Below are 71,632 nucleotides of genomic sequence, written 5' to 3'. Positions count from 1 at the left end.
GGGTGTTCACCCGTGCCCAACAGAAGCATGGATTGGTATAGCCTGCACCAACCTTTTTGGCTCATTGATTTCAGCATGGTCCTTCGACTCTACAGCCTCACCTCCGATGGAAAGGGAGTTGGATGGATTAACCAAAGCGATCGACATTGTCCAAGACATGAAGAGTCAGCACCTTCACCTCTCAAGGGATGCAAAGACCTTCAGTTCTCAACCCCAATATGAAGAGTTTTTGAACCGTCTTTTGAGCACTCTCATCCTTTGTTTCTTGGTCCTTAGTCTATGTTCCTAGAGATGCAAACTTTTTGGCTCACAGTATTGCTAGATGGGCATGCTTTTGGGAACATATTGGCCCAATCGACATCTCTGGTCTCCCTTCAGGTCTTCTTTGGCAGGAGATGGAGATATGAATTGGCCCGATTGTACCCATTGCTGCATCATTATATGAATGAATTATCCTTCAAAGCCAAAAAATAAAAATAAAAAGGAAGAATAAATAAGGCGGCGAAGTAAACCAGGATGCTCTTTTTTTTTTTCTGTTTTTTGTAATATTCTATCCATAACTACCATGGAAGTATAGAAAGTAAAAAATTATTTCTCACCAACAAAAGTGTTGGCTGAGTGATAAGCAGCTCACCCCCATAAGGAGGAGAATACAAGTTCGAATCCTGAGAAGCGCACTTGTTGGGATGGAGAATAACCTTTAATGCTCGATCTCAGACTGGATTAGTTAGACCCCATTGGGCTTCTGGATACCATGGTACACACCGAAAAAAAAAACTATTTCTCCTTTTTTTATAATTGCATTTCTACCCTTTCCATAATTCTCAATATATTGAAATTGAAGGTTTGTTTTGAACCATTATCATTGCTCGGAGTTATCCCAAATCAAAATGTTGAATCATGTTATGGTAATCATTCTTTATATATAAGTTGAGATTTCATACAGATACACGATCTATAATGACTATCAAATGAGAAACTACAAATATTTATATATGTTACACAAATATAAATTCTTTAAAATGTATCAATCAATTTTCTTTTTACTAGTTTTCCTTCCATTTCTTATTTTAACATTCCAATTTTTATTAAATAAGAGAAACAAGCCTCACATATTTCTAAAAAATATTTTCTATATTTTTTTATTTATTTATGCATACAAATATATTTATTTATTTTTCATTGTTATATGTAATTTTTAAATTGAATATAAAAATTAATAGATAAAATATTTTGAAATCCAAAATAAATCGAAAGATGTATAGAGATGTTCTATCTTTTCAAATGAAAATCACATGACTTTCGTAATTATATAATAATTAATATTTATTTAAAAATTATGCGTGATAGTGAGTCAAATTATATTATTTTCTCATGCAATGCAAATTATTATTTTACTAAATTATTAGCAGGTTATCTAAGTCAGTTAAATCATATTAGTAAAATTTTATTTCAAGTTTAACACATTAGGAATACAATGTTACGTGTGTTGCATATTGAACAATATTCTACCATCAGGTTGTACGTACAAATAAAGAGATGTCATCATGATTGGATATTGTGGTGTTCATGAATTGCATCGCATCAATTGATAACAAATGTGACCAAGGCTGATCGAATTTGAGGGGGCTGAACTACAAAATCGCAATAAATAACGTCCGTACATAAACTGGTACAAGTTTTGACTTAAGATCAAATATTCAATGGATTGCCATCGCAGGGGCTGTACAATAAATTCATTACAGTGCATAGAACGAAGGGGTTTGTCCCCAATGGAACCAATGTTTCTAATTAATTGAATTGGCTATTTATTATTTTCAACATTTCACGTAATTCTTTCCTATAAATACCTTCCTTCGTTTGGTTTCTGCTCATTCACTCGCTCGTTCATAGTCATTTCGAGATACGCCACTACTTAATCGAAAAAAATAGGGCTTCCATGCTCAGAATGAAGACCTTTTACCTAACCGTGGCCATTTTGGGGTTGTGTTCATCACAATCCTGGTCCCGGATGCTTCACGAGCTGCCGTCTATGTTCGACAAGCATGCGCAGTGGATGACCAAGTACCGCCGTATGTATGTGAGTGATGTTGAGAGGGAGAAAAGGTTCGGGATTTTCAAGAGCAATGTGGAGTTTATAGAGTCTTTCAACCGGGAGGGGAGCAAGACTTACTGGATAGGGATCAATGAGTTCGCGGACCTGACAAACGAGGAATTTCGGGCTTACTGGAATGGCTACAATGTCTCCTCCAGTTCGAGGCCATACAAGAAGTCACCATTCAAGTACGAGAACAAGACTGCTGTTCCTTCTAGCATTGATTGGCGAAAGAAAGGAGCTGTGACTCCGATCAAGGACCAAGGCGAATGTGGTACACAGATAAACATGTTTTTTTTCTTTTTCTTTTCCCCATATTTCAGAAGTAGTAGTATTCGAAATTTCACACTTCCAAATTATACAGGGTGTTGTTGGGCGTTCTCCGCTGCGGCAGCCATGGAAGGAATCACCAAGATCACAACTGGAAAATTAGTTTCTCTATCCGTGCAGGAGTTAGTTGATTGCGATACAAAAGGTGAAAATCGGGGCTGTCAAGGCGGTCTCATGGACAATGCATTTGATTTCATCATTGAAAACAAAGGCCTCACTACCGAAGCGAATTATCCCTATCAAGGAGTCGATGGCACCTGCAATGCAACGAAGGCAGCATCCCATGCAGCCAGTATCGCTGGCCACGAGGATGTACCGGAGAACAATGAATCGGCTCTTCTAAAGGCAGTCGCCAACCAGCCGGTGTCTGTTGCTATTGATGCCAGTGGCTCTGATTTCCAGTTCTATGCTGGAGGTGTTTTCACGGGAGAATGTGGGACAGAGCTCAACCACGGGGTCTCTGCAGTGGGATATGGAACAGACGATGATGGCACCAAGTATTGGTTGGTGAAAAATTCGTGGGGCACGGGATGGGGCGAGGAAGGATACATTAGGATGGCTCGGGACGTGGATGTCAAGGAAGGTCTCTGCGGTATAGCCATGAGAGCATCCTATCCGACAGCTTGATCGGGTCGAAGTAACTGCCATTTCCTAGTTTATATATACAGTTTCAAATGTCTTTGCGTACTTACGATAAACATATATGTAAGACCACATGGAACTGGAGTTTAATTAATTTGCAGGAATTTATGAGTTTTCGTTCAACAGAGAAGCGAAATTTCAGATCGTCCAACATTAAGCTTTTAAAATCTATAACCATATCATGAGGACCTCATGTATTCTTAACCGCATGTACTGCGTATCAGCCGACCAACCAAGGACAAGGGAACCTGAAGAGGATTGTCTAACCGATCTGAAAGAATCGATAGAGCTCACCATAAAGATTCCGATGGAGCAGCATTGATTCGACCAGTAAGCATAGGGTGCTTGAAGTGCAGAGAATCTCGTTCATTTCAGAGAATGAGCACAGGCTGCAGAGATATCCAAGCTGACACCATTTATGCAGGTGGTAGTCAAGTTAAATCCATACACGATAAGAAAGTTGCACTGTGTTCGATCCCAAAGCCGGTGGCGACGTGGCGCAACAATGAGTTCGTATCAACCCGTTCCCTTGGGACTTTTGTCCTTCCAATGCTCGGGGTTCTCTCAACACTTTGCCACTCTTTACTTTCACTGGAATACAAGAAAGCAATCCCACACTCGTTGAAGCAATCTGCTTGGTGAAGAGTTCATAGTTATCTGCCACTCACTCACAGCTGCGGAGCTCAGTAGCGTGGGCTTGTGACTAAGCGGGGGGCACTAAAGGTGATGGGACATGGGCTTGGTTGCATTGGGCTGGGTCCGCTGTGGCTATCCACTGGCATGCCCTCTCCAAGCTGAGAGTTGGGTCGTGTGGTCTGGGCGGAGACCAGGGCTTCGCAGCCTCTAGAGTAGAGGGTACAGTGTCAGGCTGGTTTGACAGAGCAGCGAAAACGTCCCGCCCCGGCAGTGGAAGGATAACAGACCGGTGCCACTCGAGCCCACCATGGCTCAATTGGCCAAACCCATCTGAACCATCACTTTTCTTTTTCTTTTTCTTTTTATCTAAAACATCACTTTTTGTCTTTTTCCTTTTATCTAAAACATTTATATATATATATATATATCGAATTTGGTTTGTTTGCCAAATTTTGCCAAAGCTTACGGAGGTTTATTGCGTTTATAACGATGAATAAATGCTGTTTTTTTTTTCTTTTTCCTTTTATCTAAAACATTAATCTATCGGATTTGATTTGTTTGCCAAATTTTGCCAAAGCTTATGGAGGTTTATTGCGTTTATAACGATGAATAAATGCTTTCATATGATCATATATTCTTGATTCAGATATGCCTTTCTTTTTCTTTCTGGCCAAAATTGAGATATATATATGCTTTACAAATTCACTGATTATGAATGAGGGGAATCGCATCCTCTCTTAGCGGATATCAGGTCACTGTCAAATTTTTATAAAATAGATTTTCGAATGGAAGCGTGAAGCATAAAAGCGGAATGTCCCAAGCTAAAAGAGAGATCAACAATTGAGATTACAAGTTACAACAAGAAATAAGCGTTGATTTGGAACAGGACACATACATTATAATAATAATATGATGTTACCAAGACTTTTTAAGGAATACTAGGTGATATATCGTGCAATGCTGCAGGTCAAAAAAAAAATTTCCAACAATAAAATTATAAATACATAAACTAATTTATATAAATCACAATTTTTTAAAGGTAATTTTCGTAAAAATCATGGATTCTTAATTTTCAATAAATTCATGGACCCATATAAAAATATATTATCATATGAGAGTATGCCAATGGGATCCAATAATATAAATTGTTTAGGTTGTAAGTCTATTTATTAAATCATATTAAATTCTCTCCTTCAATCCATTTTCATCCTTCATTTTATGCTTTCTTTTTTACATTTTTTTTTGAATTCTCAATTGTTATTCATTGTTATATCTCAATATATTTATCTATTTATGTCTAGCAGAAGATAAGCCCTATACCCAATATATAATATTTTTGCTGTATATATGATGCATGAGAGAAGTTGTCTTTTTATTAGAATATTAGGTGTATTTATAATTGGATGTATTGGTAAAAATTCAAGGCTGTAACGATTACATGTATATAATATATAAGATTGAGTATTAACATAATACTGCTAATGAGAATATAATGAGCTAAAGTCAATATCTTTTTTATTTTTGTTGGTCAATATCTTTCTCCTATATTTATAAAAGAAATGGGACATAGTATTTTTGAAATTTTTCGGACATAATAAAAAGTAAATTAGAAAGAAGAAATGAAAAGTATTTGAAATGAGGGTTGAAAAAAATAAGGAACAATTGGTAAATGGCTAACACTTGGTATTTCCATGGGCATACAAATTAGATATGATGTATAAAAAAGTTAATTTAAATATCTTAAACAAACTTCAGTAATTTATCAAATAAAATTTAAATTAGCAGCATCGGAAAAGCAAAAGAAATATTACAAAGAAAAGAAAGGAAAGAGAAAAATAAGAAAAAACGAAGAATTGACAAGTGGATATGTAAACCAGAGTTTTAGTTTATCATGATTTTCATGGCCAAATATATCATATTTAATTGTTTCCTTCAACATGGACATGGATGCCTATTCTGATATGCAGCAACAGAAAAGTCAAGTCTCTGAATAGTTTGAATCACATCTGCTCGGTCAATGAGTGATCGAGGCTGCGGAGACCTGCCTGCCCACAACAGGATACAGGACATTCACCTGCGAAGAGTGAGTCTTGGATTCAGAACCTCCCGAAAGCTACTTCCAGTAGTCTTCTGATAAATTTGATCAATTTCTTTTACGTGATCAATGGACTGCATAAACTGGAGCCACGCTTCAGAAGATTCAACGTCCAAATTTAGGTCCCAACAGAGCAGGAGCTTCACATCTCTTCATCTACCCTGTTGTGAAGCTTGTGCTCCTAAATCTGCTGATCAAATCAGCCAGAGCCAAAATCAGTGACCTGGGGTCGTAAACTACACCAACCTTCTCATCGTGCAAGGAGTCAATGACCACCTGCCGCAACCACAAAAGTAGTTCAGTTGCAGATCTGAAAGGTATAAGCAGTCGATACAATCAAAGCTTACTTTCATGGCTCGGAAAAGTTTTCTTGTACTCAGCATCCGCTAGTTAAGCGTCATCGTTCTACCTAATAGTTTAAACTTCAGGATCGGGTATAGGCCTATCCACTTATATGCCCAAGCCAATTTATCTTCACCAACCGCAAAAGGAGTGCAGTAGAAAATCTAGAATTCTTCTATGGCTGTACTCAGCACCGACTAGTTAAGCGCATCGTTCTACCTAATAGTTTAAACTTCAGGATTGGGTCTAGGCCTAGCCACTTATATGCCCAAGCCAATTTCTCTTCACCAATCGCGAAAAGAGTGCAGTAGAAAATCTAGAATTCTTTTATGGCTATATCGGCCCCGCGCATAAATTCGAGAACAGGATATACATACCACGTCACAGATCCCTTGAGAAGCCAACTGCCGTATATCAACGGGAATTGTACTGCCTCTGGGCACAAAAAGTGTATTGATGTACTGACTTGGCTGCACAAATACAAAAGAATTTTGTTACAAGTTAACATCTACCTCCTATCATCATCCTCTTGCAAATAAATTCAGCATACTTTCTCACACAATCAAACAACAGAGAACTATGAAGAGCGACTGCACATTGGACAAAGGCAAAGCTCAAACAGAGAACCAGAAGAGATTTTTTTCATATATATCAAGTGCGAGAAGCTACCATGTTTAAATAAACCATACACATGTTATATACCCTTTTCAGAATATCTATTTACACAACACAGGTAGAATTTCTTAGAAACCAAGACATTCTAGTATATCCATAGCTAATGATGGTGGATTTGGGATGGGGATGGGAGAGATTTTTTAATCAGGCACATCTCATGAAGCATCCAAAATAAACTAGAATTAGGCAAACAATAATTGGGAAATCAAATTATCATATCATGCCTTCATATATAATACAGAAATTAATCACAGCATAACTGTGGCTAGGCTGAACACAGGCCTGATCTAGATTGATCAAACATGAGCAGAGATTGATGCTGGGAGGTAGCAGAGCTCTCTAGTGAGGGTCGGCATCAAAATTTGATGGCAGTTGCCAGAGGGGGTTGTCTGGTTGGTAGAAAATCAGTTATATCAGCTAAGGATATATTTCAAACAGAAAAAACGAAGAAATCCTATTAGGGCCTTTCTTACCTAACCCCTCCCCAGCATTAGTTATACACACCGTAAACAAGGCAACCATACAAAGTTGATAGTTGTAGGTGGATTACGTTTTCAGTTTGGATTCAATATAGGACTTCAAAATGGAAATAGTAGTTTAAGCACTATTACAAATAACCACTTACAGGGTTTTTCAGACAATTGTTGTTGTCTCCATGAGTCCGATTCAGGGCATCTGTGATAGCAGTCACAAAACATGAAGCTGAGAAGCCACTCGTCTCCCGGTCATGAGAACTATTCAACAAGAGTACCTGAGGAATTAATGAATACATCACTCTGAATATGGCCATATATCAAGAGAGCTTTGAAAAGACATATGAAGTTCTCCCAAAAAGTTGTTTTTTTCTTTTTTCTTTGTCCTGGCCAATCAGGAGTATTTTCCCGAATAGAATACGCAAGTTCGATAGAATGAAATAGTAAGGCTAAAACTTATCATTTGGCATTTAGATAGTAAAGGGATCAAACATGGGTCATCTAGAAATTGGGATTAATCAGATACCTTCGGACATGTTCTTGAGGAAATGATCTCTCCAATGCCAAGTAATACCTAGAAAATGGAACACCAAGGAAAATCCATTTCAAATGTATTTTATGTTTTATAATCTGAAACTGCCTCTAGAAGCCACAACACACTCTCTACCAAAAACCAATAAATACATAAATGCAAGATGCCATGTAAAACAAAATCAAAGTGAACAATTGCACGTAAATACTAGTAATGAGTCTTTCAGGATCTTACTGGGAGGGAAATATCTGAACGATACCAATGGGTCTGTATTCTTACCAGTGAAGGACATATGGAAGTAAAGAGAGATCCCATAGCATAAACAATACAGTCCACAGTTTTCAACTGGTCCAGGACAGCTGGATTTGCTGCAGGAAAAACCTACAAATCACTGAAACTTTAGTTAGCTCCATGATAGGAAACAAACGAAATTAATTACCTCGGATAAATTCAGTTCAAGTTTTTCATCTATACGAAGCTCGTAGATAAGTTAGAATAGTGAAAACCAAACAAAGAGAGATCCACACCTCATGCAATGAGTGGGTGCCTTCACGGGACATGTAGAAAACTCGCTTTATTCTTGATGGAAGAGCGGGCATTGAAGAGCTTTTCTACGCATAAGAAAACTAGCTGAATCAGATTCAAGATTATCATAAGAAGCAGAAGTCATTTTTATCCTTGTTCCTTCCAATATCTAATATTCATGGTACAGGCGTACAGACACGTGTCTTTTCCACAATTAAAGGTCCATTTCTTTTCCTAAGCTCCTTGACAAATGAAACTTCTATAGATGAAACATCAACAAAGACTCACTGAAATATATTACCATACTTTTTGAACCACAAAAATTCCCTGCATTTGTAAAGGAAAACTCGTTGCACAATCTACTTTAAGCAGAGAAAATGATATCTGCAACATGAAATTTGGAGCATTTGGAAATGCAGGGATAGTAATGATAGTCCCATCAGGCTACTTATAAGTTATAATGTAACAGAGTCAGATTGGAAGTTCCAATTTGTTCAAGACTACGTCTCAAAAAGAGTCACTCTAGAGATTGCTCTCATCAGGAGAAATTTCTTTACCTTGTTAATCAGCTCCACCGTGCCATTTGTTGGATGTGAAATTTCATTCTGGCCACGTATTATAGTTCCATCCTAAATGTATATGCCAAAGAGATTAATTGAAACCATTTATTAGGTAAACTCAAAATTAGATAGAACCCATTCACCAAACAACATATCCAAAGCATGTGAGATTCACATAACATAACTTGATTCACATACCCATAACTCACATCCCAAGGTGAGCCTGTCATTGGTTGAAATAACTGGCAGGACAAGACTTTCTGAAGGGATATCTGAAACACGTGAAAACAAAAATATGGCAGCGTCTAAAGACTGGAAGAATATGCGTGCTCCTGCAAAGAAAAAATTCCCAATACTGGAAAAATGACAGTCAATAAACTCATGTATCCATTAAAGAAACTAGAAATATTATGGCAAGCTTAATAAAAGGAACTATGGTGCAAACAATAGAAAAGTCTTTGTCCTTTTCAAAGATAATGAAAGCAACACTATGAAGCACTATTTGTACTTGTTCTGATCTTGAAAAGGAACAAGAATATTTGAAAAGAGATAACAGTCTCGAACAATGAGATATACCTAGATCACAACTTTTACCTGCCATTGCTGAAACAAAATGATTCATTAGGCCGACGAAGGATCTGTCAGATCACAAAAGTACTAGTCTTTAGCCACCAACAACTCAAGAAATTTCAGCTGGTTTACAACTTTGAAGATACAAATGGAAAAGAAATAAGCATAGCCATAGTTCACAGTGACCTTTGATGGGCTGGACTATATTAGCATATATATGGAATATTCTTTGTTGAATTAGTTAAAAGCAGAGACAAGATATGAGAAGGCAAAACTTGTGAAGAGAGAAAAAAAAAAAGTGTCTTGGAGGTAAAGATCAGAGAAAAAACTAAATAAAATCCATATATTCAGAAGTGAGCGAAGAAAACTTGCTTCACTATAAATTAGAGCTGGGAAAGCATGAACACGATGTGTAAAACCAATGCCGAGTTAGGTAAGCAAATCAGTAGTTCCTGAAGAACTGCTAAATAAGAAACTTCTTAACAACCAAAATCGTAGTGAATCTGATAGGTTAGAATTCAAAATACCTCATTTTGAAAATAAACCAGGAATGCTCTTATTGTTTCCCGGTATGGCCTTGACACATCATTCCACAAGGAGTGTTCTTCTTCCACAATAGCGTACCTGTCAAATTCCCGAGTCAGCCTACTATTACTTAATAACACCATCACAGAAAGACCCAACAAGCAATTGGAAAACATATGAGCATGCATTAACCCGTAAAAAAAACCAATCTCTTCATGAAATTGAAGACTAATCTGAAGAGGAAAATATGTACGCTATTCCAGATGCAGGACACATATTTCCTTAGGTCAACAACATCAGTTGACCGTATTGAAGCTCCACTATATCAATAATGCGAATCACAAGCACCAGATGAAGTAAGTCAGGAAACCAAACAAAGAGCTCACTGCATTACCATTCAGATTTGGCTTGCTTGGGATCAAGTGGCAGGCGATGACCCAGCAATCTTCGAACTGCCAGTGCCTCGGACGTACTTTGATCTGATAATCTCAAACACCTTGACCTTATGTCTCCTACAGCTGGTCCACCTACGAAATTTAATAAAATTGATAGTCTAGCTTCCCAAAGCAAAGCATGTGTAATTCCATAACAAAAACAAGGGGCAGAGCATAGAACTTGCTCTAAACAAGGCTTCAACAACCAATTCAGCTGCCAACGTTCAAAATAAAAAGGCTCATCCCTCACTTCTACTTTGGATGGCAAACGAGTCAAAGTCGAAACTTGTCCATATGATGGTCAAGAAGTAATCAAGAGAATAAACCCGAGGGGGAGAATTCGGAGAACCCCTAGCAGTTTCACCTTCTGGAGATTAAGATTTGATGAGCAAACTCGAAATTTAACCCTTTTGAGACTTCTCCATTTTAGGTCAACTGCAAATGCCTTCCACGTTCTGCCTTTGTTGTAATATTATCACATACAAATCTTCTTCATTTCAGTTCTTTTTTGGTCACATGAATCTATCTTCGGAAACACTAACTTCGCTAGAGCTAAGACCTTAGCAACTATCACGTTTGGCAACTCGAATTAGTCATTGTATCATTAAACATCGATAGCCTCATTGTGTCTCAACCATCACAGCGGAAAATTCAAGGATGTGGTCTATGATAGACCTCAAGGATACTGCAGAGACCATAAAGCAGGTAAATTTGGAAGTCGGAAAAATTACCGAGGACGCGGACGATCTCTGCCGTGCTGCCACCGTCGTCGGAGACGGGGAGGACGTGGGCCACTCGACTAGTGAGCTTCTTCAGCTCCTCAACGACCCCGTTGAACGCGGTGCCACCTGCACACCACAAACACCAAACCGCATCACACCACAACCAATCGAATCGACCCTGAACGAAAGCAGAGATGGTAATGGGCAATGCAGGACGAGGGTGGACCTGAGAAGACGAGGAGGGAAGGCTGGGAGGGGCTGGGACTGGGGCTGGGGCTGCGGGAGGAGGACATGGCCACGGCGTAGGAGGGGCGGGGGAGAGAGTAGGGGGTGGTGGGAGGGGAGAAGGGGGCCGTGCAGCGCGTGGGACCCAAACAACACACCGCCATAATTATTTTAACGCGGATTACTATTTATACATATACATGCATAAATCAACTTTCCCAATTCAAATTGGAAATTGGGTTCGCTTCAGTTTCATCCATCAGATCATCGAATCGAAGCAGAGGAAACAAACGAATTCGAAATCGACAGCTGAGAGTGAAATTCATCGAAGAGTTCTGCTCTGTGTGCGCGCGTAGAGAGGGAGTGAGTGAGAGAGAGAATGTTCTCCGAGGTTCTGGACCATCCATTGTCGGCATGTCTGCCTCCGTGGGATTCCGATGCCCAGACTTTGGTCCTTTAGAATATCACACCCCGAAACTTTCAAAATATGTAATAATGGTCACTTTCACGGGGAACTTATCCGATCCCAAGCATACCAGTGCAAGGTTCTCAAATGCACATAATCGACTACAAAATTCAACATAATTGACTGCAATTGGACTTCAGTTGATTATGTTCATTTTACAGTATATTATGTTCATTTTGAGCCTTCTTGAACCAATCCTCGCCCTGAACTGGATAAATTTCTCACTCTCACAGTCTCACTCCCTTAAAGCTTTTATTTTGGTTCAATATGATATACGATATAATAATCTCCTTCAAAAAGTATGAGGACAACTTATTTTACCTTTTACGGCTAGTAACAAGACTCATTGATTTAGAAGAAGGTAAGAGAGGGCACGAAATATAGGATATTAAAAAGTTCTATTGGTAAATATCAAACGTAGTACCTAGCAAGATAATGTATATACTCCTTTCAATTTTTTGATTTTTACATGTCTCCTAACATTTATTTAAATTCTCAATTCTAGCACGACTTTTTAAAAATAGCACAAAAATGCATGACCTTTCATTTTATTTTCAAAACTAGTACATCATTAAATATTCTGTCAATTCTAACATTGAATTAACGGTGTCCGCTCATCGAATAATATGTTGACTAAGCATTAACGATGCCACGTGTTACCATATTATTCGATGAGTGGACCCTACATTTTTACTTAATAAAAATAATGTTGAAAATAAAAGAAGGGGGTGGTTTCAACCTCTATGATGGCCGCCGACCCCGATTGGGGTGGTGATGTCGGAAATCGGGATTGAAGGAGACCTGAAATTGGCGCTCTTTAGATTCCAGCGGTAGTAGCCGCAATGGAAGCCACCACTACCGACCCGCTAGCCCCCTCCTCTCTTTGTCTTCGGCCGACCCATCCCTTCCCTTTTTTAAAAAAATTTTAGAATTATTTTTATTAAATCAAAAGATATAGGATCCACTAATCGAATAATATAGCGATACGTGACATCGTTAATTTTATTCAGCCAATATTATTGGAATTGACGGAATATTTAACGGCATGCTAAATTTGATACTAAAACTAAATGTCGTGTTTTCTGTACTATTTTCGAAAGATCATGCTAGAATTAAAAATTTAAGCAAAGATCATGCCTTTTTACATAATTAGCCCTAATAATAATAATAACTATTATAAAAGTATATAGTTCCAAAAAGTGTTTCTTTCTCAATTTTTATAATTCTAATTATTACCCTTTCAATGAATCTAGACATGTTTAATATCGTGTACTCCACTATTTAATGAGTCTAACCATTTTTATACATTCAATGTATCTAGATTAATCCTAGTTCATTGGTGTACCTAGCCACACATACACATGCATCCTTGGCTTCATCTATTTACATATTAGAGTATCAAAAAATGTGTACTTTCAATCATGAAGCTCGCCTTTTCATTTCATTTAATATTATATAATTAATATATATATATATATATATATGTAACCTTTCATACATAAAAACACACGCTTTCACTTTATTTTCTTTTTTTAGATATATTTCATTATTTATATTTTGTTTCAAATCTATCTCGACGTTATCTTTTTATTAATAAAACGTTAGTAAGATCCAAATATATTCCACGATTTTAATTTTTTCACAAATATATAATAGAGTTTTAATTCTTTCTACAAATCTATCACACGGTTTTAATTTTTTCTCAAATCTATCCCGGATAAAATGGCCACAGTGGCAAGACTGTTAAAACGTTGACATGGGATATATCAACAAAAAAAACATAGGATAAATTTTTTAAAAGGTTAAACCATGAGATATATGAAATCCCTTCCTTTTTATAGTTAATTTTAACAATAACTCCACCCTTTAAATATATCTAGATGAATTTTAATTTTTATTGTTCACGATGTTGTCTAATTTTTATTGTTCACGATGTTGTTTAATTTCATTGTTCATTTTTAAGAATTATATCAATATCTATCATATTCTTTGATGTGTTTTCGCAAGTATAGCTACCAATTGTATATGCTCGCGTTTATTGGAGTTGTCATCCCAACGATTCAACTCAGTCACGCCTTTTTGCTTGAGATTTTGACCGCTGGACACTGTTCAACAAAACAAGTATGAAAAATCCCTTCTCTCCTGTTGACTTCGGCACATCATTTTTTTTTGTCAATAGTAAATAGATTTTATTCAATGCAAACGTAATGTACATTGAGGTGCCGAGTAGACAATCGACGACAACACGAGCCTTGCTGACTCAACAGGATATGAACTAGAGCTACCTAATCACGGATTAACAAGAATCGAGTGACCCTGACTACAAATCCTCATAATCCCAAAGGGATCCATAGCATGAACCCAAGAATGGTGTCGGACTATGTGGGTAAAGCATATAACAACCCAAGCAACTGCAGCTGGTTTGCTCGAGCGGTGACGGTGAAGGAGAGGGTGGCGGCACAGAGGAAGGATAGGGAGAGACCAATCGGTACAAGGAGTGGTCGAACGTGGGGAACAAGCGGAGCAGAGCAGTAAGGCAACAATGTGTGAGCAGGTGTGAAGAAGAAAAGCAAATAGAGGAGACGGAGGACAGAAATGACAGAAGGACAAGGGGAAATGATCAGTCGGAGGAGAGGAAGATGGATCGGCGCCAAACGTGCCCAGTCGGGGCTAGACATGCCGACAAAAGGACAATTGGGAGGGTGGAGGGTGAATAGTAATCCGGGATTTGCTGGGTCTTCTTCTGTAATAGTTTTCGAATTATAGTTAGGAATGCCCTTGATATTCTCTCTGGATCCGATGGACCAAAACGGAGTGCTAACATGTATTTTTTTAAATTACAAATCAAAATCTAGAACAACACTGAGACTTCTATGAAAACTTGGGTTATTTTTGTAAAGAAAAGAGAAGATGACCAAATGATATATAAATTTGGTAGATCCCATAAAGTCCACGAAGGCAAACAGAAAGAAATTTTAACGGAATAGTAAGGGAGGCAAATCTGAGACTATTATCAAAACATGTGATTTTTTTTGTTACAAAATAAAATTTAGAACAAAATAGAGACGTTTTACAAAATTTAAGTTTTTTTTTTAATTTACCCAAATTAATACTTGTCAAGAAAATTGACGATTTCATTTCGATGTTGGTTGAATTGAAGAAGTAATATAAGATAATCATATTAGCTAGGAAAACAAAAAAACAATTGGGAATTATCCAAGGTAATTATCTTTGAAAAAATTTGATTCTTCCTTGATATATGTCATAACTTTTCAAGACGATAATATGTGAAAATATAAATTATAATATGTAAAAAAATAAGAGGTTAGTGAAGTACATTTATTGAACATTATATGATTTAACTTGGAAGAAATTTTTTAAGGGAAAGTCCAAATTTTTTTAAAAAAATTACTGGACTCTCAACATGAATGTAAAATGTTAATAGAACACTGATGTAACTTTTGTCCAAGAGTACAAAAACAATTAATATCTAACTTTGAGAAAGAATTTCTTGATCTCTAGAGAAAAATTATCATTTTATAAAGAATGAAAAATGATGAATACAAACTATTTTGTGAAAGCCTTCGTGAAAATTTAAAATAAATTAAGAAACACTATAGCGTTTTTTAACTCTGCTTGGATATAATTATATACGGGTTAATAGAGATATGAAGACCATATCTATGGGAAATCAAGACATCAAAAGGAATATTCAGATAGGTATCCAATGAAATTGGTGGCCTAAATTGATAGAGCATTTGCCGTTGCAAATTTTTGCCATTGAGGCTCTAATCTATAAGGAAACTAGCCATATAATACCTTTCGTTTGTCTTCACTTACTCAAGTGGAAGTATGGCACAAGTGATAACCATAACATTTGGAGCTAATAATGTCTATCTCTGGATGAAAAAGAAGAAAAAAAAGCTTAAAAAAATTCAAACTTTGCAAAACAAGAATGATTTTGTTTGGGATGAAAACTTGAAGATGATACACGACCGATTAGAAGGTTTATGATGAAGAAGTAATTATAATATTTTTTTTACTCTAACTTTATTTTACTTATTATTTGTGGTCTTTTTTTTTCCTTTTTTTTTGTTTTGTTTATGGTGAGACATTTATCTTATAAGCAAAATGTTCAGATCTGAATATTTTCCAAAGTATCTATTAAATTTTTGTTTTTCATTTCAAATAATGCTCTAAAAGATATATCACGATCCGAAATTTCAACAGAATTTCCCCAAAATTTTCTCGATATCCATTATCACATAACTACTCTTATAAAAACTTGCTTTCCATAAACTCCAAAATATATATAACTAATCCAGCAAGCTCTAACATATATATATATATACACACTAGAAAATCATAGATCTCTAAAAAAATAAATATAGCATATTTCTTACAACATCCCATGAGTAGTTAAACAAAATCTTTTAGGTCGTAACTTATTACAAGTACTACATAGATAGCTCTAATACTTGTAAAACATAAAGTTCTTGCTAACTATCTTCCATGCTGAACCCCCACATCAAAATGATTCTCCCGTATAACCTCTAACTTATCTGGAAAAATATATGCAAATATGTGTAGTGATATTATATTTCAAAGCAAAATGAATTATTATTATATAAATATTTAATTACAAACAACCAGATATTCAAATAAATAATACAATCACATCAAATCCAACTATCAATTTACCCACATATATACATTATATATACAAATGATAATAATAATTATATCAAATAAAGTAACTAAATTTAAGTTATACTAACAAATACACACAACTCTTTCAATCATTTCTCTAATATCCAATATCGCATAAACATCAAATATCTATTTATTTAGCGTTTCACAACAAATCACTACACAATCACTTGATAAATCAAGTTCTAGCATCCCACCAACATTCAAGTATAACAACAAATTCAAGCTCAACGAGCATCACATCCCTCTAAATCAATCCAAACAAACAATGCATAACACTAGTCAAACAATATAGCCATAAGGTCGCATTACCTTGCGATAAATTAGGACGGTACCGTGACCCCGCACATCTCACTCATATCATCCTCAACTATCAATATTCATATCTCATAAGTGGAGGCCGCCTATTAACTTTGACGATAAGAGTTGACCTCAATTTATATTCCGCTGGATCTAACGACCGTTTGAGCCCATTTTTCTCTTCCGCCGGGTCCAGCGGCTGATCAGACCCCTATTTATATTCCGCCAGGTCCAGCAACTATTAGAGCCCATTTTTCTATTCCATCGGGTCCAGCAGTCCCATGCCATAGTCAAACAATATCAGTATACACGAGCACAATCACAATCCCATTACAATGATATCACATTATTATCATATATCTCATACATAATCACACTGCATATCTCCAATCAAAATAAAACATAAAAGGCTAATATCTCTCAAATCCTTTCATACAACATAACAAGACCGCTTCATTAATCTAATTATCACAATATTCTTCTTAAATAATTTATATAACTATAATGCATCATTTCACAAGAGAATATAGTACTCACAGGACTACTAAAAATAATTCATCAAGTCAAACCTTCAAGATTCAAGTTTATGGTCTCCTCGATCCATATCCGTTATAACTCTATCAGCTTTGGCCATATTAGAATATAAACCTGAACCAATGGGTGGCACCTATTCTCTTGGAATAATCTCAAAGAGTGGTTAATGTTAATGCCATAATGATAAATATATTACATTTGAATTATAAGAGCATATTATTAACTAACAACTCTTTTGAAGCCAATTAATTAATTTATAGAGAAGGGGTACAACGAAAGATTAACTTAATTGTAACAAAAAGTCAATCATGTAGAGGATCTTGTGGTTGGCCCATAATCTAATCCAGAGAGTAAAAGATAACACTTAGTCAAGAAAGAATAGTTCATATACACTAAATACTTTTGAAGCAACCCCACGCCAATATCACTAGCGTTAGCCAAGTCATTACCATTCAATAATCACTAATTTGGTAGGAATATGCCGGAAATCTAATTAATAAGTGAATGACAATAGAAACATTGTTTCTGTTCCGAGCGATAATTCCTCAAATTTAAGTGACCTCAATGCATTAAATCAAAAATCATCTTCTCCATGAACAATTCTCATATTGCAGCAGACCAATAGAACATTCAGATAATACCCGATAAGCCTAGACTTATGATAAGCAACTACTGTAACTTCTTCAGCTTGTCCCTATTTCACTCACCTCAACCAAATCCAACAAAAAAACTTCATATCATCTGCAAGAGCTCCACTTAAACCAAGAATCAGAATTTGAACCTCGTGTGAATCGGATAAAACACCAATCTTACTTGGAGATCATTTTGAGTTTAAAACTCGATGATGCTCTTAGCAAGTAATAATAACACGATTCAGATTAGTCCAAAGTTGTGCCTCGAGGTAATTGACCGTCAAAAGCAGAGCTCCCACATAGGCTACCTTATGATCATCGATATCTTGTTTGTAATTTCAAAGCATAATAGATCAGTAAGGCTCTTAAACAAATATAAAGCCACTCCTATAACGGTTTCACCATTCTTATGCTTCAATCTAGATATTGATGTTATAACTAAGAGCTAGGAATTGCACTTACGGTGGCTCGGGTTTAACGGTAACCCATGCTGTTACCTGTCCTCGTCTAGAGATAGGAATACACATAGAGAATGGGACCAAGAAGAGGTATTGTTTCTCCTTTAATATCTCCTTCAAGCGATGGTGATAGGACGGAAGGCCGCAGAAACATAAGTCGCGATGAACTCGGGAGGCTTTAGCTCGGTCTCCGAATCTCTCTCTCTTTCTCAATCGAGCTTTTCATCTTCAACCTCTCTGATTCTTCCTTCTGTTTCGATTCTTCAGCCTCTCACCTTACCCTTTCCCATCTGCCTCATCTCTTTCCTCTCTCGCCCTGCCTCTTTTCTTCGAACCCACCAGAGCCCCCAAAGCCCCAACAAGCTAAACTCAATAAATTAAAAAAAAAAACAATAAACAATAAAGAGGCGGTGGAGAAGATAACAGAGGGAGAAAGGTAGATTTGGTATGGCAAGTTTCACCATTAAGAAGCCTACACCCTAATCAAATCATTATTTTGTTTTCATTTCTTTATTATTTTTATTTTATTTTATTTCAATTGTTCTAAAGCACTTGCAGAAAAGAAAGATATATATATATATATATATATATATATATATATATATAAAATGAAAATGCCACCTATAAAGCAAATATGATTTATGTAATAATATATATATATATATATATATATTTGTGTATTTGTGCGAAATTTCTAGGTCCCACAAGATACCACAAAGGTGAACAGAGAGATAAAAGAGCAAATTCATTTGCTAATTTTCGGGGTGGATCTAGGCCCGAGAGCTAATGGATGCGAACAACCATATATTTTTGTATTATAAAATATTATCCAGATAATTTAAAATTACATAACAGTAATAGACTAATAGGAGTTAATGCAAACAGAAAGATATAAAAACCAATCAGAAAAAATTGAATATATTATAATATCTTACAAGTAGTTTTCAACCGTGATATTTTGCACGGGCTTACCGTGCATGTTGATTTACTCATTTTCTTATAGTAAGACGTAAAATTAAATCACGATGAATTTTATCAAAAAAAAAATTCTAACTTTCATTACTTTTTTTTGAAACACTTAACACTTATTCATAGAATTGTTTTTATTATATATCATCACATGAAGAAATTAAATTATATTATATTCATTGGAACTGATTTCAAAATATAATATGATTATATATTTTTATTTACAGTTTTTTTCAATTAGTCTTATATTTTAGAAAATATATTTAACACATAAATATAATTTTTATAAGTAAGAGCTACTAAAATTGAATTAAATGCATAAAAAGATATTAAAGTATGGGTTGCACGGGTTCCTTTTCATATATCTTTGTATCATTTCTTCTTGTAATTATTTATATTTTGAAACACTAATTTCTAATTAAAAATAATAATTATTAATTTAAATTTAAATTTTTAAATAATAATTTTCAATATTTTTTCTTAAAAATTGGAGTAAATTACTTACTTTAATAATAGTTTAAAACTATTAATATGCATCATATATTTAAGTTAATGGAAAATATAGATATGTCATATATATAAAGTTTAGTAATAAAAATAAAAATTTGTTTCACCCTTTTTATTTAAAGAGTGCTTATTACATTCTTATTTTTGAGTTTTTTTTTCTATTCTATTTATGAGCTTATGTTCATACTATTGTCATAAGTTTTTATATAAGACATATTTTTTTATTTAAATCCTATACATGATCAATTAAATATTTTGTAGTGTTTATATCCTCTGCATCATATATGTTCATTTTAACCCATTTAAATACTATTTCTTATTATAATTATGTGATATTTAGAAAATATATTTTCTTCTTAACACAATAAAGTACTTTTAATTATTAATTTCAAATTTCATGAGATATTATAATTATGTGATATTTGGAAAATATATTTTCTTCTTAACACAATAAAGTACTTTTAATTATTAATTTCAAATTTCATGAGATAATAGAAATGTCAATCAATTTATTATTTTCTATTTTATTTTACAATTAATTATTTCTGAAATGATTGTCACATGTTGGTATGCATATATATTAGAGTAAATTGACAAATTAGTCCTCCACATATGCATGTTACATCAAATCTGACCTCAAGAATTTTTTTACATCAAATTGAACCTTGAGAGGTTAAATGTACATCAAATATGACCTCAAGAAATTTTTAAAATCAAATTGAACCTTGAGAGATTAATGTACATCAAATTGAACCTTTAGAGATTAAGTATACATCAAATCCGACCTCACGGAATTTTTTACATCAAATTAAACATTGAGAGATTAAGTGTACATCAAATTGAACATTGAGAGATTAAGTGTACATTAAATCTGACCTCAAGAATTTTTTTACATCAAATGGAACCTTGAGAGATTAAATGTACATCAAATCCGACCTTCCGTCAGAATGCCGTCCAAAAATGGATGGAAAAATCTGATTTGGCATTCAACAGCTGATGTGACATTGTTCGATTGTCTTCTTTCATTTTTTTTATTATTCCCCGTTTCTGTATGGCTTAAAAAAAATATTTCCTACAATTCCCTTACTTTTCAGTCAGAGGACGGAAAATCTTTCTCCTCTCGATGCGTTCTCCTCAATCGCTGGTGCTCTCGACGTAGACTCGCCAGCCGCCGTAATCTCTCTATCACCCTCTTTCTCCTTGCCTTTAGCTCTCTACGCCGAGAGCACCAGCGATTGAGGAGGACGCGCCGGGAGGATGAAGTTTTTCCCGCCTCCGACTGAAAATCATAGGAACCGTAGGAAATATTTTTTGAAGTCAGACAGAAATGGGGAATAATAAAAAAAGGAAGAAAATAATTAAATAATGCCACATCATCTGTTGAATGCCATATCAGATTTTTCCATCCATTTTTTTACGGCATTCTGACGGAAGGTCGGATTTAATGTATACTTAATCTCTCAAGGTTCAATTTGATGTAAAAATTTCTTGAGATCGAATTTGACGTACACTTAATTTCTCAAAGTTCAATTTGATGTATACTTAATCTCTCAAAGTTCAATATGATGTAAAAAATTTCTTGAGGTCGGATTTGATATACACTTAATCTCTCAAGGTTCAATTTGATGTACACTTAATCTCTCAAGGTTCAATTTAATATAAAAAATTTCTTGAGATCCAATTTGATGTAACATGCATATTTGGAGGACCAATTTGTCAATTTACTCTATATATTATTAACATAAATATATGTTCTTTGTTTGTAAAAGACTTGATCGTTGTATCTTTAAAATTATTATTTTTTATTATATATTATTTTATTTAGAATATTTACTATATATTTAATTAATAAAATTTGGTTTCTGACAATGTTGGGAACATTTATTATCAAGTGTAGTCTATTTTACTATGAATGTATCGATTCCTACATTTATATTTAATGCATGTAATGTTAGTTGGTTTCTCTAATTAACAATAGCTTAGAAATGAGTCTAGGGGATTTTATTACGAGATTAGAGGCTCGTAAATTAATAACTCGCCATTTCGGTATCCTCTGGACTCCTATTAGATTCAAACACTTTTTATTTTTAAAGTCAAATTATTTAGTCCTAGGGTCAATGCCATATTCGCGAATGTACAACAAGGTAAATTACAAATTGTAAACTCTGCACGATTCATGTGCTTATATACAAACTATACAGGATAACTCTGAAAACTGGACCACACTTTTTCGAGACGAAAAGTAAAACGGGCCATACCTTCAAAAAGAGCCATACATTCTAGCCATCATACATAAATGGGCCATACATTTAAGCCAATCATTCCCACAATGGGCTGAGTGAGCCTAGAAACAGGCCTAGGGCTTGAAAAGAGGAAAATTGGCCTAGGACCCATAAGCTAGAAAAATTCTAAATTTTATTTCTCTATTTCTACACGTTTTATTCACGGTTTTTTTTCCCAATTTTATTAACAATGCCATATTTAAATAAATTAGTCAATTAATCCACAAAAAATATAAAAAATGGTCCTAATCCACTCAATGTCAACTTGACTTTCAATTTGGATCCTAGGACTCGACAAGTGGGTCCATTACCCCCATGATTCATGTCAATATACATAATTAATCATTTTTAATTAATTTACACACAAGATGAGATTTTTTTTATCCAATTAAGCCAAGTGATTGACTCTTTCCGATTTAGAGGATCCCAGGTCCTAATGACCCACCCTCAAGGTCACTAAGACCTTCCTAAGAGCTTAAGACCCTCTAACTAGTGTCTAATTACCCCAAGTCCCATGTAATTAGGCCAAATGTACATGATTATTACCAATTAATACAATAATGTCATGGTTTTGACCGATTTTGACTCAATTGATTACACACAAATTCGGCCTTATACGCATAAGAGGTTATTTATGCCATTTAAGCCTAAGGAAATTAGACTACATTAGATTCCAATTCCTAATGCCGAAACATTAATGTCAGAACCCCGTTTTGATCCACCGGCGCTCGAGAACCATTGAGGAGGACCAGACCACATTTTTCATTTAGTGAGGAAGTCATGTCTAACTATTACTCGACAAATTCACCGGTTTTGAACTCGGGGCATTTCTTTAACTCTAATTTTGTATTTGAAAAAAAACTCTATGAGACCTTTTAGAGTTTTACGTGCATCAATTTCCATCTTTCAAATCCAGGACGGTACTCGGGACCAGAAAATATTTCTCTGCATAATATTGATCCTCGAATTTTTCTGAGTGCAACGGTGGTCTCGGATCATTTTTCGGATATTCAATTAAAAAGATGAGAATTTCAGGCCTTACATGCGTTATTTTTCATTTTCAAAATATAGAACAAAACTCAAGGCCGAAAAATATTTTTTCTGCATGATATTGATCCTCGAATTTTTCTGAGTGCAGTGGTGATCCCAAATCATTTTTCGAATATTTGATTGCAAAGGCGAGAATTTTAGGCTTTACGCACGTCAAATTTGATTTCCAAAATCTGGATCAAAACTCGGGATTAAAAAATATTTTTCTACGTCATATCGATCCCTAAATTTTTCTGATTACAATAGTGGTCTGAGAATATTTTTCGGATATCCGATTGAAAAGATTGAATTATAAAAATAATCGAGCAATTACGGTCGATGTGTTGTGAAGGTTCAATATCGATTTTTATCGAGATTCGATTTCCGTCGATACAAATTGGAATTCTCACGGAGCCGATCCTTTTTCAAATTTCTCAATTTCGAAGTTTTCATTCCGAAAATATCGACAGATTTTGAAAAATCGAATTTCACCAGAACTACTGTACGACTAAAAAAACAAAAAGAAAAAAAAGAAAAAAAGAGGAAAATGTGTCATGTGGGTCGGCCAAATGGCCAAGTTGGCCGACCCATCCATGTTTGTTCTTTTGTTTTCTTTCTTTCTTCGGCAGTTTTGAACTTTTGCCCGAACTTATTGCTCCCTCTCCTGTTCTGTTGACCTGCACTTTCATTTCCTTTCTTTCCTTTTTTTTTTCTTCTTCTTCTTCTTTCAACTGATGTTGGCAGGCAAGTTGGGCCGCACCCGCTGATGACTTCTTCTGTCCTTCCTTTTTCCTTTCTTTTCTTTCCTTCTGAGGAACCAGCAACTCCCAAGCCTTCAGTTCAGAAAGCTCTGGGCCATGCCCTGCAACTTCCTGCCACCGCCCTTCTCTGCACGTATGACATCCACCTACGTCTACTCCTCCTCAGCAGCACGGATTCCATAAGAAAAAAAAACCACGAACTCTCTCTCTCTCTCTCTCTCTCTCTCTCTCTCTCTTTCTTTCTCTCTGGCTCGGGCAGAAGGACAGAGAAAAGGAGACAGACCGGCCTCTGTTTCTTCGATCATCCAGAGGCAACAGACAGCTCAACAACAACCATCAATCCATCTCCTCTCGGGCTCTCAACTCTTTTCCTCTCCTGGCTTCAACACACAGACGATTCCTTCATCTTTTCTCCTTCAGTCCCTCAGCTCTCTCTTCCGAAAAGAGACCAGTAATTTCAACATCCTCATCATCTTCCATAAGCCCACCATAGACTCCCATCATCATCACCAGCAAGCTCGTCATCCTTGCCACCAGACACACCAACTTCCAGCCCTCCCCTTCTCGGCTGATCACAGAGCGCCCCAACTTCTCCTTGTCCTCTCTTTTCCACGTTACTGGCTGAGAGTACATAGACACAGACCAGAACTGATCTCTCTCTCTCTCTCTCTCTGTGTGTCTCTCTCTCGAACTTAAAAGGCACAAGAGGACAGCAGCAGCTACGCCTGAGCTGGTTTTCGTCGCCATCCGGACCCCTCCCCCGAGCCTCTGAGCTAAGCTTTCACCACCTTTTCTTTCATTTCCGGTTCTTTCCTCCGTTACTCTCTGTCTGTGGTGCTTTATTTCTCTTTTTTGTATTATTTTTTTTCTGGTTTTTCCCTCTGTTTTGCAGGTTCGAGTTTCCTTAATGAGCTCCAACTGCGACCCTTCCCGCTGTCACGCTTTCCCGACTCGTTGTGCCGCCCTGTCATCCCTTTCCTTTTCACTGTGGTGAACTGAGACGGTCGATTTCAGCTCAGGATCGAGGAGTTTCGTAGCTTCTCGAGTTCCTCCCGACTTCGGTGGGGAGAGGTATGAAATCCCAAACTTAGTGGCATGCTAGGACTCTCTTACGACTGATGACTGTGATGATGTTTGTTGACGAGTTTTGGACCTAGAAGCTATGAGTTGGGTCATTAATATAAGGTTCAAGACATTTAAAATCGGAATGCGTGTAAAGAAAACCTGCCCAATGCGAACTTGATTTGAAAAGATCGCAATTAAAAGGAAAAATGATACCGTACATCACAATTTGAAAACAAATATCATAGTGCATCACGAAAATTTTGAAAATTTTCACCATGCATCATTTCCGTCAACTGATGGACAGAAAGCTAATGTGGCACGTTATTTGGACAAACGGTGCCAATGTGGCCGTGCTTACTCAGCATTTGAGTCCCACCTAGCCATGAAAATATGATACACTGTGAAAATAATTTTCAAAATGTGATGCACGGTGTCATTTTCTCATTTTAATATTTGTTTGTTAACTTATTTCTTAAAACGGAAAGGCACTAACAACTATATACAAACTGTCATGTCTTGAATAATCTTGTTCCTATCTCTCTTCCATTTTTTGTAATATTTGGCACAAGTTTGTTGATCGATCAGGAAACATGGCCTCTATCGTCGGTTGAGCCACAAAACCTCATGCGGTGTGCTTCCCTTGCCCGGGTCAGGACCACATTAACGCAACTCTCAAACTCGCAGAGCTCTTGCAAGGGCTTCCACATCAATTTCGTCAACACAAAGTTCAACCACAAACAAATGGTCAACTCTAGAGAAGGGCCTAGTTTCCTTGACGGCTAGTTTGAGAGTTGCGTTAATGTGGCCCTGACCCGAGCAAGGGAAACACATTGCATGAGGTTTTGTGGCTCAACCGACAATGGAGGCCATGTTTCTTGATCGATCAACAAACTTGTGCCAAATATTACAAAATATGGAACAGAGATAGGAACAAGATTGTTCAGGACATGGTAGTTTGTATATGGTTGTTAGTGCCTTTCCGTTTTAGGAAACAAGTTAACAAACAAATATTAAAATGGAAAAATGACATCGTGCATCACAATCTGAAAATAATTTTCACAGCGCATCATATTTTCATGGCCAGGTGAGACCCAGATGCTGAGTAAGCACGGCCACATTAGCACCATTTGTCCAAATAATGTGCCACGTCAGCTTTCCGTCTATTAGTTGACGGAAATAATGTACGGTGAAAATTTTCAAAATTTTCGTGATGCACCATGTTAATTTTTCAAAATATGATGCACTGTGATACTTATTTTCAAACTGTGATTTGTCTAGGAATTTTCCCCAATTAAAATGGACCTAAAATTGATCATTTGAAGTGAGAATGAATCCATACGAATTAAATCCCATGCTCACCTGATTTTAAAGAACAAAAATGACTAAATACACCAAAACCGACTTAATTGATCACTCGGACATAAAACCGGCAAAATTAAAATTTTTTGTGATCGTTGTGCCCATGTTCGTGTGCTTTGAAATGTTTGAATGCATTTTTTATCAAAACCCTACACGAATCGGATTAATCACGTAAAGTCGGTTTAAAAATCGGATTTAATTTCGTGATGGTGGGAATTAGAGCCCATACTGAATGGTTCATCAATGACTGGTTTGACGGCTCGAAACCCACAAATCAAAGCATTTGGCGGATTCACTCAAATTAATAAATTCCACACACGTAGTGAATTGGAACTACTCACTCGGTTAATTAATTCACTTGACTATTAAATAAATTGCACGAACCGATTAATAATTTGTAAGCAAGTCGGTAAATGATGAACTATTAATTATGCCCTTCTTCTAAACCCACAGTTTTTTATAAATACTGAGGCGTGTGGTCCATGTAGCATGGATATCTAGGAAGGATTCACATGTCCTTACTCGAGTCTAAACCCTATTTGAGGCGGCTCAAGTCGAAATGCGAGAATTCTTTTTAGACCGTCTTCGGGCAAACCGATCGGTTTTTCGGCTTTCTTGAGGTTTATACAAGACCTTGGAGGATCAAGGGGATCGTCCGACATCGGCTACTAGCTGAAGTGGCCTGCGTCTCTCAATCTCATTTTTGCAAAACCAATTTTTCATCCTAAGAGCAAGATTATCAGTTTATGATTTATTGACAATCTTAGGGTTAGAGTGATCGAAACACCACGAGTCATGGGTAAAGATAAGCAGCCCTTGCAGGCGCAGGTCTTATTTGCATAGCCATCTTTATCCGTCCGAAGTGTTTCTATCATTCTAGCATAGATTTGGGCACTTAGGAGGTGGACTAGAGACGCGAACGAGGATGGTCCGTGAAAGGTTGTCCGGTCTTCTATAGGGCATGAGCAGAGACCTTGGCACCTCCGTGGTGTTTTGTGTTCTCATTTCCCTAAGTTTGTGTTTAGATTGGATTTATTTTTCATAAAATATAAAACCGAACTAATCACGCACTTGACGCAATAAATACAGGGAAAAGGGCGGGGCAAAGCCCTAGGTTTAGGACTCAGGCAAAACACATTTATCTTATAATCTATTAATCTGTCAGTGTCACAAAACAGTAAAATTTAAAAGAAACCCACACACTCAAGGCTTGACAATATACATTATGTATGTCGAGTCCTTTTTGAGCAAAGTCGAATGTTAAATGTCCCCACGATAGCCCATGGCTGATTCTCATCACATGCATCTATTATGTTTTTGTCTGTTTAGGATAGAGACATCTCTGCCAAGCAATCCCGGATCATAATATGATAATCACGTAAACATGACACTTAATTCACACAAATTGTCTATTTTATCGGTTTTCACCCATTTTTGTCTGTTCTATATGTTTTTATTTGTTTTTATCTGTTCTGTGACGGTTTGAGCACGAACTCATAAGATACGATTCACACAGGGTCCAACGTCCCACCCATCAATCATGGGGTCTAACGCCCCCCACACACTAAGTGTGCGCGACCCGAATGCGACATGGGGTCTAGCATTGAGTCACCGTTTTAATCGTAGTAGAATCCAAGCGGAGGATGACTCGGCTCAGGATGCGTGAAATGGGATTAAACAATCACCTGGCTATCTTGAGGACCATTTGACCCTCCTGGGATCCACTGGTTCAGTCGGATCCGAACCTCAGTTCTCATAAGATCGCGTCGCATTAATTTTGATTTTGATTTTTTCAAAACTCACGGTGAGTACGAGTGAAATATTGGTCGAATGTGAGTTGATCGAGATTCATTTGCTGTAATTTATATTTATTATTTAAGAGTACATTGTAAGGTATTTATTTGTACATTTATTTATGTAAAGATCCCATTCGGCAAGCATGAAGTTGGAGAGCCGGAATCGATCCAGTCGGTTTATGGGTCCCCGAGACAAGCGGGACCCACGAGTCACGAGTTCAGTCCACACGACAAACTAGCCATCACGATCTGGTCAACCGAGATGCGAGGACGGTGGACCGACCCTTGACCCGAGGATCTGCTTGTCTTTCGGTTCCTCAAATCAAATCGATTATTTCCACGTATTTACGATGTCAAAATGAGCGAGACTAGCGAAACCTAGTTAACGTGGTAAATAAATTAAAAATAGCAAACCTTAGACTAACTAGAGTACCAATAGGGCGTGCGAGGATATAGGCATGTACATAACAGAACCCCCGAATTCGAAACTCCTGATTCCGTAAGATCATATGCCTTAAAAAACTAGGTGTATCCTTATCATCTTGACCTCGGCAACTCACTGGCCCTCGACACTCGAATTGCAAACTGGTAGCGGCGACTCCTTTTCACGCGTGTCAATCGCGCGTCCCCTGGGAAGGTAGGCACTCCCAAGCCGTGCAATCAGCGCGTATGCATGCAGGTCCCGACGAGACGAAATTAAGATTCGCACAATTTATTAGGTCAATTTCACCTAAATTGGTCTAATTACTCCTAATTAGACTCTAATTAAGCAAAATCGGACTTAAATGGAAACTATACCGCTCGATCACATTGCCATTCATACAACAAAGGCTCCATTCATACAACAAGCGGTCACAATTAGGCCTTCTTACACGAGAAAATGACTAATCAACTCAATTATCACAAATTAATCCTAGTTGACCCCTAAATCAAACAATTGGTTCTCGGATCAATTCAATAAAAAATTTTCAGCATGTTTAGGAGGTCAATTTTATGCTAATTAAGGCCGATTAAACCTAATTAAGTCTAATTTCAAGCAATTGGAAGTCAATTACCCTGATTAAGCCGAATCAAGTAACAAATCATCAAATTGACTCGTCTAAGCCTAATTCACAAAAAATTACAGAATGTATGCAACTTCAATTTCATGCCAATTTCGACTAATTACGCAAATTTCAGCCTAATTACCCCTAGCCAAGTTCGTAATTAGTCCAATTACACACAATTTGAGCCAAATCAAACCTAATTGACTACAAATTGGACCTAATTACTACGTTATCAGAATGTTATCACAAGCTATTAAGCAAGATTAAGCCAAATTAGAACTTAATTAGCATGTCACTACTCAATTAATCCTAATCAAGCACCAATCAAGCAAAATCAACCATATTTAGCACGATTAAGCTAGTCCTAGTGTATATACACGTAATAGACTGCCTAATTATAGTCTAGGGCATGCTATTAACATGCTATTTCAATCATCCTAAACTGATTCATCACTAAAGTACCCAAAAATCCTATTAGGATTCATATCAAGTCAAGATTAGGAGAGGAGAGGGGTGAGCCCACCTGAACCCGAGCCAAAGGGCTCGGTTCCAAGGCTGACCAACCTCTGATTGAGCAATGCTTTACCTTGTTCTTCCACGAATCTTCGGGAATCGAGCTCCAGTAGACTAAATCAGGGCTTAATCAGGTTTCTCCTAAGTAATTATGGAAGACCTAGGCTTAATTTAGGAATTTTGGGTCATTAATTTGGCATAACCTCAGCATATGAAGTTGGTCAAAAAGTCCATTTTTCAGCAAATAACCATCTATATATAGGCAAATGGGAGTCAGAGACCATTTTGTAACTTTACAAATTGTAGGGGCGAATCTGAGAAATTTTTTCAAATTTTGGTGATTCGTAGGATGCCAACTGTCCATTTTGGATAAGAAGGACAACAGGCTTTGGGCGGGGTTCTAACCGCGCCTACCGCCACAGGCACCGTGGCTACCCGCGCCAACCCTCCTTAATTTTTGTAAAATATGGAACTGAGTTTAAAGTCAGAACTGAACTAGTTTGGTCTAATTTAATTAAGCATTCACCTCTAAACTTCTCGAAAAACTTCATTTTCAGGATTTTAAAGCACATTTGAGCGGAGAAAATTATCAAAAAATATCTTGAGGTTCATATAACAATTTTTATCTAGAAAACACCATGATATGAATATTTCTCGCTTCGTGGAATATTGATCTCTCCGTCTCGAATCCTTTCCCTAATGAATAAATAATGAGAATCAAAGGGTTTTAATAAGAGAAACGTAATATGCCTTTTTCTTTATTAAAAGTACAAGCAATTAAGGTTTTAAAACAAGGTATCCGGAGAGTTGGCACCACGTTTCAAAATTCGTTTTACATGTGCTTCCTTGGAGAATAAAATCTTACAAATTATCACCTATCCTTTTAAAAATAGGCACTGAAAGTAGAAATGAAGTACTTAGTACTCGAGAACTTATTTGTTTCAACTTCTGATGCATGATCCCCGTGTCCTTTTATTTGCTCTCTAACTCGATGTGCTCTTCAGTTGGTTGACCTAGTCCGAACCGAAATGAGATGCTTACATGTGTTGTTTTTCTTTCTTTTTTTTTTTCTCTGAGGAAAGGATAAAAGAGAAAGGGGGTGGGATGAAAGGGTCTCGTAGGAAGGGAGGAGGAGGAAGAAGACGAAGTGGAGGTGGAGCAAGTTGACGGTTTTGTCCACAAATGCACGAGAGAGAAATAGGAGGAATGCAGGGCAAGCAAGTCATTTCATGTTATTGGGCCCCACCAAGCCAACTCACTCATACATATAAACGGACACATAAATTGCTATTAGCCACATCAGCTCCGTCAGTGAGCCACATCATCAAGTTTGACGGAATAATGGACGAATGGTAGATGGTGTAACAGATGACAAGTTTATATATTTCTTAGAAAAGAATTAGTTCTTTGGAAAGTTTGTGATTTACAGTGTCATATTTCCTTTGTGATATTGTTATGAATAAAGTGGTCTATTAATTTCAAAAGGTTTTATACGCTTTCGCAAATCTATTTGATCAGCTATTACCAGTCCATGTTAGGCATGGGCCAGGTCGTGACATCTTAGGGCGGTAGTTGAGCACATGAGCACTTCACAGAGACATACCAACAGGTCCTATCGATTAGCTAGGCCAGAGAGGGCACCTTAGAGTTGACCACTCCAATAAAGCTGGGGAAGGCACCACGGAGCCGATCAGTCCAGCTAAGTTGGGGAAGGCATCATGGAGCCAACCAGTCCAGCTAAGCTGGGGAAGGCACCGTGGAAATGGCCAATTCAATTGTTACCAGATCACACCTGCAACAAGAGAGAAAAAAATGGGGGAAAAGCTTGAGGGGTACACATGGCCCCGGGAATTAGTCGAGCGAAACTCGGATACCCTGAAAAACTCGAAAAAAAAATCCTAAAAAGAGACTTGAAATCATTTCTTAATACTGATCAAAATTTAAGTATTTTTATATTTCTCCTCGTGTATCTATCCCGTTCTGAATTAAAGTGCAAAATAATAATAATAATAATAACAACATTGTGATCTTAACGAAAAAAGGAAAAAAAAATAGCATTCTCATGTGAATAGTTTTTCCTTTTCTTTGTCCTTTCCCATTTTTTTTCTTTTTTATAGGCTGAAATTGTAGGAGTCATTACTTTGATTCTGGAAGATCGAGTATTAAAATTAATTTTTCTTGCCAATAAGAGTACTTTTCGAGACTCGAACTTGTATTTTTCCTCTTATTGGAATTAAACTTGTTTATCAGTCAAGCAACACTTTATTAGTTTTCATTTTCTCTCTTAATTGGATCATATTTTTGTGTGTAAGGTTTTTCTCAATTGAACGGTACATATGACATTTGATTGGCCTATATAAGTTTATTTGTCATGTCCAAATGACACCAAAAGGACTGGAAAGATTTGGGCTGGAAATAATCAAAATAATGATGTTTCGATTTCAGTAGATGTCCGTGATGTACAAATTGATATCACATTACTACACAAGTAATGCGGTTTCAACTCCAGGAATCTGCCTTACACCGATCGGTCGTTTCATCAATAGGGCAAGCTCTTGGAGCTTGTGCTCACCACAAGAGACTTGAGCCTGGAGGACGACGATGACGAGCCGGGATCAACATTCGCTCTCTTGGTGATTAGTTCCATATTCTTGTGCAGGCTCTCCTTCACCAGTCTCTGCATCATCCTCTTCCCTTCCCGGGCACCACAGTGGTCGGCGATTGGGGACCCGATTGGGACTCGTGGCGTTTGCGGCCCAGAGTGTGGGCCCACCCTCACCTGCCGATCGTCCTTGAACCACTGTAGCAACTTAAGGGCCCTCTTCTGGGCCAATGGGCTGCCCAGGAGGGCTACTTCTAGGAGGACGGGGACGATGCCGGCGGCGGCCATTTTAGCCCGTTGGGCTGAGCTATGATGGGCCAAAACCATCAAAACATAAGCAGACAGTTCCTGGCATTTGGGGTTGTCCTCCCATGTCAGGACCTCGATTAGGCTCTCTGGCACCAACCCGCAATTTTCCACAGCTTTCTTTCCCGGGAACGTCACGACGATATTCCCGATCGTGGCAAGGGCCTTCTCTGAGAGGCCCCTTAATGACGAAACCACCCTCATAATCGACCCCACGAGACAACTGTCGGATCCCAATTTGGCCGCGTTCTCTAGCACCGTGGAAAGGTTGTACAATGTTTCGAGACACGATTCTTTGATCTCGGAGCCCGAGTCCGAGTCCAGAACGGCCAGTGTGAAAGGGATGACTTGTGATGAGTCCAATGGCAAGTGGATGTTCTTTGGAGAAGATAGGGACAAGAGAAGTTCTGAGAGTTCATGTCTTGTTAATTCGTCCACTGTGTCAATGTTCCTTGGGAGCTTCGATAAGATTCCTGCTTCCACCATGACAGCCTTGTTCCTGAAAACATACCCCCCAAAAAAAAATAAGAGAAAAGCAATTTCCATTAGGTAAGTACAAGAATTCTCGAATAATGAAATAAAAATTGCAATTATCCCTAATTACTCGGGGTATATCAATTATGTGCAGTACGATATGGCATCAAAAGTCCTAGTGAGAATCGAATCGATTCTAGAACCTCTTTGCTTTAGCATGCAATATTAACATGGCAGTTTGGCACTGCATTGCACACCATTATTTTATATTTCATCGAATTATGAAAGAGAATTGATATACATTGTCATTATATCAAATCAAATATGTCATGTTAACTACTGCGCTAATAATCCTACTGGTAAGAACTGAATCTAAAATCTCTTAAATCCAGTATATCATGTGTTAGTTAACTTGACGATTAGCACTGAACTTTGCTTCTTTTTTTCCTCTTCTGTATCTTCTATAATTTGAATTTGAAAGAGAACTAATTAAGAAGGCCAACTTAATAATTGACATCCAATGGGCGAGACACTCGGACCACACTTTGATTATAAAATAACTGGCAAAGTCAATGAGATTCTCAGATTCAGATCCATGATGGAAAGTTAGGTCAACATATGATATTTTTTTAAAGTATAGCCAAAGATCTCATAGAAAAGTGGGATCTGAACAAACTTCAATGATCTCTCATGTAACCAATTAATTAATTAATTATTACTTTTGATAATCGGGAATAGGAATTAATTGTAATTAGTCATTTAAATTTAATTTGGTTTTAATGGCTGTCTCCTGATCTATTTCTCAGACATAATGTCTCCTGAGATAGCATAATTCCCGCCAGAATCTTCCAACCAAAAAGGAACGAACGAGACAGCATTTAAGGAGTGGGCGGTCATCCGTCCCTTCCATGAAAGGCACCTTCCCTTTAAAAATTATAGAAATTGATCGAAAAGAAAAATAAGTAGAGAAGTCTTGTTGATTTGATTAATTGTGCATGCATGATCCTAATTCTAATACTAATTATGATCGACTCTACCAAAATTCACATAAAATATGCCCGGCACATCTTATTAATTATTTATGGTGTTAGCGACGAACAAAGATCACTCGGTTGTATTTTCGGCAGTAAATATTGTATCTTATAACATATAATCTCTCGAGCTAATAATGAAGGCTTTTGATCCTAATAAAAAGAAAAAAAAGTTTAAATAAAAATATATAATAATAAGTCTTATCTTATTTATGAGAATTAAATCAGAAAATTTATTAATTTTTGCATGGAGCTTGGGCTACTATACAATATTCCCATGTCAGCTCGATTATTTCTTTGGATTTCAAAAGTCCAAATGATCAGACCGTGTCAAGGATTGGAAACCACCACGTGAATGCCAACATCATAACATCCTCCGAAGTCAAAGGCTGCCGGTGCCCTCTAAGGGCCCACTCTACCAGAAAACTATTAATCGTTATATAATCTATGTATACGTACATATGTTTAGGGATGATCCAGGATTTGAGTCAAGAAGTCGGGATTCTTAGGTGAGGTGAACAAGGAGGTAAGTTTTCAGAGTTAGGGGAGTAATTGCATTAAAAATTCATGAATAATATATAAATTTCTTAAGATATCAAAATTTTAGTACAAAAGGCAGCCGCCCCTCAGCAGGGATGGAGGTAGGATTTGGACAAAGGAGATTGTCGTTAGAAAGGCAAATAGAAGCATAAAACCTTCGAATTAAGGGATCTATACGTGTTTTTGTCAAAGAAAAGAAAAATAATACGTAAATTTCTATTGATTATCAAAATTTTAGGGTTGCGATCATCTCCCCTAGCCTTCCTTCATCAAGTACTGCCCCCTCCCGTCGATCCATATTACATGTATCGCATTCAAAGGTGCAGAGAACTTTGTCAAATATTTGTTTTCTCTCCTGAGTCAGCGAGTGATGAATGAATGTTTGAAATCAAAGAGAAAGTGACAAATTGTCCCACTAAGCAAGCCATCCTCCTCGGCTACTTCCCTTATCTCTTTATCTCTACAAATTACAAAATGGAAAAGAAATAGCATATGATCTAGTCATCTCAATTAATTGATTTCATACTAACTAGGACATGCGAATGCAAATATAATCCAACCCCCGAAAAGTATTTTACGTATCGTCGTTGCATAAGCCATATGGTGCAACGAACTAAGAAGAGAATATCTAATATTCCACAATCACCATCGTGCAAGTGATTATATCCCAATTAGGTGTTTCGTTATCACTCCACTATCGTGCCATATGTAGGATGACACATTGCATTGTGAACCGAAGGGGTCCGGGCATATGTTCTAGATTCAGACGACCATATTCTCTAGCTGCAAACGTCCTATCAGTTGAAGCATATATGGTTCAATTATATATGTGATACCTATATATATATATATATGTATATATATAAAAAGGTATAAAAACTAAAGTTATAATTAACCTGAATATGGACAATAATGATATATGCTAATTGCTAATAAGCCCAAACTATCATGAATTATAGACTAAAAACTTATGACAAAGCGCAATCGCATTATAACCAGCTGCCACCTACCTAGCTAGCTATACTAGAGCTTGCCAGCCATCTCAAACTTATTGTAGATAACTATAAGTGAGGCAATCTTGTATTTTGTGTGAAAAATATCACGGATGATTACTAAACAAGAGACATTCGGAGGATTTAGCACAACAGTTTCGGTTTTTCTGGAGTAGTAATTGCCGGAGTTTTAATAAATCCATCAGCGCGATGATATTTTTTATAAGCACAACTGATGTCATTCACCCAGCACGTACCCAGCCAGTTATATGATAGATAACCATTAACTATTAGAAAATTAAGAAAGATTTGAATAGTGATCGGAAAACTCACGTGTAAGTCCCGTTGGCGAGCTCGAGCAAGGCCCCGACCGCGGCCTGCTGCTGCCCGATCGCTGCCACCATCTCCACAAGGGCAGGGATGACTCTGAGCTCGGCCATCAACTTCTTCACCTTCACGTCCTCTCTAGCCAATCTCTCGATCTCAATAGCCGCTGCCTTCTTCTCCTCCGGGCCCCCGAAGTGGAGTCTCTTGACTGCCCTCTGCAATATGGTCGATGAGTCATGCTCTTCCACAGCTTGTCCGGTGTTAACGCTGAGGGCAGCAGAATTAATATTGTTATCGGCTGATCGGTCGAAGGACTTGGATGAGGACTTATGATTGGCAGTTCCGGCCGTTTTGGAGCGGAGGAATCGCCTTATGCGGGTGAAGAATCGAAGCTTCCTGTAAGAGAGTTGCCAAACTGATGATGATGAAGATGAAGAAGTGGAAGATGAGGAAGACATGTTTGTTTGTTAAAGAGACACAAAGAACTGTAGGGAGAGAGACGGAGGACGAGAGAGGAACAGTTTGGGGTTTGGTCTTCTAATTTATATGAGGAAGCTTTTGATCAACAATTGACTTCAGAGGTTGAGGGCATTCTAAATGTACTGTTACCTTCTTCTCCCACTCTCCCAATAAACAAGTTCTCTTGCTTGTTAATTCTTCTCATGTTACTTGGAAATATTGAAATAATTAGGGATGGGTCAAAGCGAGCGCTGAGTGGGGCAATTGCCCTTCTAAAACTGTTGTTCCAAAGACGTCCAAACAAAATTAGAATCACGAGAAATCGAAAAATAACGACACTAAATATACGTGGTAAAACCATCAACCAGAGGAAACATCCATGGACAGAGTAGAAGTATCCACTGGATCAAACAATAGGAGATTACAACTGAGATATCACTCATGTTTCCTAAGCCCCCTTACCGACCTGAACCTCACCGAGAAGAGTCTTTCTCGACCTCTCAATTCTCTCACCTTTCTCACTTTAAAAACCCTAGAGTTACAGAGAAAGTATTATAGAAAGAATTTTTTAAAAATCTCACCTCACACTTACTGTCTCTCACAAGTACAAGACTCACTCTCCGTATACATACAAGACCTCCATATTTCAAAGATATCATAAATCCCTCAAGAATAATCTTCCATTTGAGATATAAATATTTCCCATTTTAAATAGGGCAAATTACAAAAAAAAAACCCAAGTTTTGTAAAATATCTCAGTTTTGTCCTAAATTTTGTTTTGTAACAAAAAAATCATAAGTTTTCTAAAATGTCTCAAAAATGACCTCCGTTATAACTTCTGTCAATTTTTGCCTACGTCTGACCTACGTGGACTGTTAAAGGGACCCACCATCAGCAGCAAAAATTGACGAAAGTTATAACGGATGTCATTTTTGAGACATTTTAGAAAACTTATGGTTTTTTTTGTTACAAAACAAAATTTAGGACAAAATTGAGACATTTTACAAAACTTGAGTTTTTTTTTTGTAATTTACCCTTTTAAATAATCTAAAACGTTCCTAAAAATATTTCTAATATCTCCTAGGAATATTTCACTCTTTAAATATTAAAAAGATAAAATGAAATTCCAAGAAAATAGGAAATATATTGTCTCTTTCTCTTTTCAACCGATCTCGTTGCCGTTTACTGGGTCTTAAATTCTTCGGGTCTTTCGGGCTTAATGTGAGACATTTCTAACAAATCTCTACCTTAGCTCTCATTCAGCCAAGCATGATCCGCCTCCTACTTGACTGCTCTGTCACAGCTTCTACCAAGCTCCACCTCACCTTGCATGCATACCGCTTTAGCCCAAGCCACCCTTGGACTCCTTCAAGATGCCGACCTTGCTCAGCTTTCCTTTTGTGCACATTCCAAAGCTGACTCATCTACAAGTCGTATCCCTGACTTCAGCATTGCCTGAGACCACTAACTCCGCAAGTCTGAAGCAATTCCGCAATCTCAAATACTCCCTCTGCCTATCCCTTGTTCGCGAACTATTCCATAGAGAATGTTGCCTCCCCTTAGACCTTCCTATCTGAACATCTTCTACCACTGCATGCTGAGTCTTAGGAGTCTTCGGTTCTTCCACCACGAACTCCACCTTCTTCACAAGTTTCTCCATATGTCCTTGGCTCCCACTCTTACACCGCTCCACCAAAGCAGCTTCATCAAAAGTAATAGCTCGATTGACAAGGAATTTCGAGGACTTACTGATCGAGTGCAATGACCTGTACCCATCCATCTTGTCAAGGTCGAGATCACCCAAGTACTTTTCTTAAGGAGTTGACCTCTCGAATGTTGTCATAGCATCGTCTTTACCTTACATAACATACAGCCAGTTTCGCAACAACCATTTCATCACCACAAGAGCTCCCTTCAAGGCCTTCAAAACTCCACCTTTGCCCATGTACTTGTAACCAAGAGTATCAAGACTTCCTAACCATATCAAAATTTTCCTTATACCCAAGACACGCCTAACATCTAACAATATTATCTCACTACTATCATAAATCTCAATTCTAACTCTACCCAACCTGTCAATATTACATGTCTAACCATCTATTATGAGAATTCTACGACCTTTTGTCTTCTGATAAGCAGTAAACAACTCTCTTTCATTAGAAATATGGTAAGAGCTACCCGAATCGAGAACCCACGATGTACCTAATCGACCCGATCTAATGAGAGTCATTGTCCCGCTATCTGCTGCAGCTAAGAGAATATTTCATTCTCCATCGCTTTGCTCTGTTACACCTATATTCGTCGATGCCTTGACTTTTCGCCTTTGACAGTCCCGCTTGAGATGGCCTTCCTCGTTGCAAATCTAGCAAGTCCTTTTACGACGCCTTGACTTGCACCTGCTACGACTCTTTTATGTTGATCTGCCTTTTGCGATAAGTCCCTCACTATCGCTCCCCTAGTAGCCGGTCACCTTCTTTTGTAACTCCTTCAGGTTCAACAACACCTTGACGTCTTCCAAGGTGATGCTTGTCCTCAGTAAAGCATGGTGTCGATGAAGCTCTCATAGGACTCCGACAGAGAGCACAATAACAACAAGGCTTGAACCTCGTCTTCTATCTTGACATCCACATTGGTGAGATCCATCACAATCTAATTGAACAAATCCTTGTGATCACCTACAGAGGTTCCCAAAGTCAATCTTAGCTGGTACAACGGCCGCTTCGTCAAGGACTTCTGCAGATATAGCGATTCTAGCTTCTTCCACACTTCCGGCACCGAGCCCAGATCCCATACCTCCCGCAGGACTTTGTTTGGCAAGCTAAGTGGGATTATGCTAAGAGCCTTAGCCATGACTGACTTCTTCCGGTCTATCGTCAGGGTCGGATCCAGTTTGTCTTCTCCTCTTAGTGCTCCCTTTTAGGCCATGCTAAACAAGCAAAGGCTTCATCTTTATCTGGCATAATCTGAAATTGTTTGTCCCATCGAATTCTTTCACCTCGAATCTCGCGCTCGACATCTTTAACAGCCCCAAACCTATGCTCTAATACCAATTGTTGTTCCAAAGATATCCAAACGAGATTAGAATCACGAGAAATCGAAAAATAACGGCACCAAAAGTACGTGGTAAAACCCTCAAGTCGATGGAAACATCCACGGACAGAGTGAGAGAATCCATTAGATCAAACAAGACCATAGATTACAACCGAGATATCACTCGTGTTTCCCAAACCCCATTATCAATCTGAACCTCATGGAGAAGAGTCTTTCCAGACCTCTCAATTCTCTCACCTTTCTTACTCTAAAAACCCTGAAGTTACAGAGAAAATATTCTTGAGAGAATTCCTAAAAGATCTCACCCAACACTTACCGTCCCTCGAGTACAAGACTCACTTCCTATATATAGATACAAGACCCTTCATATCTCAAAGATATCATAAATCCTTCTAGAATAATCTTTCCTTTGAGATATAAATATTTCTCCTTTTAAATAATCTAAAGATATCCTAGAAATATCCCTAATACCTCCTAAGAATATTTCACTCTTCAAATATTCAAAAAATACAATAGAATCCCTAGACAATAGGAAATATATCGCCTCTTCCTCTTTTTGACCGATCTCGTCGTCGCCTACCGGGTTTTCTATTATTTGGGTCTTTCGGGCTTAATGCCAGGCATCTCCAACAAAAACCATGAAGCTCAATAGAAATGCACATATTGTTCTTTAATTCTCGATGAAATTATATATATTTGCCCCGGTTCAAAATCTATTTATACTTCTATTTGCCCCTCGAATGACCTGGCCTCTTTCCAAAATGCTGCATCTGTCCCTAGAAATAAATGATTTTATTTATTTATTTTTCCATTACCAGAAAGGCTCATGATTCCTGAGAGAGTAAGGAAAAAAGGAATAAAAATAAAGTGACTTGAAAGTCATACTAATTTATGGTCGTACTAATTTATGTTTTTTATGACGAATTAGAAAAAAAATAATTCATGCTCAGCTTATGGGATTCACATGGACAGATCTCTGCAAGTTAGCTCCGAGGGAATCAATTTGAATCCTGATAACTAATGCGGATATGTGCTAACTTAACTGTCAGCCCAAATCCCTCGAGATTGCTAATTATTTTTCATTACATAATTCGGTCACTCCAATTTCACACATGATGGTTTTCTTTAGAAGTAGCGATCAACGCCTGCCCTCGTATGTAGTGTGGACAAAAAACATATAAAATGAATGGGTTCCGAACCTACTTCTACTCATTGACATTAGTAGTTGTGCATTATTGGAGGGGGATGAAATGAGTTATACATATAGCCCATGCCTAAAGGGGACAGGACAGAAGAGAAGTAATTAGATTTGAAGATCAAATGCATGCATGCAGGGAGAGCAGACATCACATGAGAAAGATTTGTGTTGTCCTTTGATTTTAGACTCCCAAAGGACCTTCCATGAGAGTTTTAATGGGAAAAACTCAAAGTACGTGTGACATTATACAATAGTTTCCTTTATTTTTTTGTTGCCCTTTTCCTGTTCTGTTTGAATATTATTAAATTCCTTTAAAATTTCAATTTAGCTGATAATAATTGTTTATTTTGTAATGCACCGATAAATTAGCGGATAAAAGCGTAAATACTGAGAAATATTGTAACATATTTAGAAGGATGAATAATTGAATGGGGAAAAGAACTCAATCTTTCTTTGCATGTAATACAAGTGTTTGAAACTCATCAGAAATACCTTGAGATCATGATCAAATCGACACCTATAAATGAATTAGTTTTAATCAATAGGTAAAACTCACTAAAAATTATGCATTGTGATTAGAATCAAGCTGAGGTATGATCATAATTAGTTTTAGCCGATAAATTGCATTATATCCCCTTTATCTATAAGTTTCCTTATAACTGATTTAAAAATTACTTAAACATTCAAATCCAAATTATAATCAGAAAAGATCCTCGACTCAGTTTCCTACATATTTTTATCAACATCAAGCACCATATTATATATATACATATACATTTTCCTTGGTGAAATTACAAGGCGTCCTTAATTTATTAGTAATAGTAATCATGGTTCATTATTCCTATTTACCTAGTGCTCAGTTTGTTACCAAGACACAATCTCATGGTTATCAAGTATCGTATTTACACGGTGCTCGTGCTGCCAGGAACATGAAAATATCCACACAGTACTTCAAAGTTCTATTGCTAATTGATCAGTTACTTTGAGCTAGAAATTTGGGATGATATCATATGGTTTGCGGTTGGTTGAACCTGCCACCACCAAATATTAGAAGGAAATAGAAGTGTCCACGAAATGGACTACTTGAAAATCAAACCAATAGCCATTGGTACCTAATTAAATTCATGCTTTCTTTGGTCAATAAGAGCCTAATTAATTGGCAGCCCCATGTTAGTTAGTGCACCACTTCGAGCGAGAGCAATTACTCACCAATTTTGACAAAATTTGGTGAGAATTTTGGTGGCCTCCGATTATAAGTATTTTCTTACTATATATTATCTCTATGTAAGTTTTACTAATTTCCCACGTGTGAAACAGTTGGGTAAAACTAGGGCTTGTGGGTATTAATTTTTTGTGGTGGAGGAAATCAAGAGATTTCCCTTAACCTAGTGAGTTGGTTCGGTGGTCCCGTGATGGCGAAAGCTTGCAACACATTTTACAATCGAGTTATGGTGCTTCAATGCGGGAGAATACTTCTTATCGTGTGACTTGCTACGTACATCAACTGTATACCTAGATTTATCTGCCTCATTGCGAACATGCAAATGTTCACATGAATGGTGAGTTTAATCGAGAAATTATTTTATTATTATTATATTTTGGAACTTATATGGATGGATGGATAAATTGGGCTTGGGTGCTAGTATGAGGTGTACCCACGAATTCTCTCTCTTGCTGCAACCTTCCACACATAGGATGGTTGAGTGGGGCAAAACTTGGATAGATCATCTACTTATCTTTATCTCGACAGAGAATGAAACATGTGTTGATACCTCACGATTTTCCAAAAGGGCAAAATACTTGCCTTCCTATTCACTATATCATCTATCTTGGAAAGCCATCTATATTAATATATTCTTCTGCATGTCTATTAGGATAATGAGCATATGGGATGAATTAGAGGCGTGTAGCAAATTACTCTGTTTTTTTTTTCTTCTTTTTTTCTTTTCCAATTAAAGCAAATCACTCTCTTAGTAGATGGATTTTAAATGCAGTATAATTTCGAAACTCATTGAAAACTATTTTTTTTCCTCGGACGTAATGAGGATTTTATCATTACTTCAAAAATAAATACATGGTAAAATGTTCAAGAGATAAATTACAAGATCAGAAATATCGGAGGGATTTTCCAAGCTAATTACGAAGAAAAATCTATGAAATCACATGAGTAAGGCACAATACAATCATAGTTGGCCTGCCAATACCGAAATCCTAATAATGACAATCCCTTACCAATCTACATAAACCGCATTGAAAACGGATAAAATTTCAACTTATTGAAAATATCTCGTGATTAGGAATAAATTTATACTTGAATGGGAGATTAATAGCAGAAAACCTAAGGATCCAGGCATTTCAACGGGGAAAAAATTAGAGGCTTGCATCATATGAGATTGGGTTCAGAGGACAACCAAATTTAGTCAATTTGAGTGGATACACGGTGAATTTAACGGCGTCACGTAGAGATTACTGGATCGATTGCTTGGGCGGCAATCAATTTCCTCTGGGGCCGATCCTTGGAAGATTTTCCCGTGAAACGAACTTACTATTGATATAATTATCAAAAACTCGCCATTGATATATCTCATTCACCTTGGTGCTCGGTGGAATCAATTATTTCTTCTCAGACTTTCACTATTGATACGTGTTGAGGAAAAACAGATAAGAGTTTTATCATTAATAATTTTTATGGCAATTACCCGAACATTTAACATCCATTCTCTCATTTCTAGCAATCTAAATGGTGTTCCTTAAGCCATGTAATGAGATAGGATCACGGAAAAATTTCTTGACTTTTAGGACAAAAGTTAATTCCTTGACGCATCAAAATGGAACTTCCAACCAAGGTACCAAAATGATGTGATCGTGTAGTAATTATGTTTATCGTCATGCCTCGACAGATTGGGATTTAGTAAGTTCCTTAAATAAAAAACCATCCCGAATATCAATCGGTTATTCTCAACGAACCGCGCTTACACCTCAGGAGCAACTAACCTTGCCCTGAAAATGTTTTCGGCTTCGACTCCAAGTCGTATCTCGTCAGCACCTGACGAGAGAAAAGGCCACTCTTCGTTCATTTGATTGGAAGGAAGGAAATGCTCTTAAACGACTCATTTCATGATGTGTGCGGGGGAGCATTTGTAGTGGCAGACTTGGGACTCACGAATTGCTCCTAATGGACGACTGTTGCTTTTTCGGTCTCCTCATATGACCACTTATCGGGACCCATTCTCACATCAACCTGACACGATCGATATAAGTAACCTCCCCACACGTCAAGAAAATATAGACATACCATGTAACCATGGACTCCGCATCCCATCTACGACTGGCTACAATCAGTGTTTGTGGATTTCCGAGTCTTCAGCATGCAGGTAGTCTACACAGAATGGAGAAAAGATGAAAGGAACTCATGAACACGGATGAGTCCCGAGGTTTCCAATCCCATCAAACATGACTGCATAGTTCGATCAAGATAAGCATTACCAAACTCCATAAAGACGATACTCCACAAAGACGACCACAGGCTAGAGGAATCGACAAGTTGTTTCACATCCATATTCTCAGGTGCAAGTCCACACCATCGCGGGCTGTAAAAACGCAAAACTGAACATGAAACTACAGAATAGTTTCCCATTGGTAATTTCTGTTTCTCATCAAAGACCTATACATAGTGGAATTCCTAGACACATATCAATGAACATATAATTTAAAGTACAGCATTTTGTTCTTCAAATTTTTTGTACAGTTGCAAGAGAAACTTCCCACAGCATCCAAACGGTAGGGCAAAGCAAATAAGTTTTTCAAATTTCGACAAATTCATCTTCATCGTCTATAGCATCTCCATCTTTGTCCCAATCCAAATCAAAAGTGTTTGCTGACTTCATCAGCTCTGTTAGACCGGTCAGATCCTCTAAGTAGGTTGGATGATTGATTGCTTGAAGAACAAATTCCATTCCCCTGTTCCTATACTCTGACACCACCTGTATTTGTCCGCCGTTAAAGAAAGTTTCAGAATTTCAAAAAATGATACTAATCGGAGGTTGATTTCCAAAACTAACAACATTTCTGTAATGCTAAATACTTACAGTTTCGGAACAAGCAGTGCAACTCTTTGAGCTATGTCCTACGAGAGTTATCTGGGAGAATTGCGGGAGGGAGCCTCGGATCTGATGGGGCAAAATGCCAAGAGGTCGCTCATAGCTTGCACTTAAACTCACATTTGCATGTTCTGCTTCCGCATATGCCCTGTTAACATTCAATCGAAAACTAAGATCGCCTTTTAAATGCAAGAAAATAGCTTTAGTGCTGGCATTACACAGCTTTAAAATCCTAACTGGTTTTCGTCGGCCCAAGAGGGATTACTGATCAGAGCCCTTAGAAAACTGGATACGCAAATGAACCATTTCAACTGGAAAGAACCGGCCCACTGACTCATTTTCTGGACAGTTCTTGTTCTTGAACTGGTTCTCCTTACATTTATAAATGCTATCAAATGATTTAATGACATTTTCATTAATGCAAAGTGGAAGCATTAAAGCCCTGGTTCGACGAGTGAGCCCACGGTTAGCTGGCCTGATGTGTGGTCAAGGTGAAAATATCATATGTAAGGTAGTTGAAATGAGAATGTATTACCCATTAGGATGATGTAGGATTCCCACTAAAAGTTCAACTGCGAGTGCTGAAGCGATAGGAGCCAAACCCGGCCGAGTAACCGTGCATTGCTGGTCAAGGGTGCGATTAGCAGTCGACTGCACACAAGGAGGAAGCACCCAATTATCTCGTAGGCAAAAACAGAAACAGTAGAAAGGAAAAAAATGAAAGAAAAAGAGAAAAAAGGAAAGATAATGGCCGATTGATCAAATTAATATCTATTCTAAAAGTTAAATTACGTCAATTGGCGCAACGACATCATTGCAGAAGTAACAGCCCAGTCTGTGCTTTCCTTTATTCTCCGACAGTGATAAGTTGCTCATGTTAATGGATAAGCTAAATGGACCCGCCCCATGCCGCATCACCAAGAAGCTATCAAACCCTAAAGCTGCTGTTATTGTAATCTGCACATACAAATAAATAAATAAATAATATATAATTAACTTTTAGGTCACGAAGGAACAAAATAGAAAAGCAGGCTTAAAGGAATAATTAATGGAACCTTGTTGGAAGTGGCACATAAAACAGTAGGTAGCCAGCGACTTTCCCTTGTGTCTGTCAACAAGAAGACAACATCATGGGAATCGATCAGATCATGCAGGCGCCTGCAATCATTCAGAACACTCTCTTCTTCCTGGCTCGAGATTGGATGTCCGGGCATTGGTATGGACATCACCACGGCTTCAGCTTCCTAAAAAGAAATAAAGCAGCAAAAACAGAATTGCCAAAAAAATTCAGCAGATCAATTATTTCTGGGATGTAGACAAACAGAAGATGATAATATTGCCACTCACTACAGCAGGGAAAATCTGCTTGAGGCTCTTAACAGCAGCAATGGCCTTATATTCGCCACCATTCAAGCAGTCATCCAGCGTATATAATGATTGCCTCAACGGATTAGACACAGCCACTCTGCCATTATCAACTAGGGTGATTTTCCTAACACCCCAAGCCTGCAAATATTAACAGTGCTTGTTGAAAACATACATATCAGCAAAGACAGAAACCAGGATAAGTGTTGTAAGGACGAATGAGCCTGGCAGATTGGAAACTCTGATCGGTTAGTGAATTCAGGAGTTGATGGCAATTTTTATTAATGATGCATAAGAATTCTCTTGATTTGGAGATCACAGAGAAATTTATTGTCCTTTCTTGGCCCTGTGGACATATTTATCAGAACCAGAATGGTGCAGCTGGTTTGACAAAAATTGGGACCTGCACGGTTGGAGTCTAGGTCATGGACTGAAATGCGCAAGAACCTGTTCTTACTAGACTAAACCGGTCTCACTTCACTTTACAAACCATACTATACTAGCTGATTCTTAGTGATGCAGACCCAAAGCAGAAAATCTACTATATCCTTTATTAATAACAAATAAAGATAACTACTATATAAGCGGTTGGACTCATTAAAACTCATATACCTTGACCAGTTTGATGCTCGGTCCAACCATGGTAACTATGTGGCAAAATCATCTGAACATTCTTTTTTCCAACATACATATCAGCAAAGACAGAAACCAGGATAAGTGTTGTAAGGACGAATGAGCCTGGCAGATTGGAAACTCTGATCGGTTAGTGAATTCAGGAGTTGATGGCAATTTTTATTAATGATGCATAAGAATTCTCTTGATTTGGAGATCACAGAGAAATTTATTGTCCTTTCTTGGCCCTGTGGACATATTTATCAGAACCAGAATGGTGCAGCTGGTTTGACAAAAAATTGGGGACCTGCACGGTTGGAGTCTAGGTCATGGACTGAAATGCGCAAGAACCTGTTCTTACTAGACTAAACCGGTCTCACTTCACTTTACAAACCATACTATACTAGCTGATTCTTAGTGATGCAGACCCAAAGCAGAAAATCTACTATATCCTTTATTAATAACAAATAAAGATAACTACTATATAAGCGGTTGGACTCATTAAACTCCCATATACCTTGACCAGTTTGATGCTCGGTCCAACCATGGTAACTATGTGGCAAAATCATCTGAACATTCTTTTTTCCCCCTCAAACACTTACCATGAGCATGCGTGCAACCTGGCACCCAAGAGTACCAGCTCCAAGCAGGAGACACTTCACGGAGAACAGAACATTTAAATCAAGAGACGGCAGGGCCCGCCACCTCATCAGCTTCAAGTTCAAATCTGCGGCAGTTACTACCAACCTGTAAATACAGGGGTATTTGAGGAGTACAGCTCCATTCAGCTCTTGAATAGAATCAAGAAAAGCAGAGATACAGTCTTAAAGTTATCTCTCAACCAAACCACAGATAAGGACACCGGAAAATCCAGTTCAAACTGGTTCCAGTGCCCAGTTTTTGTGGAGCCAGAGACATCCCTATAGAGCAGCTATGCTTGATGTATTTACCTCGTGGGATCCATCGTCTTCGCAAGGCTGATGCACCGGGATCCTTTCTTGCTCCGGTTGAGCTCCCATCCCACAGCGGTGGGCACACAGTCATGATCTCTCCATCCTATTGTATCAGAAAAGATTGATTTTTGAAGCCACCTTAGATATCGAAGGTCTTATAACGAAACAGCTCACGTGTTTCAAAACCGATTCTCCTTTGCAAGCAGACCATAAATACATGCATTTTTGGCAGAAAAGAGTTTTAAATTATCTTTTCATCTACTTCAAATTAATGTGCCATAACGAAGGCTTCAGTGAATTAGGACCAACACTTCCAATCTTGTAAACCCAACACAAACCCATTGCCGAGGAAATAATACAAAAAGTTTACAACCTAACGAGATGTGTATAATTTCACTGATATTATGGGGATGGATGTAATCATATCCAGAGTCATTAATTAGCACCAGAAAAGGTGAGGTGAGAAAAAAATTCGAAATCAGAACAGAGCAGTTACCCAATTTCTGCCTATCTACCTGTGGGAACAGAGACTAGGGCTTCACCAACAAGGGACAGTCCGAGATCTGCAAAACCCCGGTTCTCGCGGTAGCACAAAAAACGGACCTTGTTGATGTTCCATCGAGCTGCAATAAGAGCAAGCAAGTTGCGGAGAGGCCAGCCAGGATTATTGGGAAGGTGACAAGGGTCGTAAAAACCAACAACAACTGCAACATGAAAATTATTTGCCGAAATATCATTCAAATAAAACATGGCCCCAAAATAGCTGGAAAAGATAATAGTGATTGATAGCCTCAAACAGACCTGTTGACCATCACCGTCGCACAATTCCCAATCCTTCAGTGGCCTTAGGCTGACTGACGAGTCTGATTTAACACTAACCAAAAAGAAGGGTACATCTGCAATAGACTCGTGCACATATACATTTTTAGATCCCAATCAGATAAATATGTCAATCACATTTAACAGTAGCTTTGTTGTAGAAAAACTCCCTAGTTTCCAGTAAATTCCTTATTCAATTTTCTCCAGAAAGTTCTCATGAATCATCAGATAAGACATATTCCAAAATGAAATCAGACACTCAATACCTTCAAAACTTGTTTCCTTCAGGAAAGGAAAAATAGAGAAACAGAGAGTTTTTCACAAACAAAAGGATTGTACAGTTTATTAGCCAAATAAAATGGATGGAAAAGTTTTCTATGGAAAGAACAGAGACAAACAGAAGTTATGCTTGTAAGAAGGAAAACCCACCAGCAGTTGCAGTCATTTGACGCCATTCATTGCAAGCAGCAGACAAGGATTCTGCCTACATAGTAAAATAGCTTACTTAAAATACAAGGAAAACAAGATTAATAAATGGAATGTTCCAAATGAACAAAAAATGCACCTCCTTCGAGCTAAACCACTGCGAAGCAGGCTTAATGTCATTTAAAGTTGCAGCGGGTTCGAGAACCAGAGCAGGGAAGGCAAACCAATAATGGAAGCTCCACTTCTTTAGGTCTGCGTATGAGATGAGAAGAAACCGAGAAAGTAGGGTACTATCCTCCACAGCTTTTCCGGAATGAATGTCATCCCAAATCTAATGATTATAAAGGAAGGGTAAAGTTACTTTCCGTTCTTTTCTGATGAAACCAAGAAAGTCATCTCAGGTCCAGTGCAATATAGTGTGACATTTTCCGTATTCTCGATAGATACTGGTAAATAATGTAAAAAAAGTCTCGTATAACAAGATGTGCTCTTCGATAAAGCAAGAAAGTTGCATTTGCTTTCATGGAGAAAAAGACGATACGAGGGATCTAAATGCACTTCTCCATGCGGGAAGGAGATGCTTGAACCATTTTGTCCAAAACCAAACAGCCAATCCTACAGACTTTTCCTTCTTAATGATGGCCAAGAAAATAAAAACTTCCCATGCTGAGAATATATTGAAGTTTATGTTCTCTTTTGATTGGTAGAATGGGAGATCAATAAAAATCTACAGCAACAAAATCTGCGTAGTATTTTATTCCATTCCCTTGACATTCGCTTACCCTTAATGGGCCACAGCCCACAGGTCGCTTTATCGACAAGGATCATGAAGCAGGAATCAATTTCAAGGGAGAGAGACACCAAGATAAGAGTTACTAGATATTGAAAAGAAATAACAAACAGTTTTCATGAGCATTTCATTTGAAATCTAGGTAGCCCGGAACCTTGATTGAACTCTGTCCATCCCACTGCTTTTTAATTAGAACGAAGAATCTCATCAACGCGATCAAATACTCACAAAATTATAGCTAGAATACCTTCTTAGCTTCGGCTTTCAGCAAGGCCTGCTTATCTAGACCATGGTATGTTTCCAAGGTGTTAGTATTGTAAAGCGTTCCAGGAACCCAGCATCTATTCCTATTCCCATGGCTAGTGGAAGATTTCTCGCTAGCTTCAGAAGGCAAAGACTCCGACAAAAGGGTGAGATGATTCGACACTTGAGGGTGCGAGCAGGGCGCATAGAAACCTGCAGGAAGGGCTCAGCAAAATTCTCATCGAAACGACAACGAAGCCAACAACAATCCATAGCAGAATCACAATAACTGGGCATAAAACGAGATTTCATCTTGATTGTTCCTTGAATACTCCACAATCAATGAGACAGGTACACATTGCAACAAAAAAATTTGATCTTGAATTACATCTACTTCAAACAAACAAACATGAAGCTGAAAACTTTTGCGATATTAACTGAACCCAGATGTGGCTGACCGGAGATTGGAATGGGGGAATCGTCGATGCCAAGTTCGTTGAGTTTGAGGGAAGACAACCGGTGCCAGAAACCCTCGTCCACCACGCTCTGAAACGGTGCGAATTGGAGTATGGGCCTCTTCTCCTCCTCCATGGCTTTTCTGATTCTCACCTTCCTTGAGCTGATTCTTTATGATTCAGGGCATGAATTTTTGTGGGTCTCCTTTTATGTCCGATCGATCCCCCGCCTGTTGTCAGATATGGTTTATCGTTGTTGAGTGTTCTTATGCTTTCTTGTCTAATACTATTCTGAGTTAAATGCACTTGACTTAGAGTGTGAGTTTGGATTTGCCTACCCTAACTTCAAAATTTTTGTGGAGTGGCACCTGATGTTATCGGAAAATAAACAAGGTACCCCTTAATCAAATTCCGATCAAATTTCCAGCTAAAAGAGAAAAGAAAATGCATTGTTTTTTGAATTAATAAGCAAGGTTACCAATCAGTCCTTATGTTTAAGATTAATCGGCAAGGTTATCAAGTACCTTCAAATTTTATGATCTTGCGAATCTTCGAAATTGATGATGATCCCCCACCACATGGACTCCCCAGATTTAATCTTAAACATAAGGAAGAGGAATCAAATATTCACAAGCAGTTTTAATCCGAAGACAACACACTTTCTTTCCTCTCTTGGTCGAAATTTTGGTGGGAATTTGATTGAAGGAATACTTTGCTTATTTTTTATGGAGTGTTTGGTTTTAGAGTTAAGTAGAGTTGAGTTTTGATTTTATTTGGGTTGTAATAATTGTGTTGTTGAATTATGAGAAAGTGTGAAAAGTAATAATAGTTGAGAAAAAATTATTTGTGTTGTTGAATTGTGAAAAAGTAATGGGTAGTTGAGAGCCTTTAATATTAAAAATTAAATTGATTTTTAAAAATTGAAGAAAAGATCCCCGTAATTAATTATGTTTTTATTATTTAGTCAGTCTTTAAAGTTAGCGTTAAAAATTTTAAAATATAATTGTAAAATTAAACGAAGCGTTAAATTTTATAAATTTGAGGGTCAGGGGACAAATTCAAACCCCTTATAGATTTGGAAACAAAGTGTATTTAACTCTATTATTTTTATTTTTATTATTATTATCTTCCAAAATTACAAGAAATTGCACACAACTCCCCCAACAAAAATTTTAAAAAATTGCCATTTCAGCCGTTGTCAGAATTCTACTAGTTGGGGGAATTTTGGGGGCCTATCCCGCTTCCCATTACTCAAGAGGTCCAATTAAACCCAAGTGGAGCATACATCGCCTCATTTCGAAACAAAATTGGGTGGGCCCAAAACAGTTGAGTGAGCACTCACTCTTGGGTTGCATCTACTAAAATTGAGATTTTTTTTCGATTAGATGAAACGTCCATAATCTAGTATATTAAAATAAAAATTCTAACATTCTGTTTATTTTCAAAATTAAAATCACAAAAATTTTATTTAACTTTAAATCAATCCACTAAACAACAAAATACACATTTATCAAGTTAAAAATTTTAACTTTAATTTTAACTCAACACACTACGTAATATTTTATCATTTTTCCACAATCAAAATTAAAATTACTTTAACTTCTGAAATCAAACGCACCATAAATATTAAAAAGTTAAAATCATTTTGATTTTGATTTAACTTTAAATTTAACTCAATACACTACACAATAAAAATATGTATTTCTCAAGTTAAAAATTTTAATTTTAACTTTAACTCAACACACTACACAACAGAAGCACACATTTCTCAAGTCAAATTTATAATTCCAACTCATTTGTCCTTTTTCACAATTAAAATTAAAATTACTTTAATTCTGAATGCAAACGTATTGTTAATAATCGACACGGATGATCCTCAGATCCCTTTGATCACCAAGCCTGAATAACGCATCTGAAACTTCTTGATCCTCGTCACTATGCTAGACGAGGAGCGCACCACTGTTTTATTTCCACTCTCAGTTGAAATTGGGATTTCGGCTCGCAGCACATAAGATGCGACATTAGAAAGGTCCCCACGATCTCCGAGTTTCAAGTGAAAGTTATCAGGTTTCAATCAATCGGAGGGGAAGACGAAGGAGGCTACGCTCAATGCCTCTCTCCTCGATTCTCATCTCTGTCCCAACCTGACTGCTTTCCCCTCCTCCTCCCTCAACCGCCCGCGACCTCTTGCCCTCGGTCGCTGCTCCTCCGACCAGCCCGAACCTCATCTCCATATCCCGGCGGCCCTCGCCGCTTCTGCCTCTCCTCAAGCCTTCCTTGAAAATCCTTGGCAGATTCGTTTGATTCAGGTAAACTGTAATTCGTACTGACTTTTGATTTCCATCCTCAAGCGGGTCTTGTACTGATCTTTCTTCCTCCCCTCCTCTGTCGGAGGTTCCTCTACTTTTTCTCCTCCCAACCCGTGACGCCACTTCCTCTACTGATCTCCGACGGACGCTTCTAAGTCATTTCAGGTAACCCATTCCTCTAAATGCGGAGAAAATTTTTAGACACTTGAACAGAGTAAACATCAGTAATGCGGAAGCTCACAGTATTGTGGAAAGATTATGTCAGTAACTCAAATTCTCAGCTTTGGTCATCCCTTCGCTGTGCCACTTCATGCTCTTGGTGTCGGAATTCGAAGCAAAGCTATATAAATTTTGCTGTGTTCTGGTTTTTCGTGGATCAGGAAAGCAAAAGTGAGCTCATTATTTTTCAATTTGATCTTAACCATTTGGTGTTTCATGGGAAATGGCAGTGCAGTTTGGGTTCTTGAGGAATTCATCATGTTGCCACGATGGAGCAGAGCAATGAATTGTTTATCGAGGGTCAGGACAGTAAAGAGCGTGGAGAGCTGCAAAGAATTTCCAGTGCTTTCGAATCACAACTATGCTGTTGCTGCCTCTGCAGCACCTACAGCCACATATTCCCCTGATAATGGTCTCCCCGGCAACGCTGCAGTACGTAGTGAAAATATGTGTCGTCACTTCAGTTTTAAGCTTAACTTTCTGTTTTTTGCGAATTGAAGAAGTCATACTTTCAGACAATATATTAATTGAATTATATGTAATGATCAATAAATTCAGTTTTATTTGCATCAGTAATATAGTTAGATTGTTGATAGTAATGCATTCTTTTCATACCACTTCTTTTTTGGGGTTTATTAAGTAGCTGCATTGGTCGATGTATAATTGTGTTGCTTACCTGATTCTTGAAACATCCTTGTTGAGGTGATGGCGGGTAGAAGATGGTTTTCGGCAAGATTTGATTGCATTCCTGTCCAGTTACTTACATGTATATGTGAGGCAATGCTTGTAGACATAGGTCTATACTTTAGGAATTCTTTAATGCCCAGTTGTTTCTGTCTTCATCTTTTTGTTTGATTTAGTTGGATTTGCTAATCTATAAAAGGTGAGATATAGCGTGAGTGCATGAAATTATTGTTGCTGCAAATAACCCAAACTTTTCAACAGGCAAATTTGGGTAAAATGTTTCAATCTAAGCCCTGTTCCCTAGCTCTAGCCAGAGACTCTCCATTGAGAATAGAGGAGCCACATTATGAAGGCATTCGACATTTTCTTCTCAAGTTGATGCTTTTTTACAGCAAGCAAAGCAAATCTATCAGAGGAGCAAATGTCGTTTACCGGCGTATCCTTTCACAAGTTGATAAACCCCCAATTTATGAAGGTAACTCCTACTTTCTGTTCTTCTGTATTTTGTGAAATTCTTTCTTGTTTGTCTTTATATGCCGAACTTATCTGCTTCGATGCTTTATTTCAAAAATTGGTAGCCTGAAGCAATTCTTTTTCCCTCTTTTGCAGTATTTAATTTGGAGAAAACATTTAAAATGACGTTTTCTCTACTTGTACTTCATATGTGGCTTTGCTTGCGCCGCTTGAAACAAGAGGGAAAGGAAGGTGTCGAATTTGGGCAATACTTATACGAGATCTACAATCATGATGTGGAGTTAAGAGTATCTAAAGCCGGGGTATATCATTGGGACCTTTTTGATTGATATATTTTGTTTCTGGGGCTTGCACATGCATAATTTCTTATGCTCGTCTCTTAATTGCAGGTTAACTTATTGTTGACGAAGTGGATGAAGGACTTGGAGAAGATATTCTATGGAAATATTGTTGCTTATGAAACTGCCATGCTTCCAGATGCTAAGCAAGATGAACTAGTGAATTCGATATGGAGGTAATATGACTGTTTTATTCAGAGGCGATGGTAATTTTATACTTAATGCTTTTCTTCTCCAATGTTGCAGGAACATTTTTTCTGACGATGGCTCACCCATGCCAACTGATCCTGCTGTACTATCTGCAGTCCAGGCACGCGATGATCTGTTCTCTCTTTTAATTATGTTCTTTATGACTGAGGTTCTGTTAGTTTCTTTGACCGTAAGAATGGATTGACTGCTAATAGGTTGCATCTCCCAGTGGTAGAGTAACAGTGTTTGTTTTTCACTCATTTTTGCAGGCAATGGCAAGGTATGCTCGTCGGGAATCATTTTGCCTCTCCTTGACAGGTAATGAGCTCTTTTGAATAATAATAATGAGTGGGCAACTTCACTGGATGCTCTGAATACCTCAAATCTTCCACATCCCCATTTTCTATCATCCCTCATGAAAGAGGACTATAGATCTTTTAACAGCCCCCTTTTAGATGCCCGAGCCGTTTTCGTTTTACTCTAATATCTATTAAGCCTCTGATGCTCAGTTTTGGGGGCCCTTCAGACTGATGTCTTCTTGCCAATTACATGTCAAATCAAATAAATTATGTATTTGTTTGCCTTGAGTTGTCAAAGCGGTTTCTGGTCCATATATTAGCTCACTTCTTTCCATGCCTCTTGCTAATATTGGCATAAAACATGTTTGTTGATCTCTGACTTTTATTTTGACTTTTTATGTGAATTTTACTCTGCAGATAAAGAGGCGATGTTTTCAGGGAACTTCATGTTCACCCGCTTGAAGAGTTCAACCGATCCCATGAAAGCGTAAGTGGTAAAATGATGTCTGATTTGTGCATCATTGGAGTCATAAAGAAGAGCGGGGACTGTTATTCCACACGGCTTCCGAGATGTCATTTGACATCATCCAGCAGCTTACTCTTATAGCTATTTCAGCATCGCTCAGTACACTTGGTTCTAATATTTCTTGGCCGTATTGGAAATAAATCATCGATGGTGGAGCAGAGTTTAGAAACTTTGTGAAGAGGTTGATGTTTTATCCATCTTTCATCGACTAATGTTCATGGTCCATCAGTGAATGTGGAAAGATACCAACAAGAGGATGAGGCAACTTGTTGAATGACAGATAGTTTATTATTTTGCTTTTAATTTGTTATTTTGAGAATAATTGTTCATGCAATTTGTCATTTAATAAAGTAATATGTTATTCTAAATTTCTAATTTTTTATGTGATAAAAATAATTAAAAAGTTAGTGCAGAGGTTTTAGAGTAGAATAATTTCTCTACTCAACTTTTTGAAATAAGAAAAGTCAAAAAATAATTATTGCAAGTGTTAACAAATATATGGATAGTAAAATAGATATATATATATATATATATATAGTTAAGTATATAGGAAATTTATCATCAAAATTGATTATAAAAATGGTTTAAAAGTAAGAAAAAATATTATTAATAAAAGAAAAAAGATAAAACTGTAATAATTATAGTTTTGAATTTTGAAAATAATGTAGCTGAGTTAGATATAATAAAATCTTTATTTGAAAATCAAACGCAGTAAAACGTCACTTTTCTTAAAAGAAAAAGTTTTTTTAAAATAAAGTATTTTAATTAAAAACAAAAGCAAAGGGAAAATTCTATGCGAGGGAGCTTATAAGGCACATAGCATGGCGCCTCTTTGATGGCTACACCGTCTGAGCATGGTCATTCCTTCATGGTTTCAAGCTCTCAGTCACACCCAGATTGGGTTGGTGGTGACTACGGTGAGACTTCACCACGTAAGATGGGGAAGGAGAGGGAAAAAGATTTGAAGTCTCATTATTAGGTTTTGGAGTTGTGATATGTGATATTTGTTTTTTTTATTGGAGGACAATGGTCAATACTACCTCATCCGAGGTCATCACCACCCTTACTATCTCAATGGTTTCCTACAACTTTAGATGGGGGTGGTGATTGACGGGAGGAGCCCCTATCACCCCAAAATCGAGAATCACGTAAAAGCTAGCCACCACCACACCACATGCCAGGTAGCAAATCACGATTTAGGGTACTATCAACCTCAGTATAAGGAGATGGTGGCAGAGACAGAAAACATCCCCAATTTTCTTTTGTGACACTGTTTTTTTTTTTCCCCTTAATAAATTTTTCACAAAGCCAGACGGTTTGGGTGGGGGGAAAATTATATGCGAGGGGACAGCTTATAAGGCATTGGCGCCTCTTTGATGGCTACACCGTCTGAGCATGGTCATTCCTTCATGGTTTCAAGCTCTCAGTCACCCGATTGGGTTGGTGGTGACTACGGTGAGACTTCACCACTGTAAGGATGGGGGAAGGAGAGGGAAAAAGATTTGAAGTCTCATTATGGGTTTTGGAGTTGTGATATGTGATATTTGTTTTTTTATTGGAGGACAATGGTCAATACTACCTCATCCGAGGTCATCAACCACCATTACTATCTCAATGGTTTCCTACAACTTTAGATGGGGGTGGTGATTGACGGTGAGGCCCTATCACCCCAAAATCGAGAATCACGTAAATAGCAGCCACCACACCACATGCCAGGTAGCAAATCACGATTTAGGGTACTAGCAACCTCAAGTAAGGAGATGGTGGCAAGACAGAAAAACATCCCCAATTTTCTTTTGTGACACTGTTTTTTTTTTTCCCCTTAATAAATTTTTCACAAAGCCAGACGGTTTGGGTGGGGGCCTCACTGGCGGACCCCACCGCGTCAGGAATCCACCCAGCCCGGCAGGGGGTTGGTTTCTATTTCCTTTTGGTTTTTTAATTTTCTATTTATAAATTTTCTATAATTTTTTGTGAATTCCACGAAGACAATTAAAAACACCGGAAAAATATTTGAGGTTAGTACCCAAGTCATCAGTAGTTTAGTGCTCAGTTATAATTTGGACCAAAGGTGTGCTATGGACTAAAATGTTGTAGTGTTGAGTTAAAGTTAAAGTTAAAATTTTTGACTTGGGAATGTATATTTTTGTTGTGTAGTATGTGGAGTTAAAGTTAAAATTAAAATTTTTGTGATTTTAACTTTGAAATCAAACAAAATGTTAGACTCCTCATTATAAGGGAAAATTGCACAATTGATACAAAAACTTTTGCAAAGTTTCACCGATGGTACAATCAAATGCATTCCGTCAATTTTTGCTGATTCTGTTAGCATTTTTTGACGTGGCATTTTTTAGCTAGTCAGAGTATATTCATTAAAAAAAAAGAGTCAAAGTAGTGATGGAAGTTGTGAATATAATATGGGTTTTTCTAACCTGTATACCCTGGCTATATTTGGTCGGCGGGTTAAGGATGTGATTTAAATTGGGACGGGATCAATTTAAATCCTAAGGATAGTCAATATCCTAATCATGTGTTTGTTGTAAAACCAAAGTTTAGAATAAGGATATATGTGAAAAATGACCAAAATATCCTAAAAGTAAATAATTTTTTTATTTTTCATATGTGAAATAAGCTTAAAAAATTAAAACCCATTTTAGAATTAAAATAATAATTAAAAAAAGAACGTGCAAAACCTAATCTAAAAATTGAGGCAAGGACGACGGTAGTCTGACGTCGGCCATCACTGCCAGGCAAGGTCGTCGGTGACCTCGGTGGAGGCCGGCATCAAATCTCTACTGCTTGTGATTTGTCTCTCTCTCTCTCTCTCTCCATTGAAAAGAGAGAGGGAGCAGGGAGAGAGGGGCGGCCGTCCCAATCAAGGTTGGCGGTGGCATTAGAGGTCACTGGCTTGATTAGGGCAATGGTGGTTAGCCTCTGGCCACCACCGCTCCTCTCTCCCTCCTCCTTCTCTCTTTGAGGGGAGGGAGAGGAGGAGAAATCCAGGGCGGTGGAGGCTCGACGCTGGCAACCACTGTCGAGACGAGGTCGTCGACAACCCCAATTAGGCGGTGATGGCTGGAGTTTGGTCACTGTCGTCCCTTTCAATCTTTTGGTTTCAACGCACAAAAAAAAATGTAGTGACAATTTTGGCAATTTTAATGTTAGGATAGGGCATTTCTATCTTTCGACACAACTATTAATCTCAATCCACCCTTATTTGACCCCCTAAATGGGATTAGTCTCTTAATAATTATATCTCACGTTATCCCTTTCTTGTCAACACCAATAAGGATTTCGATATTCTAATCCCAATCCATATCCCAACGACCAAACGCAACCTAAGGGCATCGAATAAGCAATTATGATTTGTCATAAATATATTTGTAGCTGTCATTAATGATCACAAACCTATATTTTCAATGTCAAACATACCCATCATTTATTATTATTTTTATTGGTAACAACCCTATCAAGTCTAACAAAATATAATTTATGATAATTTAATTACATGATATAATTACAGTAAAAAAATTAATTGTAAAAAATAATCCTAAAATATGAAATTTTGAATCCCATGAACCTAAAATAAGAGATCCTACTGCAATCAGATACTCCAAATTCATTTTATGATTTTAAGGTTTTATGATTTTAGGTATATGATTCTTAGGATTCTAATGCTTTGGGGTTTAGAATTTGTTATTTAGAACTTGATTTACAATTTATTAGTTAGAACTTAAGATTTTAGAGTTTAGGGTTTATAATTTGAGATTTATTACATAGATCGGTTAATTAAGTTAATCTAATATAAATTATGGTCAGAAAATTTGTTTTGTCCGATGACATATTTTGGTAACAAAAAGTCAAATAATGACCAGTGATAAAATACTACGGTGATAGAATTAACTTTTAAGTGAATTAGGCACAAGTTCTAGCAAATTTGGTTAAGTTTTAGTGAAAATATGTTTTTATCGCCAATTCATTTTGAGGAAAATAAATACATCATATAGCATAACTTTTGAATATTTTGTTTTTTTTTGTTTTCGTTACATGAGAGGCTATGGGCTAGTACAATAAAATGAAAATTCTAAATATCTAATAAAGGGACACGGTTACAATGAGGCCATGACCCTAGTACAATGAAATGAAAATCCTAAGGGGAGGTTGTGATTTTTCATCCAAAATTGACGGATTTTTCGACCTAGCGAACCTACTTGGTAAAATGAAACACACATGACCACTCGGTTGGACCCAATCTTTGCACGTCATATCAACAAAACCGTTAAATTTTGATTAGAAAATGACGACGTGCCATATTTAAAATAAAAATATTAGATCATGTTTTTCTATGCAATTTTTAAAGGCTATGACAAATTTACACAAAGTCCAAAGATTGCCATATGATGTATCTTTCACTAGTAATGAATTAGAAATAAACTCGTATTTTCGGGCTTTAGGGTACAGAGTTATAAATACATCAGTCGTTAAATCATTTTTTAGCTACTATCTATGTTTTTTTGATGAAAAGCTACTGTCTATGATATCACTCTACATTTTAGTGACAATTGTGAATTTTAGCCACGTGACTTTATGTGATTGCTAGTGACAAAATAATTCTTTTGTCACTAACATCTAGCGACCAATTATTTTGTGGCCTATTTTTTTGGTGTGAATCTTCGTATTCGGAAATCTAATTGGGACTTGACTAATCCAGTGGAGCTGGGTCAACTCACTAAATGGTAAAGCTCTCATAATATGAATTTTTTGCATTTATAAAGACTTGAACTCGATGCATTGATTAACAAAAAAACAAAAGAAAGCATTTTCTCTTCTTTGGTTCCAAATTTGAAACACTTTATTACCAAAATTAGTTATCTTAATGAAAAGTTAAAGTTAGCCATAAACAAAATTATTTGAAAATATACGTATAATTTCTAATAACTTTTATACATAAGATAGATTTGAATAAAAAATTTATATTAATTATTTACATTAATAGATTAAACTATAATTAGATACAATCTCACACATTAGAGGATTCAATGAAGAGACATTCGCACTAGACCTAAAACTGAAAGGTTGAAGTGTTTGATCTGAATCAATGGGTTTCATATGCTCGTCTGATCGAGACAAAATCGAACAGCTTCATATATATTATGCAGATCCTTTTTCACAAAGTACAAGAGTACAATGTTTCTTTCAGAGATGCTTCATAACCAAGACTTTCTTTCTGATGACAGGAAAACATTATACATTCACATTCAAAACCTAGCTTCAATTCACAAGAACCCACCACCGATAACAACAATTTTCGGTTTGTTTTTGTTTTCGATGTCTAATGAAGAGTGTTTAGAGGTACCAAAGATACTAGATATGAGTTTGACCCTTGAAAATATTATGAGGGAACAAGAATAGGAATGCGGATCGAAATGGGGCGAAATCTTAGCTTGACGGATGCCGGGACTGATTACAGAGGTAGAATGAGAGATTTATATAAGCAACTGAAAGGGATGTATACAAATTTTAACAGTGCTCCGGCGCCGACCGTATTGAATATTCACATAGATGAACTCGAGGACTCGAACTATGAAACCTTCTGCCTCTTTCTCGAAGGTGCTACTTTGGGAGAGTATTCAAGTGATGCAGGCGCCTTATCAAGGACAGAACTCAATGATCTATAAATCGAACTCGAGAGAATTCCATGAGCGCTTCTTGGTTCATCCCTGCAGCTTGTGAATAAGAACACAATCTTCAACCAATCCTCAAGGGTTGAAATCTCTGCCTTCATGAGCTTCATCGTGCCAAGGGAACTGACGGCCTGTCTGAGATCAGCGAATAGATCAGGTCGGTACTTGCAGCAGAGTGACGCCCTGAAAGAAACAGTGGCATGTTGATAAATATCGTCGCACGTCTCAACCGTTAATTCTTCGGAATCCAAGGGGATGAGCAGGCCTCTGATGGATTCTAAGGCAGTCTTCTTTTGCACTTTCACTTGGTTTATGACCTCTGCAAGCAATGTTGCTTTGTCCATCTAAAAATCATATGGAAAACATGACCGCTGTCAAAAACAGACTATATCTATATCTATTAAATTTTGGCGAACATCGTGCTGCTGTCAATGTATATTCACATTCATAGAAGACATGAATTTCCAGAGCCAACAACATGGATGTTGAGAATCAATGTTTTGTCATGTATTTTTTCTGCTCAAAGAAGCGATGACTATACCGAAAGAACAAACTCAAAATTCTGTGGAAAAAACACAGAAGAAGAAAACTTCAAAATAATCTCATGATTAAGTTATTAATTCCATCAAACTCACATTCAACCAATAAATAAGGAAAAAACTCAATGATGGGGTCCATGATGCAATGCCTTGCCGGGACCTGTAATCTAAATGCAATTGTTAGCATAAAATAACCAATAAAATAATGTTCTTATGCCGACAATCAAATTAAAAACCAATTCTAAACAAACATATGGTTTTCAAGGGGGACTTCCTCTTTAATATAATCAAGCATGAGGTCGCTGACAGCAGTTTGCCAATAAAAATATTATTTGACTTTGTGGATAAGAAACCTTCTTAGCTTAGCATTAAAAAAAATGACAAAAAAATAAACCAAACAATAGAAAGTTGAAACCTTTACTACCAACAAAAATGCCAATTTAATTTAGAGCTGCTGAATGTTTATATAGTAGAGATCAATACAGCTTCTTTCTCGATTGGTCGATTTAGTTCAATTTACATTGCATCTCCAGAACAGATTGGGTGTTATCAAGAGCAGTTATAATGTCAAAGACTTGGAGAGAGTTCACAGAAAGGAACATTTGTCGGTTGCAGAACTCAAAGGTCATTTGTGTATCTTACAATTACGACGGATTGGCAATAAGATTAACGAGAGAAGCCTGACTTACCAAGTTAATGATGTGAATTAATTCAAAATTTTAGCTATTTTATATACAAGTTTGATCTATAAATGATGCCAAAAAACGTACATGTTCAGAGCTGAACAAGGAAGTCGTCGCTATTTATCTTACGGCTCAAGCAGACTGTTAGCTTATTCAAAATGCAGAGATAGTGTAACAGAACATATGTATAGGCTTTTAACTAATTAAGGAGGTGTAAAGAGAGACCTTATCGGTGGAGGGCACGAGATCCCGAAGTGTGGCAGATGGGCATTGATTCTCTGCCTCCTCCTCCGCTCAGCCTCGCTGTGGTTCTTCAGAGCCAACTTGGCCTTAGCCTCTGATACATTCTTCTTCGCCACTCTTACTGGAGCCTTCACGAGCTCTCCCTTCTCACTGTCCAACACCAGTGACTGAGACTTTGCTGATGATCCGCCTCGTGAAGCCATGTTCCGTCCACCGAAATCACACGGAAATGGACCCACTGGGTCGAAACAACCCGCCCCGAATGAACCGTTCGATCCGCAGGCATTCGTATCCATCGAAAGATGCAATCTTTTCCAAGGAGATAATTTCCGGACTTTAGACCAAACTTTCCTATTAGAGCTCAATGTGCCGGCAAGCTCTGTTTCCAGTACAGGACTAAACTCGATCACCGAATAACAATACAAGAAAGCCACGTATCCTCGTTCATCAACTCCCAACTCCGATTCCTTCTATTGCATCGGATGTAAATCCTTTCGTACAACTGATGCGGACAATATGATGCACCAGTACTCGATACAGAGGCTAAAAGATGCGATCTTTCTAAGCGTCGTTCTGACCTGTAAAGAAGAGATGATTGCTGAGCTTAATAACTCGAAGCCGGATAGGCTGCCACCTGCACTCGAATGTCAACAGGAAATAAGACCTCTAAACTTAAGAGTGGACATGAACCCAACAACAGTCGACCAAGCCGACATGACATGAGAGATGAGACTTAACCTGGTACAGTTCTTGGAAGGACACTGTCAACACTCTGTTTGCCACCTTAGCGACCAGGTGGACGGTTGGTGGGAGCAAACCAGAAGGAGAGCTTGTGGAGAGGGAAAGTCTGGTGATTGGTTGCAGGAAGGAGGATGATGGTGCCGGACAAGACCACTGATACACCTTCCATTTAGAGGACAAAAAAGGAGCAAAAACAAGGGCTTTTCTGGGAGGATTTGTTTGTAATCAAATGGACGCAAGGGGGTAAAATTATCAGTGAGAAAAAACCCACATTTTCTTCCTTAGGGTCTTGAAAAACATCTTCCTTGTCCTTTCCTTTCTGGGCTATCGAGATGTGCCCTCGTGATGTCGTTGGGAGCAGAACTAAATATGTCTGTGGGTCTCGGAGGAAGAGATCAGATCAGAAGGAGGCTTTGTTTAAGCTTTTTTGGTCGACGAAGATTTGAGCTGTGTCCCCTCTGGTCTCTGGGGATTCCGAATGAATATATTGAAGAGACAAAGAGAGAGACAAAAGGGCTTCTTCTCAGTCTCTGTGTGAGATGAGAGAGAGGGGGAGGGGGAAGAGGTTTGACTGCTGGGAAAGGGACGCTGTCCTTGAAATGAAAGAAACCAAACCAAAGACGGAACAGAAAAATTGCTATCAGTTGCAAGAATTGAGACTCTCTCTGATTATAAATAGCAGTTTAGTCCCAAGAAAATTGGGGCTAAGCTACAACAGAAATGCCCCCAAATAAATATATATAGTTTTTTAGGGTATGCACCCTAGTATCATAAACTTTTCAATGGGCCCCGACTAAACAGTTAGTACTGAATTGACCTGTTAAATGATAAAACTCTCACATAATAAACTTTCTTTATTCAAAAGATTTGAAATATAGTATTTATTTTCTTTATATAATTTCTAAATACAATTTATGGAGTATGAGTATATAATACTATGACCAAGCATTTATAAATATAATTTACGTATGAATAAGTATAAACCTAAACTAATAAATTTTTTAAAATATTTATTTTTATTAATTTCGCAAAGAAATTCGCATCAAGATTATTAATTTTAAAAGTAACTCACATCAAAATCTTATACAAAGTAAGGCGGGGGTAGAAAATTAATATGTAGAAAGAGGAAATTTATTAGAGGTGAAATATTTCCAAGATTAAAGAAAAAGGGTTAATAAGGTATTGAAAAAATCAAATATGCTCAATAAATGAACATTTGAACCAATATAGTAAGTAATAATTGACTGATAAGGGCATCGGATAGAAAAATCCAATTTTACATTCCTTTTTTTGTAAGTAATTTTACATGCCTTTTTATGTTGTCTAACTCCATAAACTGATCCTTGAATTTTGATTTTATTTTATTCTAATGTTAATATTCCATTCCTAATTGTATTTTTTATACTCTAGTATCTCCCTCATTAAATATTACGAAAAGAGTTATAGGCCTTTATCAATAGTAAATTCTGAATTAGATTTATTTGATTAACTTTTGATTTTAAAATTGGGTAAATTACTCCGAGAATACAAAATTTTTTTGAACTATAACACTTTGGTACAAAAAGAAAACATTCCTACAATTTGGTAGACTACGTTTACAAAATGTCCCAATCAAGTGCATTCCGTCAATTTTAGACTGACGGCGTTAGGAAATACTGATATGGATGCTGACATTTCAAGGGGCATCTGATGTGTCCAAACATTGAAATAAAAAAGTTTTGAAATATAATTAAAATAATATAATAAAGAAAAATAAATTCTAAATTATAAATAAAAATTAAAAGGTTTCCAAAGATTCCCCTTGACATATATGTTCTTGATCGCCATGGGTGGTGCAGCGACAGTGGCGTCAAAGAGCGAGCAAGGGCGGTGGTATTGAATACCCGATGCAAATCGTAGCACGACTTCAAGGGATCTAGTTCAAGTTCCAATTGGACCGATTACGCGAGCACGAGCAAAAAAGTTTAAAGACGAACTCAACGGTCTGATTCAAGAAGTTTGGGCTCAAGCAAATTCGTGGAGGCCCATTGGACATGAACCACATGATCAACAAAGATCCATCAACATGATTCAAGTTATAGAAGATTCTAGACAAGGCTAAATTCAACAAGTGTTTGAGGAAGTTTCTAGAATATTTGAAAATCAAGAGAAGATATCATCAGATTTGTTTAAAGTTTAAATTTCATGGAGATATTCTCGGGATATTTAAATTGCATATTTTTATAGATTATGTCATATCTCTATCGATATTTTAGGTTTTATTTTTCTTATCTATAGGAGGAGATATGGCCAGATTATGATTAGTTTATGTCTATATATATTCATCTTAGTGAATTTTTAATAGGAAGGAATATTCAGAAAATTGTGAGAGTATTCTCTTTGGTTCTTAAAGAACTAATTTGAACTTATCAAAAATTTCCGTGGCGTTCATCATCGACTTATCAAACGGCTTTCCACCACCGTTTGTGGCGTCTTCATCGATTTATCAAACGGCTTTCCATCACCGTTTGTGACGTCTTCCTATATACCAAGATTCTTGTTTCGCAATAAATAACGGGTTGATGTCAGTTATACCAAGGTTCTTGTTTATGTCGTAAACAATTGGTCAAAAGTTTGTCAATCAAATCTAATCGTGGAACGATCTTAGGTTCCTTTAGTTATCGGGTCTCGTCATTCTTGGCGGGAATCGCATCAATACCACATCCATGGTCCCTGTCTCTCTCCCCCTTTGTTTCTCCATCTCCATGAGTCCTCGTCTCCATGAATCTCTCCGTTTCTCCATCTTGATGAGTCCTCTCCCTCTCTGTTTCTTCATTTCCACACACAAACCAATAGAGCACATAGAGACCCCCAAAGAATGATTCATCACAAACCCATCAAGTAGCAGGTAAGAAGCAACACGTGATTTTTAGTCAAATATAGCTAATAGAAAAAAATACAAGATCAGAAGTCTGTTGCTAGGATTGATGTAGAATATATATATATATATATATATATATATATATATATATTCTAAATGGAAGCAAGACCGGAGAAGGGAGTGGGGGAGTCCCCACCGGTGACTTTCCTCGGAAGGTGGATGGCCGGTGGGGATTCTCCCACCCCCTTTTCCGATTTATGTTTCAAAAGACAAAGAAAAAAAAGTTTTAGGGATCCAAATTCGGGGTGAGGGAACCCCTGCTTGCGACCTCGGGTTTGGGGGTGGCGTCGTCGATGGGTGGCGCCCTAACCCAAGGTTAGTCGTCGAGGGAGACCTCTCGAAAATCATTTTTCATTTTTTAAAATTTTTATTTAATTTTAATGTTTGGCCATGTTAGGTGCCCTTTCAAATGTCAACAAGCACGTCGGCATTTTCTAATGCTGTTAGCCAAAATTGACGAAATGCACTTGATTGCAACATTTTTTAAACGTTGTGTACCATATTGTAGCAATTTTTTTCTTTTTGTACCAAAGTGTTACATTGCAAAAACTTTTTGTACTCCCAGAGCAATTTACCCTTTAAGATTTCAAAGATTTAATTACCTAAAAAAACACGAATTTTTCACATTTTATTAATTTTAGCATGAACTTTTTTCCTTGACTTAAAAATGCACAAATTATCGATTTAATAATTTTAACATGACCTCAACTTTTCTATTAATTATAAACAAAAATTGTTGACGTGTACTATCGATGCCACGTGACTCATGATGATTTATTGAGGAGGACACAAAATTTTTTTTTAATAAAAATATTCTAGAGAATAAAAAAAAATTGAAGGGGATAAAAGGTGGGGCAGTGGTTGGTGGTGGGGGCCTTGATCCCAGACACCACCTCTCGCCGGTGATCACAGAGGGCGCCAATGATCCTAATCAAGGGTGGGATCGAGGCCCTACTAGCTGGAAACATGAGAATCCCCAAATTAGGGGTTCTCTCGATTCCGGCTAGTGGGGCTCCATCCTATCCATCACCCCCAATTGAGGTCGCTGGTGACCATGAGCCTCGATTCCGGTCACCTTCCCCCTATGGGGATCGATGGTGCCCTTTATGGTCACCAGAGACCCCAATCAGAGGGTCATGATTGAGATCGAGGCCCAACCTGTCGTAATTGGAAGAATTCCTAATTTGGGGGTTTATAGGTGATTAATCCAATTTTAAAATTTGACATGTCAAAGAACTCAATGTAATATTTTCTAAACTGATTCCTCATAATTCTATTTATGTGATAATCTCATTTACATAAGTTTTCTCTGCTTCCATGTTATCTTTAAATTTAATTTTTATAAAAAGATCAATTTTACTTCAATGATTTTACGTTATAATAATTTGATATAGCTTATATATACCTAATAGTGATAAAAATGAGAAATATATTAAGGTGGTCTCATTCCAAATAGGAAGGTAGCAAAAGTAGAAAAAGGATTATAATGAATTTTGAAATTACAATCAAATTATGAATTCAATATCTAGTTTCTTTATAAAATAAATTTGGGAAACGCACTGGCTATTTCCACCAGTACTACTTGTAATAGATAAGGAAAAATTGGTATAATTTTCATCTTTCAAAATTGTCCATCCTCCAATTTCTTAAAGCAATTCAATTTAATTCAATTTATCAAAGTGGATATAGCGCAGTGGTGAACGACTTCGTCCGATAACTAAGAATTTCAAGTTCGATACTCGTTGTGAGACTCTATACACATGCCCTTCTATAAACTATTTAGTTGTGATATTCGTTCTGAGATTAGCTTGTAACTTAATTAATTTTATAACTTCACCACCTACATGTTTTCTCACGTCAATTTTTTTCTGCAGCAAAATTTCTCACACTTCTATTTTCCTCCTCTCACTAATTTAATGTTTATATTAAATTATGGTTTTTCTATTTTAATTATATATTTATTTTTTCAATTATCTGTACTTCAAATTAAATTATCTTAAATTTCCACGTAACATGAAACAATGTATTTAGCTATTATATAAAGAATTTAATACACTGCACTTGGCATAGGTTATAAATCATTAAAATGATTAAACTTTACCAGATACAAAGAAATAAAAATAAAAAATTTATGTACAAGTATACACAGGATATCGAAGGATGTAAATAAAGGAAGGATTAATTGAAGGAAAAAAACTCAACTTTATCCGCTTTCCTATATATAATGAAAACCGGAAATTATTATAAATTCAAGTGGGGAAATAACTTCAAGTAGTCCAACATTTTGGGATTTTTTCAATCTTAGTTTATCCGAGACAATCTCACCTAACATTTTTATTTCAAATATAGTCCACCGTCAATTTTCCATCCAAGTTTGACGAAAACTTAAGGTGGCGCAACTAGCAGGGCCCACCTGAATATATTATACATATTTAATTAAAAAATATTTAAGAAATTAAACATTTTTAAAATAGTAAAAGCACCCATCCAGCCCTTGTCAAGGGTGGGTGCCCTGCCGATGGTGGAGGCCGACATTGATAATCTTCCAATCTTTGAGCAAAATTTCGAGGTGGTGGCCTCGGGGGCAGCCACCACCCGCGAAATTTTGGCCGAGATTATGGTTTTCCAATCTCGGCAAAATTCGGGGTGGTGGCCTCACCGGCGGCCACTACTCCTTGGATGAGGTCGCCGGCGAACTCAAAACTCGCAAGCGACCCCATCCAAGGGGGTGGTGGTCAACCACGAGGCCACCACCCTTGGCATAGCACCCAACGGTCCCAACCCTAGCAAGGGCTAGCGGTGGGTGGTATATATATACATATATATATATATATATTTTTATATAGTTAAATTGAAAATATATTTGTAATACATTAATGTGGTGCCCACTAGTAGTGCCACTTCAGATTTCCATCAAATTTGGACAAAAAATTAATGGTGACGGTGGGCTATACTTGAAACAGAAATATTAGATTAGGCTATCTCCGAAAATTTTTAAAGGATAAGCTAAAATTGAGAAAACCTCAAAACATTTTAAGTGTGTACACTTAGTCAATTGGGATACTTGAAATTATTTACCCAATTTAAGTGTCTACACTCAGTCAGTTGTGTATTTTTCATTTCGTTTTTCATGAAGTTTTTTGCTTCCCATCCGTTTACTAATAGTTTCCATTAATTTTTTAAAAATTTAAAATAAAGTAAATATATATTATCTTAAAAAATAAAAAACTGGTCCATGGCAAGGACACAACGAGAAGCTTTTTCATATAGGCATACTTCTTTTTTTATTATATATTATTTTTAGTTATTTTTATATTATATATTGATTATAATTCAAATAACTAATGAGAAGGATTTTCTTTTGCTTGGCAATAAAAAGGAAATTAATAAAAAGAAAAAGGTGAAATATACTGACCTCAATCTGGACAAAGCATCTCTAAATTGACCTCTCACCTCTCAGGTTCAAATTAACAAATCTAAAAATAATATAATTCAAGCTAATCTCTCACGAAATCGTTCCATGTAAGCGTTTTTCGTAAACTATCAACTCATGATAAAGCGTATGTTCACGATGCTGCATTAAAACATATACATGAGTTTCAAATCAAATTATATATATTTTTTTCATTTCTATCCAATCTCTTTATTCTCACCTACTTTAATGAATTTAAAAATTTTATCATTTTTATCCCATCTTTTTTTTCTCACTAAGCTCGCGCAACGAGTGGGCAAAAAAGACTAGTTTAACTGAAATTCAAAGCTGAAATTAAAAAATTAAAATTAATGGTAAACACTAAATTTGCTAATATTGAACTGTTCTTCCCCTTGTCTCTCCACCACTCAGCGTGTCAATATTGTAATATTAAGGCATACAACAAGAACATCCCACCATTCACACTATAAAAAGTTGAGATTAACAAAACCAAAACCCTTAAAGATATGAAAAATTAAAAGGAAGAGTCAGCTACGGAAAGTAATAAAATGTCATTGACAACAAATTACATTATAACAGAAAAACTGAAAGTAAAAACCAACTTCAAAATATGAAACAAGCACTTTGAAAGATTAAAAGTTTATTAAAAATTCTTTTTTAATGCCATATGATTTTTAATTTCACTAAAAAATTGCTACTACTTATAATACATGGTAATATATATATATATATATATTTGTATATTTTAAAATAAAAACGCTAAGTCCTCCTAAAGATATGCCTAATAATACTCTCAATATATCACATAACCCTTGGATGTTGTGTAAAGTATAATTCATGTCATTGTGAGTAGAACTTTTAAATTAGGAGAATTTATTTTGTTAATTATTAGGAGGATATATGTAGCAACACTCTTTTCAAAAATCGAGAATCTTAATTCTCTTTTCCATAAATATAATTTTTATTTTTTTTCTTATAATACTACTATATTACAAATTTATCAAAAGACAAACGTTTCAATTATAAGAATAACCTTAAAAATATTCTAGTAGATAAATATATGAAAAATACACACTACAAAAACGGGTGATATACCGGGGGAAACTTTGCCATGGTAAATCAGGCCTAGGTAAAACACCGAGGCTTTATCGAGGGAATATTCCTTTGATAATCCCTCAATGCGCCCAGCCCGGCGACGTTTCCACAAGGAGCACGGGCCGTCTGTTATCAAGGGATTTAATTTAATTTATTAAATATTTATTTTATTTTTTAATATTTCCAAGGAAATGAATCCCTTGGTAATTGCCTCGGTATTACCGAGGGATTCCCTTGGTAATTATTAAATTTCCACTGGGCTTATACGGGGCATATTAAATTTCCATTTGGTTTATACGGGCTCAGGCCCATATCCACTTAAAAGCTCAAGCTGATAAGTGGTGGTACCCAAGTCTCATATAAACCCATGGATATTCTTTTTCTTTTCCGATGTGGGATTTATCCCATTTTTTACTCCTCAACACCCGCCCTCACGTGCAACGTGTGGTCTATTTCTGCCTACACGTTGTCACGTGCCCTTAAACACCCGCCCTCAACAATTGACCTCGAGCCGGGCTCTTCTTCCGTGCTCGGACAAGGGGGGACTAACACGAGGCGCACACTTTGGCTGCACTCGGACATACTGGGCCTGGCGTGGTGTGAGTCCATGCGCATACGCGCGTAGGCATGCGGAAGCATAACCCGCTCTGATACCAAATTAAATTTTCATTGGGCTTATACGGGCTCGGGCCCATATCCACTTAA

The 71,632-nt window shown here is 37.1% G+C and overlaps 5 protein-coding genes, 2 long non-coding RNA genes and 1 pseudogene across 12 annotated transcripts; 3 read left to right on the top strand and 5 right to left on the bottom strand.

The window, feature by feature from the left end:
* Positions 1–1,948: 1,948 nt before the first annotated feature.
* On the top strand, positions 1,949–3,052 carry LOC116209090 (senescence-specific cysteine protease SAG39-like). Its single transcript, XM_031542648.1, has 2 exons — positions 1,949–2,369; positions 2,460–3,052. Exons 1-2 carry the CDS (start codon positions 1,949–1,951, stop codon positions 3,050–3,052), a joined length of 1,014 nt encoding a protein of 337 aa, XP_031398508.1.
* A 2,487-nt stretch (positions 3,053–5,539) lies between these two features.
* LOC116207716 (uncharacterized protein YNL011C) lies at positions 5,540–11,833 on the bottom strand. The gene is made up of 13 exons (XM_031540786.1): positions 11,383–11,833; positions 11,166–11,282; positions 10,395–10,527; positions 10,003–10,099; positions 9,500–9,543; positions 9,104–9,260; positions 8,903–8,974; positions 8,348–8,431; positions 8,100–8,201; positions 7,815–7,862; positions 7,441–7,566; positions 6,518–6,610; positions 5,540–6,074 (listed from the first exon to the last, which is right to left on the bottom strand). Exons 1-13 carry the CDS (start codon positions 11,543–11,545, stop codon positions 5,955–5,957), a joined length of 1,356 nt encoding a protein of 451 aa, XP_031396646.1. The 5' UTR covers positions 11,546–11,833; the 3' UTR covers positions 5,540–5,954.
* Positions 11,834–16,199: 4,366 nt separating this feature from the next.
* On the bottom strand, positions 16,200–18,937 carry LOC116207715. The gene is made up of 2 exons (XR_004156962.1): positions 16,870–18,937; positions 16,200–16,409 (listed from the first exon to the last, which is right to left on the bottom strand). It is a non-coding gene; the product is annotated as an uncharacterized LOC116207715 (long non-coding RNA).
* A 4,993-nt stretch (positions 18,938–23,930) lies between these two features.
* Positions 23,931–28,347, top strand: LOC116207031. The gene is made up of 2 exons (XR_004156844.1): positions 23,931–25,100; positions 27,970–28,347. It is a non-coding gene; the product is annotated as an uncharacterized LOC116207031 (long non-coding RNA).
* Positions 28,348–32,224: 3,877 nt separating this feature from the next.
* Positions 32,225–36,679, bottom strand: LOC116206815 (U-box domain-containing protein 7). Its single transcript, XM_031539621.1, has 2 exons — positions 36,087–36,679; positions 32,225–33,215 (listed from the first exon to the last, which is right to left on the bottom strand). Exons 1-2 carry the CDS (start codon positions 36,536–36,538, stop codon positions 32,348–32,350), a joined length of 1,320 nt encoding a protein of 439 aa, XP_031395481.1. The 5' UTR covers positions 36,539–36,679; the 3' UTR covers positions 32,225–32,347.
* Positions 36,680–44,351: 7,672 nt separating this feature from the next.
* On the bottom strand, positions 44,352–50,832 carry LOC116208439 (ubiquitin-like modifier-activating enzyme atg7). Its single transcript, XM_031541887.1, has 14 exons — positions 50,555–50,832; positions 50,101–50,309; positions 49,203–49,394; positions 49,067–49,121; positions 48,616–48,714; positions 48,334–48,522; positions 47,816–47,921; positions 47,468–47,612; positions 46,236–46,394; positions 45,944–46,132; positions 45,681–45,845; positions 45,424–45,539; positions 44,877–45,036; positions 44,352–44,771 (listed from the first exon to the last, which is right to left on the bottom strand). Exons 1-14 carry the CDS (start codon positions 50,685–50,687, stop codon positions 44,592–44,594), a joined length of 2,097 nt encoding a protein of 698 aa, XP_031397747.1. The 5' UTR covers positions 50,688–50,832; the 3' UTR covers positions 44,352–44,591.
* A 1,610-nt stretch (positions 50,833–52,442) lies between these two features.
* On the top strand, positions 52,443–55,957 carry LOC116209228 (ubiquinol-cytochrome-c reductase complex assembly factor 1). Of its 6 annotated transcripts, none has more exons than XM_031542813.1 (9): positions 52,449–52,860; positions 52,946–53,025; positions 53,315–53,511; positions 54,025–54,238; positions 54,373–54,539; positions 54,627–54,751; positions 54,822–54,885; positions 55,034–55,082; positions 55,481–55,957. In XM_031542813.1, exons 3-9 carry the CDS (start codon positions 53,338–53,340, stop codon positions 55,552–55,554), a joined length of 867 nt encoding a protein of 288 aa, XP_031398673.1. In that variant the 5' UTR covers positions 52,449–52,860; positions 52,946–53,025; positions 53,315–53,337; the 3' UTR covers positions 55,555–55,957. The 6 variants fall into 6 exon arrangements, with proteins under 6 accessions (XP_031398676.1, XP_031398673.1, XP_031398672.1 ...); XM_031542812.1 differs by having other exon boundaries at positions 53,310–53,511; XM_031542815.1 differs by having other exon boundaries at positions 52,472–52,860; positions 53,017–53,025; positions 53,310–53,511.
* A 4,977-nt stretch (positions 55,958–60,934) lies between these two features.
* LOC116206710 lies at positions 60,935–64,096 on the bottom strand (annotated as a pseudogene).
* Between the last annotated feature and the right edge of the window lie 7,536 nt (positions 64,097–71,632).

The sequence above is a fragment of the Punica granatum genome, chromosome 5 (assembly GCF_007655135.1).
Source record: "Punica granatum isolate Tunisia-2019 chromosome 5, ASM765513v2, whole genome shotgun sequence".
Lineage (NCBI taxonomy): Eukaryota > Viridiplantae > Streptophyta > Magnoliopsida > Myrtales > Lythraceae > Punica > Punica granatum.
This window is presented reverse-complemented; position numbering and strand designations above follow the sequence as displayed.

Bases quoted from the DNA above. Each gene is read 5' to 3' on its own strand.
- LOC116209228 (XM_031542816.1), top strand. From the start codon at position 53,338: ATGTTGCCACGATGGAGCAGAGCAATGAATTGTTTATCGAGGGTCAGG. The intron at 54,239-54,372 runs GTAACTCCTACT...CCTCTTTTGCAG, and splicing joins TAAACCCCCAATTTATGAAG to TATTTAATTTGGAGAAAACA. The intron at 54,886-55,033 runs GCACGCGATGAT...TCATTTTTGCAG, and splicing joins CTGTACTATCTGCAGTCCAG to GCAATGGCAAGGTATGCTCG.
- LOC116206815 (XM_031539621.1), bottom strand. From the start codon at position 36,538: ATGTCTTCCTCATCTTCCACTTCTTCATCTTCATCATCATCAGTTTGG. The intron at 33,216-36,086 runs GTGAGTTTTCCG...GTATGTTTTCAG, and splicing joins CTCGCCAACGGGACTTACAC to GAACAAGGCTGTCATGGTGG.
- LOC116207716 (XM_031540786.1), bottom strand. From the start codon at position 11,545: ATGGCGGTGTGTTGTTTGGGTCCCACGCGCTGCACGGCCCCCTTCTCC. The intron at 8,432-8,902 runs GTAAAGAAATTT...TCTTATGCGTAG, and splicing joins CGGTGGAGCTGATTAACAAG to AAAAGCTCTTCAATGCCCGC. The intron at 6,611-7,440 runs GTAAGTGGTTAT...GTATTTGTGCAG, and splicing joins ACAATTGTCTGAAAAACCCT to CCAAGTCAGTACATCAATAC.
- LOC116209090 (XM_031542648.1), top strand. From the start codon at position 1,949: ATGAAGACCTTTTACCTAACCGTGGCCATTTTGGGGTTGTGTTCATCA. The intron at 2,370-2,459 runs GTACACAGATAA...CAAATTATACAG, and splicing joins CAAGGACCAAGGCGAATGTG to GGTGTTGTTGGGCGTTCTCC.
- LOC116208439 (XM_031541887.1), bottom strand. From the start codon at position 50,687: ATGGAGGAGGAGAAGAGGCCCATACTCCAATTCGCACCGTTTCAGAGC. The intron at 49,122-49,202 runs GTGCATTTTTTG...TTTACTATGTAG, and splicing joins AGTGGTTTAGCTCGAAGGAG to GCAGAATCCTTGTCTGCTGC. The intron at 46,395-47,467 runs GTAAGTGTTTGA...TAATATTTGCAG, and splicing joins AGGTTGCACGCATGCTCATG to GCTTGGGGTGTTAGGAAAAT.